At 35.3% G+C, this 72,089-nt stretch overlaps 2 protein-coding genes across 2 annotated transcripts; both read left to right on the forward strand.

The window, feature by feature from the left end:
* The first annotated feature begins 10,515 nt into the window (after positions 1 to 10,515).
* On the forward strand, positions 10,516 to 12,730 carry LOC149216055 (TMV resistance protein N-like). The gene is made up of 3 exons (XM_089391137.1): positions 10,516 to 11,239; positions 11,358 to 12,442; positions 12,595 to 12,730. Exons 1-2 carry the CDS (start codon positions 10,686 to 10,688, stop codon positions 12,349 to 12,351), a joined length of 1,548 nt encoding a protein of 515 aa, XP_089247263.1. The 5' UTR covers positions 10,516 to 10,685; the 3' UTR covers positions 12,352 to 12,442; positions 12,595 to 12,730.
* On the forward strand, positions 12,622 to 14,630 carry LOC149216056 (uncharacterized). The gene is made up of 2 exons (XM_089391136.1): positions 12,622 to 12,960; positions 13,050 to 14,630. Exons 1-2 carry the CDS (start codon positions 12,622 to 12,624, stop codon positions 14,325 to 14,327), a joined length of 1,617 nt encoding a protein of 538 aa, XP_089247262.1. The 3' UTR covers positions 14,328 to 14,630.
* Positions 14,631 to 72,089: the final 57,459 nt, after the last annotated feature.

Genomic DNA, 72,089 nt, shown 5'->3' on the forward strand with positions numbered 1-72,089 from the left:
TATATATATAAATATTTTATTAAAAAGATGGATAGACAGATGATGCTATTACAATTGCGTGTGCCTGGCTTATATACCGCCATCGACACCCTTTGGGAAAGGGCATGATCTTATGATCGTGCCCTTTCGTCTAATTAAAATTAAAATTAAATAATAAACCTAAGTTAACTAATTTTTTACATAACATTGCCTTCCTCTCGAAAGAATGCTTTGTCCTCAAAGCATAAGTAACGACGGATGTTGTTGAAGAATGATTCATTCTCCCAGAAAGCGTCTTCTTCGGGTAAGTCCTTCCACTTGATCAGATATTCTAAGATGATCAAGGTCGCACACTTTAAAAGGTCTTGGATTAATCTCTCAAGTTCCATTTTTTGGTGATGTGGATATCGGTATGGCTTGATGTTGACAGGGTCTCACCCTGCCTTGACTTCTATTGTATGCTCAATTTCCCTATTAGGTGGCACCTTCATAGGTAGGTCTTGAAATACTTTTTCATGCTTCCGAATCAAATCTTGTATCTCTGGTGACTCTTCTCTGGTCATATTTGCAGATAACATCTCTAACTGGTGACATTGTACTACATAAGCAGGTGCTCCTTTTCGACTTAGTTTCATCATCTGAGATGATGATACAACTTGATTTTCTGGTGCTTGGAATACGTGTAGTTTGTACTTCTGACCTCCCCATTTGAATTTTATAAATTGTACTTGATGGTTGGTGGCATAAGTACCTAAAGTTCGTAGCCATTGGATACCTAAGACTACATCTACTCCTCCTAACGGTACCGTGAAGAATGGAGACTCTAGATTAAAGTCTTGAATCTGCAATTCGACCTTATGGCATTTCCCTACCTTTTCAATCTTCTTACCATTAGCTACCATCACTTTCATGTTTGGTAAGGGAAATGAAAAGATATTGAGTCTCTTTGCCACAGTTGCATCTAAAAAATTGTGTGTGCTTCCAGAGTCGACGAGAACCACTACGTTGTTCTTTTTTATGTGTCCTTTTAACTTTAAAGTCTGAGGTTGTGATATACCTGTCATAGCTGATAATGACACTTGTGGAATACTTCCATCATCTAATTCTTGTGAGAATTCTGGGGCGTCTTCTGTGTCTTCTATGTCATAACCTTCACAGTTTGATTCATTGGTTGCTTCACAATTATATAGGTTCTTTGGTTCTTTTCCTTTAGCACATCTATGTTTGGGGTCCCACTTCTCACCACAGCGTTTACATTTACCCTCTTTTATTCTTTGCATTTCCACATTAGATTTTTCATCTTCACGACAATGTGGTGGAACATATCTTGTATTATTTGAGTCCACATACCGGGGTATCCTTCGTCTTGCATAAGCTTTTTCCGCTTTTGACCAAAATATTGGTTCGGATTTCTTTTCGGCTGTTTTTGCTTTTCGTCTTGCTACTTCTATAGATGTAATGTCATGCATCTCAAGTTCTGCTTGTAAATTGGTTTTGAGTCCCGAGATGTATGACTGAATTAGACGAGATTCTGATAACCTAGGTACTCGTGTTACTAAGGTCTCCCATTCTTGAGTGTATTCATCCACACTTCCTTTTTGTCGTAATTTGATGAGTTTTGAAAAGAATTCTTCTTCCTTTACACCTTGGAATCTTTTGAAGGATGCATCTTTAAATTTTCTCCAGCTAATGACGCGTGTTGTCTTTTTCCACCACATATACTAGTTATATGCTTCTCCTTCCATTTTCATGGATGCATGCCTGAGCTTTTCGTCATCATCATTGATGTCATATATCTCAAAGTATTCTTCTGCTTTATTTATCCATGCAACATTGCTTTTTTCGTTTCCATCGAATTTAGGCATCTCGACCTTTGCCTTTCGCTGGTATGTTGCTACTGGTTGAGCGAAAAAATGGTGTTGATTGGTAAAGTTATCCTAGAGTTGCTTGTTTGTAAAGGCTGTGTTACTCGCTTCTTCGTGGGGTGTCGCTGATGTTTTTGGGGATTCAACTTTGTCATGAGAGTCTATGGACTTAGTTGAATCTAACGAGATGTGTTCTTGATTCTCTTCACCTTCTTTTAGTAGTTGTTCGGGTGTACAATTCGACCTTTTACACAGAATTTTCAGCATTGTTAAGACCTTTCTGATGCCTGCTTCTGTCTGAACATGGTAATTTTCCATCTTTATTTCTATTCGATTTGTCGTATCGTGAAGATTTTTTATTTCATCAGCTTGCTCCCCAAGCTTGATCTGGAATTCATTTAATCTTTTATTGACCTCATCGTGGTTGCTATTTATCTTATGCTTTGCATCCAACAATTTTTTTTTAAAATCCGCCATTGTCATTGTCGACATTGAGCGGGTTGCGGGGGCGTATATTTATTTGCCAGCGAAATTATTTTTCCTGTTTTTTTGTTTTTGTTTTTTTTTTTTTTTAAATTAGTTAAAATAAATTTTATACATATAACTTTTAATTAATTAGAAATAAATTTAATTAATTAAATTATATATATATATATATATATATATATATATATATATATATATAGATATATAACTTACAACTAAATTAAAGTTATATGTTATATAATTTATAATATATATTATATATAACTTATATATATCATGTATATTATATAATATATATTATATATGTGTTTTATATGGACGTATTACTCTATAATTATTTTAATGATTGAATGGATAGTCACGTAATAGACAGTCACGTCCAAACGAAAATGTCACATTTCGGTCAGTCGGGGCAAGGATAATAATGCAGAAAAGGAAATGGGAACCTCAGTGCTGTCACCGCAGAAAAAAGAACGCCGGAATTTCAGTGTTTATCACCACAGGTTAAGTTGACTAATTTTTTTTTCAATTAATTAAGCTATATCAAAAAGTGATTAATATCATATAACTATATGACTTATGCTATAAACCTTATATAGTTATATACCCAACGTAATCCAATCGTGACGTTAAATGATGTGTCCCTCAAACGGTTGAATAATACACCACGTCAAAGAACATTGCAGTAGTGTTGACCGAGGCAAGATATTGATCGAAGATAATTGGCACTGTGCGGAAGTGTGTTAACAACGATGGTGTGGATTGTCGGAAGGGAACAATAGACTGAGAGTCCGGGTACACAGCAATTGGGTGCAAAAGACGTTGGTCGGGACAGGGATGGAACGAGACAGGGTGTGTTGACAGTGGTAAAGCGATGGATTACAGACAAGTGAAAATGCAGCAGACTGCACAGTGGAAAACACAATGCGATGAGACAATGGGATGCATAGTGGGAGTAACTATGTGCGAAAAAGTAGTGAGGCTTTCCAGAGGCCCAGGTGCTCTGATACCAATGAAACAAAAATCTTCTGATACGCAAAATTATATATATAAATATTTTATTAAAAAGATGGATAGACAAATGATGCTATTACAATTGCGGGTGCCTGGCTTATATATCGCCATGGACACCCTTTGGGAAAGGGCATGATCTTATGATCGTGCCCTTTCGTCTAATTAAAATTAAAATTAAATAATAAACCTAAGTTAACTAATTTTTTACATAACAGTTTCCAACCACCACCTTGCTAAGAAACTTGCAGCCAACACAGCCTGGAACCTGTTATCCATTACCAATACCTATCATTGCACTGTTCACTCCCCAAATACAGGTATTTATCCAATTTTCGCTGAAACCCTGCAAGTTTTGGTTTTACATTATAAAATCCACAGAGAAAGGCCAAATTCAATACAAATTCAGTTTGTGTTTTACCATATAAGTCTCCTAACCTGCTAGTTTGCCCATTTTCCATAGTAAACCCAAATTCCTTTTCTGAATCCACAAGAACAAGAAATGGAAACCCCCGTTGTTTTGAATGTCGCACCAATCAATGCCCCTCATAAGGACCTAGACTATCTGCCTCTTGCAGATAAAGACTTCCAAATAAAGGACCTAGCCACTGACCAAAATCACCTTAAGGTCTTTTGCCAAGCCAGAGACAACTACCTAAATGGCTCAGACATCCTGGGACTGTGGGAATCCAACCTTCCCAGGTATTTTCTCCCCTCAGTCCATGTTTTCCCTGATCTAATTCATCAATGCCATGCAAACTATGACCCTAACCGCAAAGCTGTTATGTCCCCAAGTCAAACAGTCCTATTCCCCATAACAGCTGCATCCATTAATGAAATGTTGCAATTTCCCGTGGTCAAGTTCTCACTCCCCTTTCTATGGAATATTTACTTGGGAAATCCACTGCATTACCACAATCAGAACTCATTCGCATGTGTCAGGCCTTCATGTTACAAAAATATCAGCCCAAAGGCCCCCCTCCTTATCGACAGACCTTCTTCACAGATATGGGTAGACTTATAGTGGATATGATATCTTTAGCAATGGGATTTAACACTAGTGAATATGTTGATGAGGTAACCCTAGTGTTATTGTCAATCTTTACTCCTAGATAGCCCCTTGCTGTTAAATATGACTATGCCTCCTATATTGCCAATAAAATTCATGACCAATTCCTGAGACTAGACAATGAAGGAGTCTTCAAATACACCACTTTCATCTATCATCTTATGTTGTATTATCAGTCAGAGAACTTCCCTTTCCCTATCAGGAAGCTTGACACCAAAGGAAATCCCAGGTCTGTCATATTTTGGAGTCCCATTTTCCATAAATCCCTTGAGACCCCTTACACCTACAATGAGTTCATTGATCTATTTTTCCATCCAGCAACCACTTTATTGACAGGAGTTTCCCCTCCTAGGATCAGTGGTGATATGAAGAAGATCCTTCAGCTCTCCAAGCAGTACAGAATAGGTGATTGGTATCTGTACAAGAACCATACAGAAATCAGGATATATGGGTGTGAGCTCTGCCCTTTTAAGCTACCAAAGTATGTTCCAATGAGACTGTTTGCATTGGAATACTTCAGGCAAATGATAAATTCAGACTTAGTTCATTTTTATAATGCCAAGAAGAAATCTCAGCTTAGAATCAAGAACCAGTTAGGCCCTTTTGTCTGTAACACTAGGGAGGCATGGAGAGAAGCAGAAATAATTTTAGAAGATCATCTTAAGTTACAAAAGAGTTTTGGGTGGATACCATATGACCCTAACAGCTTTATATGTGATAGAAGAATGAAGAATAGATTGTCACCATACATTCACCATAGGATCCCAGAGATTGAACAGTTTGCAAATATGGATGAATGGAGGGAAGGGACCTTAGTAGAAAATGATAGTGAACAGGTCAATATTGAAAATGTTATGAGAGATCTTGAGAAAACACTTGACCTAGATTCTTTTGGGTAGGTAAAAAGATTAGGAATTGGTGCATCTACTTCTGGAAAATCTCAGCAACCTTCACAGGAAACCAACACACCAGCCACAGGAACATCAAAAGGCAAGGAATTAGAGACCAGCATTCAAGCCATAGGGCAATCTACAATGTCAAAACAGCTTGAAACTTCCAAGGAACAGTCCCAAATGCCAACTCCTCCAACTCAAAGCAATGTGGGAGAACCTCCAATCTTGCAGACTCCTCTGAATGAGGAAAGGAATAAAAAGAGAGACATGGAAGTAGCTACCCCTGCCAGTGGACCCTCAAAGTAGCTTGGTACAAAAAGGCAAAGGTTAAATCCTCTTTCAGAGGAGGAATTTTTTGAAGAGACTACTGATAGTCAGAGGAAAGGAGTAGATAGCCAACGAACTTTTCCATTGGGAGGAACATCCACTAACTCACAGAGACAGGAGCTAGAAAGACAACAAAGTGCAGAGGTATCATCTTTCAGACCACCAGGAAAGGACACTCCAGATATCAAGAAGACATTTATAGAAATAAAAGCCAGAAATGATCCATTAAAGCTTCAGGTTTATAATCAATATTTGAAAATGGCTCCCACAAATCAAAACAAACTGATGTCAGCTTATGACATCAAAGAAGGTAAAATGATAATGAGTTATTTCAAGCCTAAAGTGCAACAGCCTCAATCAGTAACAGACTATCTCAGAACCAATTTTGAGGTCATGGCAAAGGATATTCATTCTTTGGATCAGATTGAATTGCATAAACAAACTGGAGAAATGATTTATTTAACCTCGACTGGTAAGGCAATGATGGCCCAAAGGTTGCAAAATTCTTTGGATAACACAACTGCCCAACTACACTTGGAGAAAGCCTCCACCCAGGCTAAAGATAACAGAATAAAGTCTTTAGAAGAAATAATTATTGGATTGGGACATGATCCCAAAGATGTGAAGGCTACAGAAGCCTTAATCAAAAAGAAAGATGAAGATATTGCTGCCTTGAGGAAGCAAGTAAATCCGCCTCCTTCAAGACATCCACAGACTGCTGAGATCGTAAAGAAAAAATTTGAACCAGAGCTAATGGATTTACTCTTAAAACTTAATGAACGACTGAATGAGACTGAGCAAGAACTAGAAAAAGCATTGAAAGACAAGCAGGAAGACTCGACCTCTCAGCCTCCCAATGTGATACCAGTGGTCTCAACAGCAGTCCCTTCTACACTTGGGACACCACTAGCGCCAAACATCCTAGCAGCCACAAAAGAGGTGGTCACAGGTACAACAACAACAGGAACAACAAAACCAACACAGGGCAGCACTGCCAATTTGAGCACAGAGGAACTAATAAAGTCAATGGAGGACATGAAACTACAAGTTTCAGAGCTAAATAAGGTGAAAGAGCAGTATGCCAACTTAGAGCAAAGGTATGATCTCTCAAAGATAAATGTTGCAGAAAAGTCAAGAGAGATTAAAGGATTAGAAAATAAAGTGAAATCATTAGAAAAGGATCTTACTTTTGACAAGCCTCTGGCAGAAATTAGGAAAATTCTTTGGGCCAACATCACTCAATCAATAAATGATGTTTGGCCATCCATCCAAATAATTTTTGAGCAGATTGATCTAGTAAAGGCAGCCCAAGAAGAAATCCAAAGGACAAGAGCAGAATTAGGAAGAATGCCTGAGGAAGCCAACAGGCTCATAAATTTTTTGAATATCAAGAATAAGTACCAGCTTGAAGAACTTAGCATTGAAGACAGAACAGGGACCATTTTAGAAATCAAAAGGGTATTAACCAAAAGAACTTTGATGCAAAATTTAGAAAGAAGATGCCATGACATGTAGGCAGAGATTAATGCTTTTATGGAGAAATTTTCCATTTTGCAGAGTAAAGGGCTACCTAGTCCTTTAGTGATTAATGACAAATTAATGAGGCATATAGACTATGTGGATAAATTGAATCAATATGCAGGAAATCAAGCAAGTTCATCAACAAGTGTATCAGGATTAAAAGCACTCCCCACAGGCAGAGTTCTCTATGACAGCCTAGAGAACCTTTTTTATGTCGAGCATGAACTAAAGCACTTGTTTCCAATTCAGCTTACATTCTTCAAGTACACAGAAACAGATGAAACCCTCAAAAAGCTTCAAAAAACCAAAATACCACAGCCAAAATGGTGGGAAGAAATGCTTGAAATTTTGTAATTTATCCTTGATAAAAGGTAAATTTTGATTTTCGCTATAGTCAATGAGGGTAAAGATGATGAATAGAGATCAAACAAGTAAAGAGTATCAGATGCAGGTAAAGTGTATCAGTAGGAAGATAAAAACAGAGTAGCCAGCACAGAATTACACCAAGGACAGCAAGAGGCCAAATCATAGGGCCTAACTCCAGCACACTCTCAAGAATAGGGACAACAAACCATTCAGTTGCCTTTATCTGTCATCTACGAAGTCATCTGGCCCTATTTTCTTGTAAAATATGATTAGTCATCTCAGATTATATCTCACTTTGTTATGAGATATTTCATTGTAATTTTTTTTGTATAAATACACCCCCATTCGGAGTATTGAGGGTGGATTCTTAAACATTGCTGTAAAACTGATTATTTTGGAATAAAGTGCTGTTGGACAAATCTTTCATGGCTGGCTGGATGAAGAATTAACACAAAAAATTTTCACAGGATTTATGTGCAATACATCAGACAAATAAGTATTTATAACTCATGTGTTACTGTTATCTTGTTTAAGCATTTCAATTATGTTTCATTTCTTAATACTAAAACGAAAAAGCTTAATTCAGAAAGTGCTTTAGTGCAATCTGTTTTCGATCATTTTTATTCTTGATGTTTTCTTCTGAACTAACATAAACAGTGAATTCTTAATTTCTCCTATTTCCTAGTTTATTCATTTTGATTATTTATTAAAGAATTCTTAATTTCTCTTTATTTGTGATCATCCAAGTTCTCTTCTCTTAAATCATGTTGAAGGATTCTTAATTTCCCTTCATCTCTTTTAAGTCCATCCCATCCTATCAAGTTGTCATTTGATCCCTGTTTTAGCTATCTTGCCCTGTGAAACCATCCTTTGTTGATAAATCAAATCCAGTTGAGCCATATTCTGTTGACTCCATTAGCCCAATGGTCTAAACTACTCAGTTCTGCCCCTTTGCTACTGAATTTCACCAAACCCAATCAAAACCCCAAAGCTTTCCTAACTAGCCTAATATCTTCCAAAACAAAGCTAAACCTTAAAGAGAAAGCCCTCTCTCGATACATTCTAGATTCTGTATCTAAAAGTTGGTTTGTGGTTACCTTGGACTCCTTTCCTCTTCTTACAACTTCTAGGAAAATATGAGTAACAACACATGGAAAATACTGCAGTTGTCTAACAAATTATCGAGCACAACATAGTACAAGAATAAAGTTAATCCAAAAATGAAAAGTCTTAAGACATAAAAATGCAAAAGATTAAAGAGTGGATAATATGAGTATAATTGGCATAAGCTGAGTGGTGTATGGCCTATGTTAGAGAATTTTAAAATACAAATGTTAAAGAAATCGAGGCAAATATTAATTACTAGTAAATTAATGATTTGTTTATTGTGTTATTATTATTATTATTTAATAAAAATTAACTAATTATATAAAAACTAATATTTACTAATAAAATATTACTTTTTATATATAATTAATATTTATTAATAAAATAAAGTGCAATTTAATTTATAAAAGAAAAATTTGACAAATATTTTTTAAAATTTGAATTTAAATTGTTTAATCTATATAATTAATTTCCCAAATTAAAAAAAAAACAATCTATTTAAACATTCAAAAAAAAATATATATATATATATAAATTTTTAAAATTATTTTACACTTAAAAAATTCTATTTATATCTAATTTAAACTATGACATAAAATAATACCCTCGAAAAAAATGCCGTAACCTACCACCGCCGTCACCACTAAACGTGAATCTCTCTGCAAATGAGGGATATGGTATTAAATTCCGAACATTGTCCATGGTGTTGCTTGGGGTGGTCCCTCTTCACGTGTTGGTCGGTTTGAAAAGGATGAATGAAAACGAAATTGCAAGAACGCATGAAATGGATAATGTTAAAACATTTTAAATTTAAGAAAATAATTTTTCTTCAATCCAACAAGACTTTTACCATTGATTTGAATAGTTTCATTTAGTAAATAAATTTTATGACAATAATTTAAGACGAACCAAATACTTAACATATTAATTTGAAATCTTACAACACGTCATTCACCAAAAAATCTGCTGTACCATAAAATATCATGTAATATCACTGTCAAATGTCCTCTAGTGCCACCTTCTAGTGCCACCTACCATATGGACAGAACTAATGGCTTGGGACCTCCTATTTACTTTTTCGATGGAAAATTAATTTTATAATAAATAATCAGTGATCGAAGTTAATCAGTGAATTTGTCAGTCAATTTAACCTGCCAAATAATGCATATGTTATTCAAATGAACTTGTATTTTTGGCAGTTGTCAATGTCATTCCACGATACCTGTAAATATCGTATGTGGACAGTGGACTGTATTATTGGCTTTGGACATCTTTTAGTCGATGAACTTTTATATAAACCTTAATGCTTGAAGCTGTTGCTGAAGCAGTAGTCTAAATAATATTTTTTTTAATCATGGGTGGAAACGTTATAGTTTGAAGTTATTAAATTTACATAATAATATAAATGTTTTTTATAAAAATATAATTTAAATAATAATATATTATAATTTAAAAAAATAAACTTATTACACTATTTTATTTTTATTGTTAAATTATAAACTCTCTTTTCAGATTACTACAACATCATATTATATTATATTATATAAATAAAATTTAACAATCTAAAATAATTTAAAATCCCTTTTTTCCTAAATACTTGTAATTTTGAATCATTAGTTTAAATAGTTATCTTGTAAAAACAAGTTTTTCATGTATTATTAACAATTTTTCATGTATTACCAACCATTTCAAATTATAATTCGATTGGAAAAAAATCCCAATATTTACTAAATTGTTTAGTAAAATATAAGTCTCTAGTGACTAACATTTACAAAATATTTAATAAAATATAAATGTTATAATTGACGGTGCCGCTTGACCATATGCCAAATATTGTTTTTTTAGTCTTTTTGTGGGAAGCGAATCTTGAATATCAAGTGGCGGATGGTGCCAAAGTGTTTGCTGTGACAACCACAGTGTATCGGCATTGCTCACAAACTCTCTTGCTTCACACTGCCTGCAGTTTCCACTCCTCTGGTCTACCGCCTGCCCTTCATCTTTTTGTTACTCTTATATCGATCTTATCTTTCTGTCTATCCCATTCTCCAAATCCACATTCCAATGGCAGACCAAACAATCCGCAACAGTGGCAATGCTTCTGGTGCTTCTTCCTCCTCCTCCATGGCCTCGTGTTCTTCCCTGATTTCTTATAACAGCCACGATGTTTTTATCAATCATCGTGGCCCTGACGTAAAGACCACCTTCGCCACAGATCTATACCGTAGTCTTAATTCCCGTGGACTGCGAGTTTTTCTGGACAAACCGGAACTGGAAGTTGGGCAAAATATTACTCCTCAAATACTACACGCAATCGAAACCTCCTTCATCCACATCGCCATTTTCTCATCGTCTTATGCCGAATCAAAATGGTGCCTAGACGAACTGTTGCACATGTTGAATGCATTTCAGTCGAGGCCGAATGAGGTTACAATTATTCCTGTCTTTTATGGTGTCAAGCCTTCGGAGCTCCGGTGGACCACTAAAGGACCGTATGCTGAAGCCCTAAGCGATCACGAAAAGAAGCAGCGATTCGACTTCAATGCCATTCAGAATTGGAGACGCGCTCTTTCTGAGGCTGCAGAAATAAGTGGTCTCGATTTGGAGGCGTTTAATGGGTGAGTACCTGCATCTGACCTCTGCCTTTCTCCCTTTCCCATTTACCTTTTTAATTTACTGGACTCATATATTTCTGTAGGCGCTTCTCACTTTTTTCTTCTATAACCTGATATTCAGCAACGTGGAGCAACTTTTGGATGATGTGTTGCGATGGGTGTCCAAAGTATGCGACAAAGCCCCATTGAAGTATGTTGCCGAACACCCAGTTGGTCTGGAAGAAAAATTAGAAAAATTTGAAAGCACGGTGTTATGGCCAGAGAAAACCAAGGTTTTCGGGATTGTGGGTGCAGGCGGTGTTGGTAAGACAACGCTGGCCACAGAATTCTTCAGCAAGAGGAGATCAAATTACAATGGATCAGGCTTTTTGTACGATGTCCGAGAAAACGCAGCTAAGGGTTCTCTACCTTCTTTGCAGAGAAAACTCCTTAAGCAGTTGACTGAATTGGATCTGCCAATCGACAACATTCACGAAGGCACAGGCATGCTTGTAAGGCATCTTTCTTCCTCTCACATTCTCATCATTTTAGATGACGTAGACGAAGCCTCCCAGTTGGAAGCCTTTTTGCCAATTAAAGATATTGTAAACCCCAATAGCTTGATTCTGATTACCTCTCGTGACAAGAAAGTCCTCAAGAAAGCAAAAATCGCAGAGGCATCAATTTATGAGCTAGAGGGGCTAAACATACAGCACTCCAAAGAGCTTTTCTGCTTTCACGCCTTTGGTCAACCACATCCACAACCAGAATTTGCAGATCTGGCATATCAGTTTATAACAGCCTGCGCTGGATTACCGCTGTCATTAAAAGTATTTGGTGCGCTTCTCTTTGGAGAAAATGAAAGATCTTACTGGGAAGAGACATTGAATCGGCTTCACCACCTACCTCCCGAGATACAAGAAAGACTTAGAATCAGCTACGATTCACTTAATCCAGAGGAACGACAAATATTCTTGAACGTTTGCTGCTTTTTTATAGGAGAGGACAGAGATACCGCCGCAAGAATTTGGGGTTCCGTGGGGCTTCGAAATATAGAGAACAAGTGTCTCTTTAAAACGGACAGAGAATATAAGATACAAATGCATGATCATGTTAGGGATTTGGGAAAAACTTAGAAGCATTGCTGAGGAGGAAGAAATCATGCCCCGTGGTCTTTCGCATCACACGGCCAACAACATTAACGATTTGTTGGAACGATCATCCCGTGTAAGTATTTCAATCATTCACAGCTTTGTTTTGGGTTTGAAGATCAATCTTTAAAGTCGTTTCCTTTGTTTTAGTTTAAATAAAAATTTTAAGGTTTTTTTATTCAAGACTATGATAGATGTGTGGCGTGGATACATTTTTCGAAGGAACAGGTAATAGCTGAAGTTCGCGGAATTAAGATGGTCAATCGGGCAGATCTTATTGCGAAATCGCAAATTATAATGGAATGTTCAGAAATGTCATGGTACAAAAGATGGACTGAAGAGGTATTGGGGAACTGTCTTTGGCATCTGTTCAGCAATTTCTACCTTCGTGGTATTTCGAATCTGCAACTTGTTGCAACTAAAGAGGGTTATTTAGAACGCATATTGAGGAGGGCTCAGTCACCACAACTAGTTTGGCTCTGCTGGTATAAGTGTGGATACTCTTGCCTACCTCCCTGGATTCCCATGGAGAGTTTGAGAGTTTTAGAAGTTGCAGGGGCAAAATTAAAATTATTGTGGCAACGTGAATCTCAGGTATGTGTTTTTTTGACTAATTCCATTTCATTTTGTAAAGCCAAAAGCATAAATACGTATTTATGATAGTTGAAACGTGTAAATTGCAGGCCCCTCTCCAACTGCGAGAGCTAAATATCTGCGCTCCCCTCTTAAGCCTTCCTAAATCGATAGGGCAACTGAAGCACCTAGAAAAGATTGCCATATTTCATGCACTATTCAAAACCATGCCAGAAGAATTTAGCGATCTGCCATCGTTGAAATACCTCGAGTTAAGATACTGCTCAGAAATGGTGTTGCTTCCTGATTCCTTCGGTACCTTAAAAAACCTCCAGCACATCGATTTGTCTGGTGCTTTGAGTTTGCAGATGCTTCCAAACTCATTTGGGAATTTAACTCGACTCAAGCATCTAGTGTTGGGAGGTTGCTGCAATTTGGTCATCTCCAATGGAGCATTTGGAAATATTACCACCCTGGAACACATAGATCTTTCAGGTTGTAGCAATGTCAAAGAATTGCCATCACAAATCGCATATCAACGGTCCTTGAAAAAATTAGATGTGTGTAAAACGAAGTTATCAAAATTGCCAAGCGGTATTGGAGACATATGCAAATTGGAAGCTCTGGAATTGGGAGGGGAGCCTTTGTTGGAAATGCTGCCAACATTGCTCGGTTGCCTCAAGGGCTTGAAGGAATTGTGTCTCTTAAACTGCTCGAAATTGAAATGCTTGCCGGATTCATTTGGACTGGTTAGTCAATTGATAGAGTTGAAAATTTGCAGATGTGGAATAGAATATTTACCACGAGATATTCTGGGGATGAAGAATCTGGAAATTTTAATAGTCGAAGATTGTCCGCTGCGGGAACTTCCATTTATAAAGGCTGAAGGAGAATGTGACTTCCTCGATGACAAATGCATGCTTAAACTCAAGCAATTAGTGCTGGCACGCACACAAATATCAGATGTATTCTTTCACGAAGGTGTTTGCCCGAATCTTCAATATATGTTCTTTGTGGAGTCTTTCGAATTGAGAGGAATAAGAGGGCTCTGTCATCTGGCCAAGCTTCAATTTCTCTACGTCAGCCCCTGTCTAAATGTAGAGGCGCTGCCCGCTATCGAACATCATTTGATCCCCATCAAGGAGGAGGAGGAGGAGGAGGATGTCACTCCGTCTGGGTGGGTAAGTTCGATCCTAACTTGTGGGAGACTTACAAATGCAATGATGTATTTAAATAAACGTCATGAGACTGGAGACGCGAAAGATTTGAATTATTTGATGACTCAGTGGCTGTTCTTGCTAATGGCTGCGGAGAGAGAGAACGAGGAACAGCATAGACGAGGGTTTGATACATCCAGGCTTTTTATGTCACGTGGGGCATATAGGTGATTTATTTTTTCTTTTCTAAAGGTTAATATCATCATTATATATTTGTATTTCTTGCACCTTCTGTTCGAACTTTAGAGGCTGTAAAGGTTGGATTGTATTTCTGGTAGTGTCATGGATTAACCTGGGCTCTTTCACTTATTTTTTCATTTCTGAAGGTTTATATGGTCGTTATACATTGTATTTCTTGCACGGCCTTTTTCGAACATTACAGGTTGTATAGGTTGGATTGTATTTCAGGTTGTATAGGTTGGATTGTATTTCTTGGAGTGTCCTGGATTAACATGGACTTTTTGACGTTATATATATATAATCAAAAAAATTAGTGTACAATTTCAAGAGTTGCCATTCTCTATATACAATTTTCATGTAAAAATTTTAGATTGTGGTGTAAAAATCAAAATTTTAAATAAAATTTTATGACATAAAACACTCATTACATTAACCCCTAATTTTAGAAAAAAATTAAATTATATATAATATATAATATTTAATGAATTTTTATATTTTCTTTTTAAAACTATATAAAATAATATATAAAATAATATATATATATATATATATATATATATATATATATATATGAACGGTGAAAAGTCCATGTTAATCCATGACACTCTAATAAATACAATTCAACATATACAACTTATTATAAGTTCTAAAATGGCAGTGTATATATATTTATGTATCAATCAAGGAGGATAATTATTTTGAGCATATGCTGATGGTTTAAAATATTTAAAATTAATTATTATTAGTAAAGATCTCTAAAATGTGTAAAATATTTAAAATTAATTATTATTAGTAATGATTTCTAAAATGTGTAAAGAAAAGGAAATGAAGATTTGGGAACATTATTCGAAAAACTAAATTATTTTCAAACTTCAAACAAACCAATTATTTTCAATGTAATTGAATTCTATATTCCAACCACATATTTTTATTTTTATATAATTTTTTTAATTATCAATTTTAAATAATGTCAACCAACTACCACTTTTGTGAAAATAATATAGTAAATAATTATGGAAATTTCTCTTCGCCCTCACCAACATCCATAATTAATACTTTCAATTCTCACATATGATATGTTGGATTTAACTAACACCGTGAATTATCCCCATGTGATATGTTGAATTTATGATGAATAGACATACTTTCTTTACATAAAATATAAAAATAATTTCGCATGGAAAAAATAAGCATATTCATAAACTAGCAATTGCACCAGATGTTGCAAAGGAAATGCAATTAGACATAAAATCAAGAAAAATTGTGACATATAAAAAATCATTGAAGATAAAAATTAGTAAACAAAATGTCATTCAAGAAAATATTCAATGAAGAAGGCTCATTAGGTACAAGGGATGACAATTTGGTTTTCAAACAATAAATTCAACTTTTCCTAACTCTATTTTGACATTTTACATTCACCAATATGAAACATCAAACCTATGGCTTTATCAAGATTGTTCATAAGTCTTTCAATTTCCTTGATAAGATGTAGCTTCAACCAACATTTTCCATAGATCTTTAGATTGTATAACATGTTTGTCTTGAGTTTCCGAATGTAATATATATGTGAGAAAGGAAAATTTATGCAAAAAACAATTGAAGAAGAAAAGCGATGAGATTTTGCAATATGTGATATTTGGATGTTTAGATTTGAATTAGAAAAGTACATTAGATGTCTAAAAATGCATATCTCCAATGACGAATGACAGGATATTTGCAATGATGAATGATAGGTATGAAATTTGGGCATGTAGATCTAAACTCTGTGCAATGCTGAAAAAAGCAATCAATCTACGTACTAAGTTCAAGAGTGTTGGAAGAAGAATATGGGAGTGGAAAGCACAAATTTTCAAAGGCTTCTAAGAGTAGAGCACTTTTTATATGCTATATATATATATATATATATATATATATATATATATATATATATATATGGAAAACACTTTCAAGTCTTGCAAGCTGCAAGTTGGAAGGTTCGTCCCATATTTGTTCACATCTCATTGGAATTTCATTTGATGTCAGGCTCTTCGTAGTAGTAGAAGAACCCAGTTGTTATGGGCACAATAACATAAATAGATGGTATAGAAATGATGCAATTAAGTGATTTGTTGAGGAATTATTTCCTGATGGAGAAGAGGAGGTAGTGGTCCTTGAGGGAGATAGGTTGTCGGCTTCAAGAGTAGGGGTTGGGGCTGGAGAAATGCTTGGAAGACTAAATATGTCCTCAGGGAGTAGTACTTTATGCACAGTGTAAAGTGCCAAGGGATCCATAACATGCACACTGCAAAGGAAAATACATGTTTTGGGCATGAAGACTGAGCCTTAAAATTTCTCTATTCACAAAGTTGATCTTGCTGACAGTTCATCAGTTGGCATAGTTGAACATTTTACTAACTTGCATAGTTGAAAATTTTAGTAATTGGTTGCAACATCATTTTTTCTTTTATTGTCTTATATTTATGTTGTACTGGCGTTCAAGACTTAAATTTGGGAGAGTTTTCGCTTTTTTTTGGTGTGCCACAACCTTGATGTAGCTGTTACCTTAAATTTTGTGAGTTTCCTTTTTTTGGGTGTGCCACAACCTTGATCTTGCTGATAATTCATCAATTGGCATAGTTGCAAATTTCACAAATTGGACACACTACAATATATTTCTTTTATCTCTCCATTCTTATGATGGTACTGACCTTCAAGACTTAAAAATTTGGGTTGTAAATTCTATTTATTTGATTTCTTTGTGCTTATGATGGTAATGGCCTTCAAGACAAAAAAATGGGTTGTTGTTTCATTTATTTTGGTGTGCCACATTGTAAGTTATATAATAGGATGTCTGTGCTTGTGGTGACTACCTTAGTAACACCATTTTTCTATTTGGAGATACTTGTACAAAAAAAATGTGTTATGTAATAGTGAAAGGGAAGCATTTCTCATCAAAATTACACATTTTTTTGCAACTTGTGTTTTTTTCCATTTTGTTAGAATGCAATGTAAAATGAAACTGTAAAAAATATACATATCATAGAGTAAAAATATAATTAGATAAGATAATCCCTCTACGGGGACCGGGGCAGCGCCTCGCGAAAATTTTTTTGAACCCCATTTTAGGTGGGCGGACCTACCTATGGTTTTGTGCATGGTTTTTAGTCCATGATATTTTGTAGATACGGTCAAGGGAACTACGATTATGTTCTAATCCAGGGTTAATGGATTGGGGTTTATGGATGCTTCGGCATGTATATTTATGTATTGTAACATTGGAAGGACCATAATGAAAAATCAATCCGGTACTCCCGGTTTTTGGATCTAGGGGAAAATCTCTATGTATATTTGTTTTGTGTGTTATGCTCTCGCCATTGTTTATTTTATGTTTTTTAGAATTCATATGTAGGTAATTTCTGTACGGGGTTAAAACTTACAAAGGCCACTCAAACTCCTCATTTCTTAAACATTTTTTAAAATTAATAAGTTAAAAAGAAATTACTTACGAGCATCTAGTTGCTATATGCTTAGATATCTAGTTTGAGTTTGAAAGGAATGAATTCGGTGCAAGCTAGATTTATTAAGATAAATCATTGCCTCTCAAACCTAGCACCTAGGCAGAAGGAAGCCCACTCAAACTCTTCAGTGTATGTTTCTTGAAGCACTTGAGAAAAAAGTAAGAGGAAAAAATACAAAGAATCAAACCAACCTTTAGTTGCAGTCTACCTCAGTTGTTTAACATAGGTTTCAAAGAAATGAGATTGGGTGCAAATTCTAGATTATTGGGGCCGCATTTTGCATATTGCAATTGTGCAGGTGGAGTATATTTTTGTCTTTGATTTGATGATGTCCCTGTTTTCTCTCTTTGCTCACTTCTATTTGTTGAAACTTACATCAAAATAATTTTTCTGAGAGTTTTCTTTGAAGTGCATTTGATAAATTGTAGAGGAAATGACCCTGTATGTTTTCCCCATCTTTGTTGGCACAAGTTCTAGCATGCTTGGACAGTTTATCACATAGATTAAGGCATTTTTAGCTTGTGAAAAATTTGTATCTTCTCAGTTTCTCTTGATGAAGAAATGCAAAGCTAAATGAATCAGAGAAATTTTTGGATGATAGGTTTATTCATGGCTTTTCAACCTTGACTTATAGCATGTGGGAAAATTAAAGCAATATTTGGAACAATTCTTCATTTTCTTACTAGACTGGAAATTATGGCAGTTGCTTCAATTGTCGTTGATCTTTGAGGCCGCATTTTTCATATTGCAATTGTGCAGATGGAGTCTTTTTCTTGTCTTTGATATAATGATGTCCCTGTTTTCTCTCTTTGCTCACTTATATTTGTTGAAAATTATATCAAAATGATTTTGTTAAGTGTTTTTGTTGAAGTGCATTTGATAAATTGCAGTGATGTGAACAAAGATGCTTGTGAAGACACTATTTGCTCCTTGAAAAGTAAGGTACACATTAGTTTTGAATGACTTATAAAAAGCAATGAACAAGAAGCTATAATAACAAGACTGAAATGAAACAGAAATAGGACTTAGGGACTCATTTCATCTTAGTTGTGATCAAGTTGTAGACATATTCTATATTATATCGCTAAAATGTAAATTGTTAGTACACCCCATCCTACAGTATGATTATTTCAACTATCAAGAACTTCATAAATTACCATGCCACATGGGAAAGCATCGATGGCTCCGATAAATTCAATTTGCAAAGAAATTGTGACTAGTGAGAGCTTACCTAAACTGACCAGTAGGCAAATACCATCTTCTTGACACAAACTGCAAAACTTCCCTTTATGCATTGGCAACTTCTTTCTTTTTTTATTAATGAGAATTAGAAACATTCCACTTGTGAAATGTTGCAACAAAGACATGGATAATTCGAGTGAGAGGACTATCACTGGGAAATTTATGCCGATAAGATATTGTCTCACACAAGAAGATAAACAGAGTTATTTCCATGGTCACAGTGGGAATTCCAAATCCCAAACCCCATCCAACATTGTCCTAAATATACATGAGTACAATGACTCCTATAAGACTACCAATGCATATCCCATAATTCCAATAGTTGAAGAATGAACTCTTATGCTTCTTCACTACAAGGTCATCCTCTTCAAACTGATCTACACCAAAATATTCTATTGAGGATTTGTGGTCTCCTTGCCCCGAAGAAACTAGGTAGATTGAGAAGAAGAAAATCCAAATCTGATTCAAAATCCTAAAAGAGGTTGATAAAGTGACAAAAGTTAATCCCTGTAATAACCCATTACATGCAGTGTTTGTTACTCAGTCTCCATTCACGAGGCTAAAGAAAAATAAAACAACTATTTTCAAACCCAAGATATATAGCAAAATATATAGAAAAACGTTCTTATATCCATCAAATTTTGCACGAATTCATTGGCAAGTAATTGTATAGATACAAAATTATCAATTTCATAATATTACAACATTAGAAAAAATGCCAGTGGGGTGCCAGATACTGGAAGTTCAACCCAATAAGGTAGTGATCAACTTTGACGCTAACAAAGGATTTGTCCTTCAAGATCGATTGGTGGAAGGAACGCCCATGTTGGCTTTAGTGGGATGGTCCTTATTGACTTAATCCTGGGACAACCAAATAACATTCCATGCTGACAACATGACGTTTTAAACTAACTATTTTTTGGGGTGGTAGGTTGGATACTTTGGGTGTCCTGCTCATCAATGAGATTTCGAACCAATGATTTTTACATACGAAGTACCTTAACATAAACTTTGTCACCATTTATTTTACACCTGATGGGTGTGGTTCACTAACTGTTAACCTATCCATTGGTTCCATTTAACTGCCCTCTGCCCTGGCTGTATAGCATGAATTTGTAAGGATGGGACATTGAGATTGAATACAAATTCTGGGTTGTTTTGAGCTTATCTCTCAGACCTAGCATCTGAATAGAAGGAAGCCCACTCAAACTCCTCATTTATTAAACATTTTTGAAAAGAATAAAGTGGAAAAGAAATTACTTACAAGTGTCTAGTTGCTATATTCGTAGCTATATAGTTTGAGTTTCAAAGGAATGAATTCAGTGCAAATCTAGATTGTTTAAGATAAATCATTACCTCTTAAATGTAGCACCTAGGCATAAGGAAGTCTACTCAAACCCCTCAGTGTATGTTTCTTGAAGCACTTGAGAAAAAAGTATGAGAAAAAATACAAAAAAACGAGCCAACTTTTAGCTGCAGTCTACCTTAGATGTTTAACATAGGTTCCAAAGAAATGAGATTGGGTGAAAATCCTAGATTGTTATGGCTAACTAGTTACCTCTCAGGATATGTTTATAGAAACACTTTGAAAAGTAAAATAAAATACTAACCATCAAATAGATGACAAAAGACATGGCAATGGTCCAATATCAACCCAAATATGAATATGCAATAAAAGCTCCAAGGAAAGGAAGCATGATGATCACACCAGACCAGACATTCACATTCTTTGCAGTAGTAGTGGTGCTCTCATGCATAACATTTGTGAGGTAAGTCACCAAATTTGAAATAATGCTTGCATAGGCTAACCTTTCTGCTATCTCCACTCCTGTGAAGAATATGATGGTAAAACATATGGACCAGACAACAACTACTAGAACATAATGGAATGTGTAAGAGAATATAATTGTAATGTTGATGATAAATCATTTGGAACAAACATACCAGCTATTACAATACAATTGAATGTATCAGATAATATAATTCAAATGAATTCATACCAATTATGAAGAGTGATGCTTTGCATTGTCCAGTATGAGTTCTCCTAACAAAGTGTCCATGGAAATCAACTGATCCATCTCCAGCAAAGCCACTAGACGAATAATCCTCTTCCATTATTGTGTGCTTAAATAGTTTCCATTGATTTTCTATAACAGTAATAACAACAATAGAGATGCTCTAATAATAATAATAACAAAGAGGAAATTGTAGTTTAAAGTGGCTTTCGTGACTAGTTGAACCTTCTCATAAATATTCATAGGAAATTGTTTAACTGTTTTTCTTTTTAAATGCTATTTTTGGTCATACATTCACTTCTTTTTCCCATAATTTCATTTATTTTAATCATGTGTAAATGTAAAAAGTAAAACAGTTTAGCTACTCCTCTTACTTGATACTCCATGATTAGCTACTTCTTCGAGTATCTCTTGAATTATTGAAAAATATCCCTTGCAAGTATGATTTCAATAGGAACAAGGACTATAAGAGTTACAACACATATATATTCTCAAGATGGTAAAGAAAGGTGAGCAATCAGTGGAAATTTGGGTAGTAGGGAATTTAAGTTTTTTCATAGGATCAAATGAGCCTCTTATGAAAATCAATCAATGAGGTACATTTGGAAGCATTTGGGACCCATACTTGCACATAAATTGTGATAGGATTTAAAACTTGTGCCAATGTACACAACAAAAAACTTGTCCCAAAAAAGTATGATTCAAAAAAGCCCACCCCATCCCATCCCTTTTCCTCAACATTAAAAACACATACATTTTTATGTCATCTAAGCCTTTGTATTTTTCTACGGCTCCTTAGAGGAAACAACACATACATTAAAACACATTTTATTTTATATGGTATGGATTACGGAGAGCTCTTATGCCTCTGTTATGCAACACATTTGTACTGGTTAAAAAAATTGCCACTGTAAGAAGAAGCACTTGACCCACATGGTGTAGAAACAATAAATGTTTCCATCTATTCATCCGTCAAAACCTATTGGTAACGACATTCCACATTGCAAATACTTTTTCACATCTACAATAATCAACAAGCAAAGGATGGGAAAGATTTGAAATCGAAGTTTTACATACATTTTGAAAACAAAATCCATTAAAATTGAAAAAAATCACTGGCCTAGCTAAGGGAAAACTATAATAAATTCAATGTGATTCTTCAAGATTTAAAGCAATCTCCAACAACAAAAATTGTATGATCATTATAACCAGTACATGTATATGTCCTCCCCATGGCTCAACTGTCATTTGCAGAAATAACAGACATTGAGAAAAATTGCAACAGGAAACACTAGAGCCTTTGTATAGCTTTGAGGTAGAAATGCAACATTCCATATTCCATGTTCATTTTTTTTTTCGAAAAGGATATTGCACAATTTTGCTCTCCATACCACAATGAAAATATATGTGTTTTGTGGCCGATTTTGGACCATGGAATGTGACACAAGTATAGCTCTCTAAATGCTCCATTCGAACCTAAGAGGTGAGATTTGTAAATTCATGTGGAGAACTAATCATTATTGTCTCACTTTGCTTCCCAGAAGAACTTAGTTGGGGATCTAACCTCTTTTCATTCCAATGATTGTTCCCAACTCTATAAAATATCTTGAGATCCAATGGAGAAGTTGAGATTTTGGCCCTCTCTGACTCTGTGGACCCCTTGAGATTGAAATCTATGAAGAAACAAGGAGAATTGAAGAACTTGTTCTTACCTTTGGGCCAATATCTGGTGGGTGATAAATTGGATAGTTAATCACTCACCAGATGAAGGATGCGTGGGGATTTCTGAACAAGCCTAGATATTTTACCAAGCATCCTTTCCTCTCCTTAGCACTATTAATCTTGATCAAAACACTTTCTTCATTTAGGAAATAATTCAAACCCAAAGATTTCCCTGTTAGTGGTAAGGGATTTTGTCCAAAAGAAATTTTTGACACCTTGTCAGTTGCCACATAAGTGTCTTTTAAATATTCACTAAATGAATCAAATCCACCTTTGTTGTGTTTTGATGTTACAGTCATAGAGCCAACAACTCCAAATTTGACATCAAAAAAGGGACTAGTATTGGATCAAATATTAGAATGCACACCATCATCATCAATTATGCTCTTCACTTAAAATTACATATTGTGTTGCTTAAGTATGTTATCGGGTGAGGTGTCAACTGTGAAGTAAAAGCCAGATACATTGATTTTATCAGAGAATCCAACATTCAATAGATCATCCACAAGAATAAAGGATAGATGCCCACTAACATCAGAAGATGCATTCTCCTCGAATGACTTTGAAGGATGATGTTCATCATTAACCCAAAATTAAGACTTAAAGTAGAAATTCCATGACTTCATATTCCTAGCCATCAACAGATTTATATGAAGCAAATTAGCCACCTGACTACTCGAATGCCTCCTTGGAGAGCTTATCTGCTGGTTGATTGAGCTCACGAGAAATGTGGGTGAAGGATGACCATTCTAGCTCCTGAATGCACTGCCAAATTTGGGACATCATGGATTGAAGCCACACATTCTACATAGAAAACTTACATTAGCCCGATGAACAACTATTTTAGATCCCCGATCACTTGCAACCTCTTCAAACCATAATCACTTTCCAAATAAAGAACAAAAAACAATGTTGAGAACTTGATCTTTCAATTGGAATCAGGTCCCAGAGTATATAGGATAGGAATGAATTGAAACGAATTTATATAAAAAATACCACCAATCCCACTACTAGGTGGATGCCCTTGGCTGGCCCCATCAAAGAAACCCTACGGGGTATCACAATCCAGAGTAGACATAATCAACATACCATATTTCTCTAGTTTAGGATTGCACTAGAAGTTACTCATGAGCTTAACCATAAGACTAGCCACCACTTCTGCTCAAAGTTGCTTATCTTGAACACATCGATATTGTGAGCCCATCATACAAAATAAAAAAAAAATGACAAGGCATCAAATCATAGTTAAAGACATACTCATCCAATAACCAACCTTGTACACATATCTCTAAGCTTTCCTTATTCCAAGATACCTTCAAATAATTTTTGAGCTCTAGATAGGAGCTATCGACCCACTTTTGAGTCCAGTGTGCCATGTAAGTAACTTGTCACTGAGTCAACCACTCAACCTTGCAAAGTTTATACCGAAAAAGAATGTTTGAAAACATTAGTAACTGTTGAAAATATGAAACCCATGTGCAGTTATTTCATGGTCAAAGATCCATTTGACAGAGATGGAACTACAAATCTAAGTTCAGTTCGAATGGATTTGAGATAAAATTTTCACCAAAAGGGAAAATACTTGAGACCCATAATATTGTAGCCTTCCTTTACAAAGAAACTAACCAACAAGAGATATTTTACTGAAGTGTGGAAGATTGGAGTGGCAATATATGAAATTATGAGGAAAGAACATGTGGCGGCGAGATTGATGAGAGGAGAAGAAGGGAGGGAAACAAGGAAAAAGTGAGTCAAAAATCATGGTGGGTTTATCTATCTATCTTCGTTTAAAATGTCTAAACTAGCTTTCTTCTCATCAAAGGACACAATAATATGAAATCTATAAAAATACCAAGGGAGACACATGCAAAAAATAATAACAATGCCCGCCATTACAATAAATACACTAGGTTTAGAGAGTGGCATGGAGTATGCATAATACCTTTGAAAAAGCTACCTTCAATTGCATTGAGAAAAGCCCAACCAAAAGATAAAATCAAGTTCACAGAAGCACCTATAACGAACAAGGTTTTGAGACTTAAAAAATTTCCTCTCAAGGTACGTAGTTGGAAAACATCCATGTATTCTATGTTAGCGTTAGTAGACCGAACTTATGATGATTTGACTTGAGAGTTGGTTAAAAATGCATTGATGGTTAACCCACTTCCTCTACTGTTAACCAGGTAATCCCGTATTTCCATTTTTTCCAATAGAGAAGTAGAGAAACCATATGTTTGAAGCAACTAGTGAGTGCCATGTTTAAGAACATTTCTATTACTGTTGGCACTAAAATAACCTGCCTCATATCTAACTTCCACTCCCCTGGCTTCGACGATTTTAGAAGATATTTAGTTTTCTTGGGCACCCAAAGCCATGTAATTTTATAGGGCATCAAAAGCCTTGACTCTTACTCCTCTGCCTTCCTTGTCTTTAGAACTCAGATATCTCATCATCAACTTTGTCCAGTCATCATTTTTTATTGGATGCAATGGAATGGAGATGAAAGAACACTCTTGTGGGATGGGTTTCTAATAAATGTAATCAATTGTTTCATGGACTGAAAAATATATCCAACTCTTCCCCTTTCATATGTTTCTTTTCACCCTCCCTCAATCTCAACCCTTCAACTCCATCAATTTCCTTTTTATCCACATACAACATGCTCTGGTCACACCCATGATAGCCATAGGTTAGATAGTTCTAATATACGAGCAGGCACATGGTATCAGTCAGTCGATTCAGCTTTCCAAGCATCTGAAGAGCAAGAAGGGTGGTGAAGTTGTGGTATTTCTTAAAAGTATTAGTATACTTGAGGGTCAAACTGAGAAGAAAAAAAGAAGGTACGTTGATTCACGAACTCGTTACCTGTTTTCTTTACTCGGACATACACCATAACCTATTAAAGGTAGCACTATGATGTTTTTTCATTATTACACTAATCAAATACAAAGGTACAGAGGTTGAACTCCCAAAGATTGACCACACAGATGATCTTCCCCGTAAAGAAAGGGAGACAAATAGGAGAAAATGATCCAAACATAAATCTTGCAATTTGGAATAACCAACAAAATACGATATTAGAACAGAAAATACGAGATTAAAACATAAACACAAAAATAAACTTGAAAATAATTCTACACACACATAGAAATCCACGATTAGAGAATGCAATGCATAAATTGATCATATAATAGAAACATCATTGAGTTATATTGACTTGCTGAAAATGAATATATAAATCATCACATCCCCCTCAACTTAAGAATTGAACCTTTCTAGAGGAAAACAAGAATAGCATAAACCATTCCATCTATGCTCAAAACGAAATATGTCCCTGCCATTATGAAAATGGCCGAAAGGGATTAGAAGGAAGTAGGTGGAAACCTTAAGAAAATGGTTGAAAGGAATTAGAAGGAAGTAGGTAGAAACCCTTATGAAAATGAAAAGGAATTAGAAGGAATTAGGTAGAAACCCTAAACAATGGTAGTCTTGGCTGAACAAATTCGCATCAGATGGAATAAATTAAGAGGTTGGTTGATAGTTACAGAATCGGTGTTGGAATCTAATGGAAAAAATTATGTAATTGTCTAACATTAGATCTAATGGTGTAGACCGATGCATGGTGGCAGTTGGGGGAGTTGTTTTCAAAGGGAATGCCTTACAGCGTAAAAATAAAAATAAACATAATTATAGGGAATAAAATAACATCTGAATACAAATTTGATGTGATATGTACTTTCCCAACTCTATAAAAGTGAGTATGAATGAATGGAACACACTCTGTCTTCCCATTTCCATTGGTCTCAAAACCTAACCATGGATTGACCATGCTACTCCAAAATACATTACGATCGGGAAACTAAATCATTAATGCTACATCCTACTAAATAAAAAATTGATGTCATCCGTATTTCCCCAACTATAAAACTGAGTATGAATGAATCCAACACACTCTACCTTCCCATTTCCACCCTCACAAGCATTAGATGAGCCAACAAGATACCCATCCTATATGCATTTGCATAATATAGCTAGCCAATTAGTCATTAAAAGGTGCCCAATACTTCCACCTCCTCTTGAGACCAAAGGTTCGTCATGATCAACTTCTGGACGTTTTTCAAATAAATATTGCTCAATAGGCAAGTCAAACCTTAGACTTTGACATAAATTAATAATTTAATTTGAGATGTGAATTTTTTTATGGGTAATAACTAATAAGTATACACCATTATAGTTTAATTCCTACATGAGTGTTTGAGGAAAATATAATAATGGAGGGAGGGAAGTAACTGTTGGTAAGAATATATATTTACATATTATTTTGTGCAAAGAGTTGCTTAAATTATGGTGGGAAGCAAATGATGGTGAATATGTTATTTACCCCAGTATGAACTATTTTCAAGGCTTTCTAAGGCTTTCTTTTTGGAAGGTTTTCCTGCAAATCATTATGCAATATTTTTTATATATAATTAAATCATGCATGAATAATGCAACCATATCCCTAAATTACAACATAAATTATGTGAAGAAGTTGTCCACATGGCATTTTGTTGTGTACATGCTACAATAAACCCTTCAAGTTATGTCTATTTAAATCTATGAAATATTTTTATTTTTATTTATTTTTATTATAATAATATTGAAAAATAAATATCTATTTTCTAAAATTAAACAACACAAGTAACATTAGCTAACGCTAAATTAGTAGTCTTACCTTCTCACAGTTTAATAAACTTTATAAGTAAACTAAGATTTGTTTACTTAGGGTTGTTTTGGGTTTGAAGATGAATCTTTAAGGTCGTTTCCTTTGTTTTAGTTTAAAGAATAAAAAATTTAACGTTTCTTTATTCAAGATTATGATAGATGTGGAGTGGATACATTTTTTGAAGGAACAGGTAAAACTAAAATTTGTGGAATTAAGATGGTCAATCAGGTAGATATTATTGCAGATTCACAAATTATAATGGAGTGTTTAGAAATTTCTTGGTACAAAAGATGGAATGAAGAGGAAATCAAAGAAAATAGGATACATAGCTAAACACAATACAAATTCAACTTTACATTGCCAAAGTTTGGTTTTTATACATTGCAACCAAGTTTCTCAATTCTGATTGTCGGTGGCTTCTTCAGGAAGCTATCTGAAGTCTTCAAAAGCCTCGAGGCAATCTCCTGAACTCTCGAGAAGACTCCCTACCTAACATAGTCAATGTGGAAGGTTGGTTGGTTGGAATTATTGTTTATCCAACACTCCTCGTTAATTCCAACACACAAAATATCCTATAACACAATACATAAGACACAAACATACTCTTAATTGATATGCCTGTTGGTCTAAGTCTCAGCTAGGCTTACAACATAATCTGGATTTTCTACAACACATAACTTACTTCTAAAAATATCAAATTTTGCCTACCTAAGAGGCTTAGTGAATATGTCAGCTACATTCTCATTTGTATTACAATATATTAAGTCAATTTCCTTTGATTGGACATTTTCCCTTACAAAATGATATTTTGTGTCTATATGCTTTTTCCTTGCATGACATACATGATTGTTCTCCAATTTGATGTTGCTTTGATTATCACATTTGATCACTGTAGGTTCTTGTTGACCTTCACCGACATCTTCAAGTATCCTTCTAAGCCAGATAACTTCATAGGTGGCACTACATAATTCTTTATACTCTGCTCTAGTGAATGACAAGGAAATTGTTGGTTGTTTCTTACTGCTCCATGATATAGCTCCTAATCCTGTATTGAACACATATCTGGTAGTGGATTTCATGTCATCTGGTTTTCTAACAGAGTCAGAATTAGAATGACCTGTCAATTCAACATTACAATCATTAGTATATTCAATACCAAAATTCGTAATTCCCTTTAAATATCGAAGGACCCTTTTTGCAACTATCTAATGGCTTTCATGAGGCTTAGCCATGAATTTAATAAGTAATATTACTGCATAAGCAATGTCTAGTCTAGTGGTGAGATAATTCAAACATCCCACTAATCATTGATACAATGTTCCATTCACTTTTTTTGTTCCATCATCAATTTGATATTTGATATTTTGTTCGAATGGAGTACTCACTTCTTTACATACATTCATATGAAATCTCTTTAGTACTTCATTTGTATATTTGCTTTGTGTGATTAAGGTTATTCCATCATCTCTCCACACTTCAAGACCTAGACAATAGTGCATCTGACCAAGATCCTTCATCTCAAATTCCTATGATAACTTCCTTTTTATATATTTAATCAATTTATTAGCACTCCTTGTTATTACTAGATCATTAACATATAGAGAGAGTAATACTATAACTCCATTTCTATCTGTCTTGACATACAAATTAGGATCATTTTTTCTTTTCTTAAATCCTTGCTGAAAGAAGAATTTATTTATTTTCTCATACCAATATCTAGGTGCCTGTTTTAGTCCATATAAGGCCTTTTTTAACTTTCATACAAGAAGTTCTTGTCCCTCCTTTACAAATCCTTCTGGTTGGATAAGATAAATCTCCTCTTTTAAGTCACCATTTAGAAAAGTTGACTTCGCAACTAATTGATGTAGCTTCCAATCATATTTAGTTGCCAATGGTATCATTATTATGATTGTATTTGTTTTTGAAACCGAAGCGAAGGTGTATTCATAATATATACCTTCTTTTTGTGAATAACCTTTTGCAACCAATCTTGCCTTCTACTTGTCTATGCTACCATCTGCATTAAATTTTGTCTTGTACAACCATTATGATCCTATAGGAACTTTATTTTCAAGTAATTCTATTAATTCCCAAGTTTCATTTTTCATTATAGAGTCATATTCTTCTTTCATAGCTTCCATCCATTCTTTATGATTTTTAAATTGTTCATAATTTAAGGGCTCAAAAACAGTCATTACTTGGGACATTAAAGAATAATATTTATACCTGATAGGGGTTTGAATTTGTCGTGTTGATGTTCTTAGAGGTTCTTAGAGGTTCATTACATTGTGGATTACCTTCTCCTCTTCTTCTTCTCTACAGAGTGCCTTCATTACTTCTTTGTGGACTTTGACTTCTTAACATGTCTTTTGGAATATCCATGCTTTCTTGAGCTTGAGTTGATTCCACAACTTCTTCTTCCTTGAAGCTATCATAAGGAGGTTTCCATACATTATGTTCATCTTCTTCTTTTTTTTATGTACATGCTCATGAAATATAAAGTCTCTACTTGCAAAGACCTTGTAAGTACTTGGATCATACATTTTATATACTTTTTGATCAGTACAATATCCAATAAAAATGCATTTGATGGCCTTGGAATCTAATTTTCTCCTATCATCTTTAGGAATATGAGCAAAGGACTTGCATCCAAATATCCTTAAATGACTAACTTTAGGTTTAAAACCATAAAATGCTTCAAATGGTGTTTTGTTCTCAAGATACTTAGTAGGGCTTCTATTTTTAAGATATACAATTGTATTAATGGCTTCAACCCAAAAACTATTAGGAAGTCCTTTACTTTTTAACATACTATGAGCACATTCAACTAATGTTCTATCCTTTCTCTCAGCTACTCCATTTTGCTAAGGTGTGTGTGGTATTGCAAATTGTTGCATAATTCAATTTTGTTTGCAATATTTGATAAAATCTCCCGAAGTGTACTCACGACCTTTATCTGATCGAATAATTTTAAAGCTCTTTCCTATTTTCTTTTCAACCATATTCTTGAATTATTTGAAGTATTCAAACACATCACTTTTATTTGTTATAAAGTACACCCACGTGTATCTAGTGCTATCATCAATAAATAAAAGAAAGTAATATGCTCCACCAAGTGACTTAGTTTTCATTGGACCACATACATTAGTATGCACTAGTTCAAATATTTCACATTTTCTTCTATTTTCATGCACATGAAATTCTTTCCTATTTTGTTTTCCTACACATGGAAACATACATTCCTTTCGTATATTTTCACTAGTAAAGGTGAGGTGCTTCATGATTTGGACGAGCCCAAATAAGTCCATCCTTTGCTCAAGTGGGGATTTTACTTTATAAAACACAAGAGTCTTCTTCAAATAAAAGAATTGTAGCAACTTGTTTTGAACTGCTTTGTCTGAACCCATTACCTTCTAGTAACTAGACCTCGTTAATCTGCAAGGCCGAGTGAATTACACATTATGTCCAGGAAAAAAAAAGAACGATTGTCTCTCCTCAACATCATTAGAAAAACTTACAAGATAACTACGTCAATTTATATTGTGAATAGTCCTTTTCGAATTCAATGCACGAAAGAAACAAAATTGAACAGGAAAAAAGAATAATATGAACAAGAAGAAACTTTTGTAATAAAAACTTTTGTAATAATTAATTGTGTTGGAAATAGTAATTACTACCACACGCAGTGCAGTCAATATTAAGAGTGCGAGTTAATTTGAGGTTAGTCTATATTTGGAAATGCTAAATTTAGTGTGAGTTTGCATGATGAACTTAGTAAAAGAGAGTTTCAGTTGACTAAGTTGAGTCATTAGTTAGAAAGAATAAATACGCCACATTGGGTTGAATTGTAACCAATAAAATTACATGTTAATACTAAGAGTAGCTTGTATTGTTTTGTGTGTGAGAAATTTGTGAAGATCCGAGAGAAAGCTCATGTCAATAGCTGTAATCTACGTGAGAATAGAATTTTTTTATTTTATTTGTAAAGCATTGTAGTAATTCACTCAAAAATTCTAAATCCATGTTATAACACTGGTGAGGAGCAGGGGAAGTCACTTTACACTTCCAAACTTATAACATTGGTGAAGAGAGGGAAGTCGTGTTACACCTGCAAACTTATAACGCTAATGAGAGGGGAAAGTAACACGAGCCTCTGGATATCGTAAGGCGTGTTATCCCGAATAAAAAGTTTTTAGAGGGCTATAGCCATAGAGGCTGTCGAAAGTTTTAAGTTTAGAGTAGGTTTGAAAGTTGAAAGTTTTTAAATAAATTCAAAGCGTCATTTAAGAGTCTGAGCCCTTGTTATGAAGTTTAAAAGCTTTGAAGCATCTATCAGAATTTTTTTTCTTGAAGAGTTTGAGTCCTTGTTATGAAGTTTAAAAGGTTTTTGGTTTTTATTTTTTTTTTAAGAGTTTGAGTGATATTAAGAAAGTTAAAAATAAAAATAAAAGGGTTTGATCAAGGGCTTATTTAAAAAGTTTTTGTTTTTAAAGGTGTTTTTCATATTAAAAAAACCAAGTCACATGGGATGAAAAGGTTTCCAAAGGTGCTTAAATAGTTGTTTATAAAGGAATCAAACGAGCTTCTACCAAAGGTTTTTAGATAAGGAATTTAAAAAAAAAAAAAGTGCATGGTATTAAAAAAAGGGTTTTTAATTGAAAATAGAGTTTAGGGTTTTGCAAAGGGTCGTTCGTTTGCAAACATTTTCTGGTTTTTCAAGCATGATAGTGTTTTAGGTTCAAGGAAATCCCTCTGTGTACGTGAACCCAGTGAAGATTCTGCCTTAAGGGTGCACATATTAAAAATCATATTTTTTTCGGGGGCAATATCAAAGGAAACCTCATGCAATAAAGAAAGTAAATAAAAGACAAAAGAAAGACAACATTCACAGGTCGCAAAGCGAGACTAAAATAGATCAAATGAATAAATCTAAAGGAAGAGGAAGAGATTATTTCCATGTTTAGAGAGGTTCATGCCACAACTGAGAAACCAAGAATTCTAGCAAAATACAAAAGAGCAATCGAGATTGATTGGTGTAGTGTGGATCTGCTACCACCTCTTATGTTTACTAGTAAAAGTTTTGATTTTTGGGTTTTCAAAATGCAAACTTTTCTTCGAGGTAAAGAGTTATTTGAGTATCGGTCTAATAACCCATATGATGAAGTATGTGATGCTTTAGTATTGGATTTTATAAAATAGGCATTGGATGAGAAGTTTCTATGAAAGGTAGTAAAAGTTACATCTTCCAAGGAAGTGTGGAAGATACTGGAGGCAGAATTTGGTACAAAGTAAAGTGGAAAATAATTTGTGTCACAATATGTTGAATCAATAGAGAAGTCAGCCGCAGATCTAAGAGTAGATGAGAAAGACTCTGGGAGAAAAATAGAGCTTAAAGAATCCCACTAAAAAGTGGATGATGGCCATGAATATTGTAAAAGTGAAAATGCGACAAAGATTACAAAGAGAGAAGTTGAAGCCTCCACTATGAGGAAAATACATTCTAGCGGAGATTTTTAGTGTTATACAATTGGAAAAAAAACGTCCACTAAAACATCCATTTGGGATAGCGAAGGTTTTAATGAAACTTCATTACAACTGAAAAAATCTAGGTGGCTAGAGCTTCTAGCAGATGTGTGTTTTTTAGTGCACTTAATGGAAAAAGTATCATCAATGCGCTACATACATAAAATCATCAGGCGACATACATAACTAAAAGCACCGAGACGTTGAATGCAAATAATACTGGTGCATAATATATACAACACTAGTGCTAAGAGATTAAAAAATCCCTGGGGTATTCTTCTAAGGAATGACACTGGGGCATACAAATAATAATTGTCGTGTCGGTGCTTTTTTTAAAACTTGTAATGCTGATGTGTATCATTATTATAAAGGCCCCGACGTGTTAGTTATACAAAACGACCAATGCTATTAGTTTTCATGCAACATCGGGATGGAAATAATATTTTGTAGGATCGGGAGTTAGATATATGAAAGCACTGGTGCGTTAAGAATTACAATGCACTAGGGTGTTAATCTCAAATAATATTGGTGATTGAAGTCATAAACGCACCGATGCTCTTGTTTTCTTAAAAGGCACCGAACATGCAAAAATACATCATCACGGTGCTTTTATATAATAGAATGCACCAATGAATTTTTATATCATAGACGCACCAATTTTTTGAATAAGATTTTCTCTTTTTTGGAAAGATTGACTTGTGACAGTGCAATTATTGTAATTTTTAAAATGTGTTATTCATTGAAAATCAACATATATCTTAATAGTATTCATATAAATTAAAATTTGATTAGATCATTTGTATATGATGTTTGGATTAATTTGTTATATTATCAGATTTCATATCTCTTCCTTATAATATTTAATCATCCATATATTTAATGAGTGGTGTAACATTTCACAATGACATTAGATAACATAATAGAATAAATTAAAATGTATTTCATTATATATCAATAAGAGGCTCTTTGTCATACAAAATGAGATTGTTATTGGTAACCCCTTATCTTTCAATTGGGACACTATGTCCATTACATTAAACAAAATATATGATTTTCATATACAATTATTTCAAAAAATACAACAGGTTGCATTGATATCCAAATCGATCATTATTCTTCGTTGGAATTGTTGTCACTTCTCGAGTTACTTTCATGACTTGGGTTATTTGGAGGAATGTTTTGTTGATTGCATCGATTGTTTTCATCTTCTTCATCTTGTTTCATCTGCAAACATAAAAATAAAGTGTAATGAGTGTATATATATTGAGGAGAATAATGAAAATGTAAATAAATAATATACATCAATGTAAATAAAATAGCAATGTACCAGAGAAAGAAGCGGCTCATAAATTGTGCACATGGTTTCAAAACCAAGTCTCATGCCTTGTTGCAATAGGTATTATGTTGGTGTAGTTCCATAATTTGTTTCTTGCATGTTTTAAACCCCATTATAAATCATAGCTTTAATATAAAGGAATTTATTTATTTTATTTTTTTCTATTAATTATAAACTCAGAGAAGTAAAATAACATAGATACTTACAAATTCCACTATTATTTTTTGATATGCTAACATATACTCACAACCCTTATTTAACCCAATGTCAATCAATTCTTCTAATGACTCTTCTTTGTATATTAACACCTATTTCAAGACATTCAAGGATGGTTGTTGCAAATTAAACAACTTAAAATATAAAAAATAGGAAACCTTGAGTTGTTATAAGAAAACATTAACAATTACTAACAAACTTTGAAATCAACCCTTTTTTTCCTTGTTGTCTTGTTTTATGTGTTGAATGAATTCCATCTTGTTTTCTTTTCTGTAAGAAAATACTTGAAAATTAATATTTAATGCTAAATTATTTTTTTATATGTACAAAGTCAATCATAATTACATACATTTGAAGCGCGTTGTTGTTCAGATGGCTCCTCCTGTGATGTAATTATGTCCATTTCTTTGACTATCTCCTTATATATTTTTTAATAATGATATATGAAAGGGTGAAAGCATGGAACTGGGTTACACTTTTTGGCGAAAGAGGGCGCGTTTGGGTGGAAAAAATGATAACTTGATAGATCCATTTAAGCGCCTGATTGAGCCATTTTTAAGTGCTCGATCAAGCTTCTTGAATCCTAAAATCCACAATTTCAGCACCCCTTCTGCAAAATTTCCCACAACACCATTTTGTATCCTAGCGGACTTAGGGATAAATTTATCCTTAGGTGGAAGAGTTTATAACATTGGATTCATGAATGAATCCTCTATCCAATGGAATATGAGTTTGACATTTTCAAATTCATATGATATTTTTCATCTAATTTCTTTTAAACATAATGCTTGAATTTTTTTTGAATTGTTTTAAAGAGGTTGAATAAAAAATTGATATCATAAAATATACAAAATGAAAAAAATTCAAAAAATATCGTTATCTTCGTTTATGCGTTTTCTTAAAAGGGAACTTTTTTTTTTAATTTATTTAAATAGTTGAAAAAAACCTTACTTTTTTCCAAAGAAAAAAGCAAAACTTTTTATTAAGAAACTATAAAAAGTTTACATTCTGTTGAGATCTTGAGCCGATCTAATGGCTCATTTAGTTGCTGTTTTGTTCTTTATATGAACTGATATTGTTGATATAAAAACCATGTACAGTCTTCCTCCCGGCTGGAGGCTTATAAACAAACTGAAAAGTTCATACTCTGGGGTCTCCTTCAGATAAGGAAAACAACCCCTTACAGGATTTATAAAGAGTCTGAGTTACAAAAGAAAAAACTGCATAATAGAAGTTCTGTTTACTGTTATAACAGCTCATGAAAAGGATAAAAAACAATGATATGATGTAAGAAGCTGTGAACAAAAAATCAAAAATGAACGAAGACCTGCTGACAAAAAAATAATATATGTGCTGTGATCACTGAGGCGTAACATAAGGGGGCTAATGTGAAATGGATGAATGCCCCTGTCTGATTTCTTCTACTGTCCAGCTGCCCAAATCTTGTTGTAGACCAGTCTTAGAAAGCTGGTCTGCTTCCTCATTTTTATCCCTGTAAATGTGGCAAATGGTAACCTTATTAAAATATGTCTTTAAAAATGAAATTTCTTCAACAAGAGTCTTCAGAATCTGGTTTTGACAAGATGCATTTCCATTGACCCATTTTATGACATTCAATGAATCCCCAAAGATTTGAACTGTGAAGATATTTCTGTGAAGTAACCAACATAAGAGAAAGCGCAAAGCAGACAACTCAGCATAGTTATTAGTGCCTGGTCCAAGCCCTACAGATGCTTTTAAAGTATGTTCAGGATTTAAGTGGATGCACAGGCCCGCTCTAGCCTTATTGTTTTGGGATGCCCCATCAAAAAAAGCCCAAGGAAAGCCCTCCTGTATATTAACGGCCTTTTGATTATTTTTAGGATTTTTGGCTTCAAGGATCGGAATGGCAGAGTATATAGCAACACAGTTGATAGCAATGGCGGAAGTGGGGGTGTCCTTGTCTTGAAACAGACTTTTGTTCCTAGCTAGCCATACACCCCAAAAGAAAATAAGAGGTAAGTTTCTCATGTTCCCCTCTGGGTAGTTTTGCCACCATTTCCTCCAGGCTTCTTCCAGAGGATCATGACCCCACTGAGCCTTCACCTTGAGAAAAACAGTTACCTCCTCCCAGATCTTTTTTGAGACTGCACAGGCTGTGAAAAGATGACTGATAGTTTCCTCTTCAGACTTGCACAAAGGGCATCTCCCAGGCCCAACTAGAAATCTGGCTTGTAAGATATCCCAGGTTGGGACCTTCCTTTTTAGAATGCACCATAGGAATAGCCTGGCCTTTGCAGGGCATTTTAGTTTCCATATGTTTTTTGCCCACCAGTCTGGTAATCCCCAGCCTTTCTTTCCCATTAAGAAAGTATATCCATCTTTTGGGGAATAGTCCCCTATTTTGCCTTGAGCCCAAATCAAACGATCTCGTTCGTCCTTAAGCCTGACATTTGAGCACTGCAGTTCTTTGATGTAAGCCTCCCACTCATTCTTCCATATGACACTTATTCCTAGGTCTTCATCATTCTGCCATGCTTGTCCCCATAAGGTAGATTGGCCTACTTTCTCCACCTGATTTAGAGTTGTAATTCATTTGCTGTCAAGATGTCTAAGAAACCCTGGTGACAAAGCAAAAGCTTCATTGCATCCTACCCAGGGATCTCTGCCGATTCTGACCTATCTTCCATCTCCCACTTTCCATGCTAGTCCTTGTTCAATCACTGAAAAAGCTTCCACCGTGGCCTTCCAGATGGCTGAAATTCTTCATTTTCTTATCTTGTCTCCGAATCCAGTCTTCCATAGGTACTGGATCGATGTACTTCCTTTTCACCACCCTTTTCCAAAGATTCTCCATGGATATTAATCTCCATCCTGATTTAGCTGCTAGTGAAAGACTGAACTCAGGGAGTCTTTTTATTCCCCATCCTCCCCAATCTTTTGGTCTAGCCACTTTATCCCATGCCACCCAGGGTAAAACAAAGGACTCTTTAGTTCATGCCCACAGAAATCTGCAACAAATTCTTCTGATTTTCTCCATCACTCCTTTAGGAAAAAAAACCTTACTTGAACACATGTGTTTGCAAATTGCAATTGAAATATTACTTTGCCAACTTCGAAAATTAATAAAAAAATATACTTTTGCACAAAAAATAATATTTTAATATGAAAAACTTAGCTCGCTCCGTGTAGATCATGCTTATATATATATATATATATATATATATATATATGAAAAATTACACATTTTAAACCAAGTTATGCTACGTGAACACACTTATACCTCTTAAGATGTGTGAAAAATTGCAAGGACAAGCATTTCATTTAATGGAAATTTGACATATTATATGACACTAAATTTTTTTGCAAAAAATATCATTAGGACAACAACATAATTATCCACAATTTGTATTTTTACTTTGAATTAAAATTCATAATGCTTATATGAATATTGAGGGCTTCAATTCGATAAAAGAGAAAAAACTTGTAATTTCATCACCACAATTGGCCGAAAAGTGTAACGCATCTTCATGCTTTCACCCAAAAAATAAATAATATAAAACCGATATTAATAAATGAATGGTTTGTAGTAATATATACATATAGTTCTAGAAAATTATTTTATATAATTAGGAATATTACCTTTTGAATCATTATTTTTTGTTGTTGTATGTTTTTGCTATTGTAAGTTCTACATGTCTCATTGAGCATTGTTTTATGTAAAAAGTTTCTTATGTAACTGCTTTAAAAGTTGTCGACAAATTTAGAAAAAATATGGTAGGTTGTTTTTATCAGCAAAGGCAACATTGATACATTTGAAGGTAGCATTGGGATTATTTGATATTGTTGAATAAAGGCAACATATTATATTATTTGTGTCGCATATTAATTTGATACCAACATTTTCTTCCTCTCGACAACAATTCATTTTCTATGGACAAGCAATTTGTATTTACAAATGAAATGATTTTTAGGGTTTTATGCCCATCTAGGAAATATTATGTATATTAAATGCTTAATGTTATCAATGGAAAACGTTCTCTTAGCTCTAGGTTTTTTTGTTTTTTTGTTTTTTGTTTTTTTTTTTCTTGATGACATGATTTTTTCACACATCTACAATTGTAACAACATATGAATTTATGCAGCGTTAGCCTTGTATGAATATTGGTACTATCTTCCTGAAAGCAGTGTGGAATGATAATGTAATTATATCTCTCTTCAGTTCAAGCGAAGAAGATTCTCACTTCTAGGAAGGACCTCTCTAGATGAGTATCTTAGCATTACAAAGCTAAAATGCTTCACTGATTGCAGCAACATGTTATGAAACTAGCTCACAAAAAGATAGAAAAGATAGATCAACGCCTTAGAATTCAGCGTCTTCGAGGGGGCAACCTCCTTTACATTACATAAATGAACAATTCTTAGATGATTCAAATGACAAAACCTCCTTTCTACATCTAGGAGTCTAAGGGGTCACAATATAACCAAGTTTACCTAACAATAATAATATAAAGGCACAAAAATAACAATAGAGGGATTCTATGGGGCACAATAATAACAATATGGGGCCAATAGGGGAACAACAATAACAATAAGGGATACAACGACAATAGTAATGGGGGAATCAATAGTATTATAGGGACCTAACATGCCCCTCTCCTTCAAAAAAGTGTTGTCCTCAATGCTTGAGTAGTTTTGGATGCTTCTGTATAAAATTCTCATCCTACCATGTGGAATCTTCAATAGGTAAGTTCTTCCACATGAGATACTTTGAAATTGATCGATTTCGTAGCTATCAAGTTCGTGTTTCTTTGACTACTTCAGGTTCCAATATGGTTTTTCCTTCCTCATCAAGTTCTAGCAATATTGTTTGAACCAGAAGCTTTTCACCTATAACCTTCTTTAAGCATGAAACATGGAAAACTGGGTGCACTCGGAAAGCTGCAAGAAGCTCCAATTTGTATGCCATAGTACCTATCTTTTGCAACACCTTGTATGGACCATAATAATTTGGTGATAATTTATTATCCTTCTTAGCTTCCATGCCATCCATCTTAGCTTCCACGTCATTCATCTTAGCTTCTACATCTTTCTTTAAACCATCCATCTTATTTTCTGTTACCTTTTGTGCAAGTGAAATTTGTTGCACTTGGTCTCGTAATTTTGATATATCATGTTGCATTTTTCCTCTTCTTCATGAGTCATGCTAGAGCTTTTAGGTTGCTTACTAGGTTTTTCCATTTTCTTTCTTCGGGGCATCAATTACCAATAATAATGCTCCACTGTGCCCTTTGAATTCCTTCAAACTAATTTTTCAAACCAAGCTTATGCCAAAATTAAAAAAAAAAAAACTACACACCTTTTTTCACTTTGTAGGAGCTCGATATTGAATTTGATGTATATTCGTAATTTTAGATCTCCCAGGTCTAAAATTGCTTCCTATGGTAACCCTCTGAGTAATCTTTCTAACCCCGCAAGTCTGATCAAGATTGGATTTTTCAATGAAGAGTTATGCCAAATCTCCCACGATGACCTGAGTATAGACTAGTTCAGTAGAGAAAACGTGTACGACGTGCCGCGGTTCACTGTTTCAACTTTAAGTTCTGAAAATGATACCCAAAAAAACTACAGTCCGTCCTCTTTCAGTAACTTCTTACGAAAATTCAATCTGATGTTCAGAGCGAAGGTTATGACGATTTTCCCAAGGTGACATATTTGGAATGTAATTTGGGGGTTTGCAGAAACCTTAACTTCCTCAGATTATATCTCCGAAAATATAGCGAGACCAAATTCTGAACCAAGGTTCAAACCGATTTCTTCTCAAATGAGTTTTTTTTAGCTTCTGAAACATCGTAGAAAAAAAGTTATAGCGAAAATTACGCGATGGCCTGTTTGGAGCAGCAAAACCCTAGAATCCAAAGCTCTGATACCAAATGTTATGAAACCAACTCACAAAAAGATAGAAAAGATAGATCAACGCCTTAGAGTTCAGCCTCTTCGAGGGGGAAACCTTCTTTACATTACATAAATGAACAATTATTGGATGATTCAAATGACAAAACCTCCTATTATATAGGAGTCTAAGGGGTCACAATATAACCAAGCCGACCTAACAATAATAATATAAAGGCACAAAAATAACAATAGAGGGATTCTATGGGGCACAATAATAACAATAGGGGCACAACAATAACAATAAGGGATACAATGACAATAGTAATGGGGGAATCACTAGTATTATAGGGACCTAACACAACATGACCAATAAGAGAATGGACGATCATTAGAGATATCAGTGTCGTCATACAACAATGCCCAGCATACAACAAATACAACATATAACAAATGAAATGTTCATCATTATTTTGTGCAGCCTACAACAAATGGAGCACTCATCATTATTCATTTAGTGTTTGGTATTATATACCTTGGCATATTACCTCTGCATATGAAATATTACATCAAATTCCAATGCAAGTATTATATATACCTCGAATTTGAAATGGAATGGAAGAAGTATTACCTATGCATTCGACTTATGTGTTTGGTCCAACGGTATTACATGCCTCCAACGTTAGACAATTTTATTAATTTTATGGATGGAAATGTGACTAATATTTTTTCTGTACAAAATTTCCTATATTTTGAGTTTTACTCAATTTCTTGAGTTTCACTGACTCTATAACCAACTTTTGATGCAACATTGGGTTTTGACAAGCCCTTAAATAGCAACCTTTTTGCTGAGTTTGAGTAGCACAACCTTCATTATAATTTTAGTAATCAACCTCAAACTATTCCAAATGGGTCAAGTGAACTGGAAGCAAATACCACACAGATTAAATAATTGAGATAATAACACATAAAATGACATTCACAAACTGCATAGTTCTCGATGGGAATGTGTAAATGATGTTGCACCTTGGTATTACAATATATTACAAGAAACATTAATAACAACGTTCAATATTATGAGCAACCTATTATTTATTTATTATAGACCAACCTATTTATTTGGAGAAATGTATTATCTCTCTTGCCACAAGTTTATGTGGAGCAGTTTATTATTTTTCATAGTTATTATTTGCAACAATATTATTCATACATTAGAAAACAATTTCATCCCTATTGGAGAGCAGCAAAAAATATGGCAACATTTTCAATATATTGCATTTGAAGGGTCTACAATTTGGAGCAGTGTCTACAATTTGGAGCAGTGTCCACAATTTGGAGCAGCATCCACATTCATAGTGCATTAATACTTGGAAATAATATTGGATATGATTTTATGGATTGAGTGTTATTATGAACTATCATTGTCAGTCTTAAAACCCCTGCCATTGATGTCAAAGGGGGAGGTAATAGAGGTATATTTTTCTCTAGAAGCAGAGGTATTTTGTGTTGCCATCAATTCCAAAGGGGGAATATGTTGGTAATGTTGGCATTGATGTCATTGATCACATGAATGTTGAATTGGTGATAATTTATGCTTGAATGCAAAAGGATGAAAGTGATGTGAAGTGCAAAGGTTGAATGTGAAGGTTGAACATTGTTAAAATGCAACATTACAAATGCATACATATATATATATATATATATATATATATATATATATATATATATATATATATATATATATATATATATATATATATTTTATTTTTTATTTTTTTACTGAACACAAAATGTAGAAAATAACAAAAAATATGGTTTGTCTCTTGTAATTATTACTAATTGAGTTGTTTTAATTCATCTCTATTTTATGTTACAAATTATTTTTTCAAAACTGAAGGTAAAGAGACAAGATTGTGAGCAGTTTTTGGAAGTCCAAGAGACAGTGCTTCATTTCATATTCTTGCAAAGAATAAAAACAACCAAGATGGCTTGCTTATAAAATATACAATGTGGAATGATAAATTATATATATATATAAAGAAACAATCTGCATAAGAAAGTGGATGAGCAGCAAGAGAAGAGATATAAAGTGAAAGGGAGAAGCGGTGTAGCGGTAGACTTGACAACATAACTATAAATGAGGTAACTAGCATTTGTGACATGAAGTTGTGATTGAGAGATTTCTATCCCTTTCTATGTTGTAGCTTGAAAAGGGATAGGTTGTAGTCTGTTGAGGTAGGCACCTCTTGTCGATTGTAGCATGTAGAAAAATTGTGGGGGTTGGAGAATCCTTTGAGGTAGGAGCCTACAAAAATTTGATGTAATAAGGAGTATCAGATTGCCTTCACATCACTTTCAGCCTAAAATTCGTGTTTTTCTTCCTTCAGGGTTTCCACTTATATCTGGTGTCTTCATGTGTTTATTCTTGAATCTTGTATGAATGTTTTGAATGCTTGATAAATAGATCTACAAATTTCTCTCTTTGACACCTGTAAAAGGAATTCAATAATAATTGAGCACAAATATAAACCATTAACAACATAAGAAAAAGATTAAGTTGAGGCAAAGTAAATAATTTTGAATTATTGATTCACCCCCCTCCCCCCACCCCCCCAGTAATTCCCAATCATAAATATCAGGAAAATGATAATTTTCCATGGAAATATTATCTAAAATTTTCCAAAATATTAATGTTCCAGCTACCTCCATCAAAGATACATAGAGCACTTCATGTATTCCAATTAAAATTGTTTAGGTAGGTTATGATTACTTCGGGATTTTAAAAATATTATATATTTTATTATGTTAGATTTATAAAAAAAATAGGTTAAATAAAATTAACATATATTGAATCAGCTTGTATGACTCTTTTTGTGTTAATGTTCAACTCTTTTGTTAATGCCTAAGGCATATACTAACCACATTTATTAATGTAGTTGTATATATATACATACATATACACACACATACATATATATATATATATATGTGTGTGTGTGTGTATATATATATATATATATATCCAATAATTCGAAAAGCATGTTGTCTCACCCCGACCGAGTTTGTTGACCAAAGTCTACAGAAGATGGCAAAAATACAAAAAAGATGCCAATAACAGTGTCGACAAACGATAGGGCCATAGGCTCCAATATAAAAACAAAACATAAAGAAAACCAGAGGACATACTAGTCATTTGAGGTGATAGAAGTTGGGTTATCTAGAGCAGTTCCTAGAGGAGGTGGAAGATGGAAGTTGCACTGAACGTGCCCTTCGAAGTGTGCCATTCAATTCTCCAGCTTTTCCACTTTCTTTGCTAGATGGTTTTGTCCCTGCCAGACTACCACCACTCTTTCCTTGACCTGTCACTTTAAGTAATGCATGTGATCCAATATTGCCATCAAGTCGTTGTGCTCTTCCTGATTGGTTCGTTCTGCTGCATCTATCCGATCCATCAAGGATTGGATTAGGCCTCGAAAGTTTTCTAAGTAGCAGTGTTGCAACCCCTGTGGGTTCGGGGCATTACAATGGCCATTGTTTTTAGCTACATGATCTCTCTGGCACCCACAACCCCTCCAACAGCCAAGAGTTTGAGTACTTGATCAAGTGCTCAAAATTAGGCTAAAAAATCAATCAAAGTGTTAGAATCTTGATAAACTTAGCTTTAGATCGAAGAGCTCATCATTTTGACTTCAATAGTGCAAATGACACTCAAATCTGAGCTCCTATGCAGAAGTTATAGCAAGTCAAAGTTTAGGTTTGACTTGCTCACATGGAAAGATTGGATGATGTGACAAGGTCCTTTAGCGAATGAGGAAACACCAAGTGGCAAGCTGCCATTAGCCCCCGCATGTCGCAAATCTCAATCTCAACAGGTCAGCATTAAAAATCGGCCCCCAAGCAGGGAAGGATGTGATGCGATAAGGTAGGCGGGAAGGCTTTCAAGAATCGCCCCCTGGCAGGTACCGGGTTGCGATGCGATCTCGCAATATAAAATCACAGCATGCTGCAAAGTACCGCATATCCAAGACCCCGGTATTCCGTCGATTACAAAAGGATCCTGGACGTGATACATTTATAAGCTTCCATTAAAAGTTATGTCGGGTCTGCCATCTATCCGATCCATCAAGGATTGGATTAGGCCTCGAAAGTTTTCTAAGTAGCAGTGTTGCAACCCCTGTGGGTTCGGGGCATTACAATGGCCATTGTTTTTAGCTACATGATCTCTCTGGCACCCACAACCCCTCCAACAGCCAAGAGTTTGAGTACTTGATCAAGTGCTCAAAATTAGGCTAAAAAATCAATCAAAGTGTTAGAATCTTGATAAACTTAGCTTTAGATCGAAGAGCTCATCATTTTGACTTCAATAGTGCAAATGACACTCAAATCCGAGCTCCTATGCAGAAGTTATAGCAAGTCAAAGTTCAGGTTTGACTTGCTCACATGGCAAGATTGGATGATGTGACAAGGTCCTTTAGCGAATGAGGAAACACCAAGTGGCAAGCTGCCATTAGCCCCCGCATGTCGCAAATCTCAATCTCAACAGGTCAGCATTAAAAATCGGCCCCCAAGCAGGGAAGGATGTGATGCGATAAGGTAGGCGGGAAGGCTTTCAAGAATCGCCCCCTGGCAGGTACCGGGTTGCGATGCGATCTCGCAATCTAAAATCACAGCATGCTGCAAAGTACCGCATATCCAAGACCCCGGTATTCCGTCGATTACAAAAGGATCCTGGATGTGATACATTTATAAGTTTCCATTAAAAGTTATGTCGGGTCTGCCAACTGCGATTTGCGATGGACAGTTGGTGCCGACATATTATGGCCCGCCACGAGGAAAAATTATCGCTTGGTTAGCGGATTTTTGGAGCGAAATTGTGGGTTCCTATCGGATGTGGAGCAATTTGTGGAACCAATAGTGGGAAAGCTAGGAGAGGTCATAACTTCATTTTTCTACCAAATTGGTTGCAAAAAGAGGCTAGATAGCTATTTTTTAGTATTCTAGATTGATTGGAGTAGGTTTCAGAAGCATTTGAGCATCATAAACACATTTTTTTACACTTTTGAGCATAATAGAGAGGCCCAAGCCACTGGAAGCTGGACCAAGGAGACGTAGCCCAGGAGGGGTGAACTCCTTTATCATGTGCTTGTTGTAATGTGTTTTTGATGATGTTCTGTACATGTTTATTTCTACTATTCAGTTTCCTGTTTATGTTAAGTTTCTCATAAAACTAACATAAAAACTCTTCATTTTACTTGAAAAAATTGATGAATCCTTAAGCGCAATGAAATCATTTTGTTTATAATCTGAGGAATATCTTAGCACTGCAAACTAATATTCTAAATCAGATCAGTACTGGTACCGGTACGAGATGTCTTCATGTTGTCACTGCCGCCACGTTGAGTCAATTGCCCCCGACTCCCGCTACCTCCTCGGGACTAACTCACCCTCCACACGGTCTAGTACCTACACCCCTAGCCCTGCCCACTGGTTTTCTCTTGCTTCCATCCACCATGATTTCCAATGCAAGGGCCTCCTCCCTCCCTGTTCCTGGCTTCGCCAGGATGATAGACCACCCGCGACGAGGATAAGGGTGCATCTACGATCACCTGAGCATGCCCAATTTGACCGAGGGTACTGCCTTGTTTGCTAAATTGAATTGATGCCCACCCATCCACCAGACAAAACTCAAGGTTCCCCACTTGCTCCAATGCGCGACAGCAGCTCCACCACTCCACTCATTAGTCCACCAAGAATGGGTTTAGGGAGAAGGTGGAATCCGGAGTAGATTTTACCCATCCTGCATAGCCCAGATAGAATTGTACCAACCGTGAGATAGGGTCACTCTCTTGGAGCCCAGGGAGTCCGCTCGACCATCGTCGTTATCACCACATTTACATTCCCCGCCACACCAATCACTCCACTATACAGAGCTAGCTACGAAGATGATGACGGTCCTCTAGAAGCTTCGCGCCTCCCAATCACCGCCCTCACCACGACACTACCAGATTTTACATAGACGCTCCTTAACCCAAATGAACCAGAAATAACATTTTCCTTCACACAACAATTTCCAGCCTAGTCCGGCCCTACAAGGCCCGAGAAAAACAAGGAGTTAGACTTTGTTGTATGCAAAAAACCACAATTACCCAGAGAAAATCAAGAAACCACCAATTCTATCATGCCTTTGATGCCTCTTTCATCGTTGAGAAGGAGGCGAAGTATAGTTCCACCACCAACCTTGAGCACTAAAACAAAATATCAACACCTTCCTCATCCCACCTATCAACTCGTTATTGCTCCCCATTTCCAAAGCAATGTAAAGACTCACATCCCTGAAATCTAAGGCTTTTGTGCGCCAATCTCTCCTCCGTATAAGAAGAGGGGACTGGGAGGTATGACCTTCCTCAATGACCCATTTGTCACCCCTCATGGGGCCTGAAGACCACATTAGTCTCGGGTCTCAGTCTCATCGAGGAGGTTACACTAGCATATATTATAATATAAGAAATTTTATATTATATTAAAGTTAATAATATTATATTAATATAAAATTAATAAATTTATTATTAACATTAAAATATATTAATATTACTTTTTTTATATTAATATCATTTCATCATTTAATTTAATAATAATAATAATCATCTTTTAATATTAATATTAAATTTAATAAAGTTTTTACATGACATTACAACAAAAATTCTAATAAGATTTGGAATTTTAAAATGTTTAATTTTAGATCATTCAAAAAATTTCTATAAAGGTTAGATCGAGCATAATAGCTCAATCGATCCATAACGCTCGATCAAGAGTTTACAAAACCCTCGATATAGCTATTTAAATTTGAAACTTAGGTGCTTGATTGAGCGCTTTAAGCACTTGATCGAGCCTCTTAAGTCCTGAAATCAGCAATTTCAACACCTCTTCTATAAAATTTCCTGCAACTCCATTTTGTACCCTAGTGGACTTAGGGCTAAATTTGTCCTTAGGTGGCAGAGTTGGTCACATTGGATTCATGAAGGAGTCCTCTATCCAATAGCATATGAGTTTCACATTTTCGAATTCATATGATATTTTTCATCTAAATTCTTTTAAACATAATGCTTGATTTTTTTAGTTCTTTTAAAGAGGTTGAATAAATAATCAATATCATAAGATGTACACAACAATATTTTTTCAAAAAAAAAACCACTTTCTTCGTTTACGAGTCCTATTCAAAAGGGCACTTTTAGTTTTTCAATTTATTTAAATATTTGAAAAAAAACATACATGAACACACATGTTTGCAAAATGAAATTGAAATATTACTTCGCCAATTTCAAAAAATAATAGAAATATATTTTTGCATAAAAAAATATTTTTTAATATGAAAATTTTAGCTTTCTCTGTGTAGATCATGCTCATATATATAATTTTTTTTAATTACACATTTTAGACTAAGTTATGCTACGTGAACACACACATACCTCTTAAGATGTGTGAAAATTTGCAAGGACAAGTGTTTCATTTAATGAGAAATTGACATATTATATGACACTAAATATTTATGCAAAAAATATCATTATGACAACAACATAATTCTCCACAATGTGTATTTTTACTCTGAATCAAAATTCACAATGATTATATGAGTTTTGAGGGCTTCAATTCAATAAAAGAGGAGAAACTTGAAATTTCATCTCCACATTTGACCCAAAAGTGTAACCCATCTTCATGCTTTCACTCATGTATATATAAATATGATAATATTGTAACACAGTGCATATCTATAACAGTGGTCTTTTGATTGCAAGTGTTTTGCTAAGATGACTTCACATAATATTACGAATCTAGGGTGCCTATATAGTGATGTTAAGTCGGGGTTGGAGATAATGTTTTCATTTCTCCACTTTTGTTGTTTCATAACATCATGAGGCTGAGTATCTAGCATGACTACATGAATAATGATTTTGTATAAGTAGCACTAAATGTGAAGAATAATGTGCGAAAAAATGTGGGGAATTCAATAAGAAGGAGACCTTTTTTGTTGTATTCGTTGATTATAGATAGTCTAATTGGAAATCATTCAATTGCAGCACCAAAATGGTGGTTGGATGCTTGTAAATATTGTCATATTTACTGTGCTTCTATATGTGTATTGGGAATAATGGGTACAAATAATGATGTTTGTTGGAAATTTGGGTTAGTGGAATCTACATGGGATGCAAAGGGAGTTGGTGATGAATGTTGGATGGTTGGATCGATGGTGTTAGAATGGCAAAGAGAAGGGGAGACATTAGTGGGAAAATCTAGTAAGGATGTAAGTGCATTGTGGTCAATGTAAGCATATTTATTATAGGGGTCATTTTATATTTCGTATTCCAATCCAACCAAAAGACGATGTCTACTTACTATGCAATCATAAGCCTAATGGTCAATGATACAATGGGTAACCAAAAGGATGGTAAAATTCTCAACATGCAGAGCTAAGATGTTGGTTATTGTTGTAATGTCTTGTGGGAAGATTATGTGGCCATTGTATTTATATTAGCCACCACATGCATGCGTTAGTTGGAATATCAAGTTGATTCTATCTATGAGAATTTCTTTGATTTGTGTAAGAAAAGCTAGGACACATGGTTGATGACCATGGTCCATGTTGTTCCACAATGAGAAGTGATGGTTGTTTGTTTCAGACATGGATTTGGACTAACAATGCATGTTGTTGGATATGTAGAAATGGATTTAAGATTACGATTCAATACAAATATAACATGAATTCGTTAGTGGGAGTTTGTCAATTCTTGCATGGAATTCATGATGCACATGGATAACGTAAGAGTTGTTAAAAGCGTGTGCTAGTGAGTTGGTGGCATGATGAATAGTGTGGGTGTTTTTGTAAGTGAAATATTCATGAGGAAGTTAGTTTGTTTATTGTAAAATAGGGTTGATTTGGAAGTGGGATGTGGTGGCCACATATGGGTTTAAGGGAAAATGTGAAGTAGCAAAATATGGCTTAGAGGGGGAGGGTTGGGCGTTGTTTTGTTTCTTTTTTCTTTTAAAGTTTGTTGAGTCTTTGTTAGCATGATAAAGTTCATGCCGACATGTATTTATTCACTTTTTTGTTTGTGAGATAATATCTTTGGGCACGTTCATCATTAGAAGTAGAGGACATTTGCAAAAGTAATTGCAAACAAGGAAAGGCACCTAGAGGTGACAAAAGAAAAAATGAGAATGTTATGGGGAATGGAAAGAAGAATAACAATGAATATCAATTAATAAATAATAGAAAGTGAAGAACAAGGTATTCTTATATTACATTATCACATAAGTAAATGAGGTGTGAGATTGCTTTACATATGGAAAGAGAATTTAAACATTTGAATAGTATGCATGAAGAAACATTTAAGTATATTACAACAACATATGTAAATAAATGCATTTTCTAGACTCATCAAGTTCCATGATTTGTTACAAGAGGGAAAATGCAACCTATGTTGAAAAGTGTATTTACACATTGAAATTTTACATATAAAAAATAAGGGATACAAGGACTATATGTTGAGAAAAAAATACCACAAACTATAGAGGTACACGTAATTAAATCCAAAAAAAACTTGTGCTCAAAGCATCTTTAAACATTAGAATATTACATATACTCGGGAGGCATATGAAGACTATATGTTGAGAAGACATTATAGCAAATTGTAGAGGTACATGTAATTAAATCCATTTATGATTTAGAAATTATCTCAATTTCTTCAAGGATGATGTTGCATCCTAACAAGAATTAAAATATTTCTTCCTTAGCGATGACAAACTTCAAGCATGGTATTTCTCTAAATGTTTCCATCTTCACCGACAGAGTGAAGAGTTGATTTGTCTAAAGTACTTTGGAGACAATCTCCTTAAATGATTCTAGGTTTGAAGATAATAAGTGAAAGTCTTTTGCACTATTTCCAAGTATGGTAGATATTGTATCTTCAAAAGTAATTGTTGAAAGTAACTCTCATGTGTGATCGTGTATGTCTAGTTTAAGTAAGTATCTAAAATCATAGTTAGTTACATCAACGTTGCATTTTGGACAATGCCATGTGTTTACATTATTGGGAATAGTTTTTTCATGCATTGTTTCCCCACAATGATAGAAGGGTAATAAAGATAATAAAAACTCCCCATCCATATTTTTGTCATTGCAACCTTTACATGAATGAGTGTGAATTTCTCTGAGGTGTCGATGTTGGAAAGCTATACGAGTGTTATTTTTTAGGTAGTTGGTTAGAAGAAGGTGCATATTTTATAGTTATGGATGGAGAAGTTGTAGCTAAGACTTCCTTTTCAAACCATGCTTTTAGAGTATGGGCCTCTTTATTATCAGAGCTGACAAGAACGATAAATTTTGATGTAGTTCCAATATTTTTGCCATTGAATTCACTAACATGAGGAAAATTTGTTGGTTCATTTTCATTTTGTTGAATTTTTAATTTAAATTAATTTCATTGGGTGAAAAATAATTTCTAATTGAAATTACTCATTTAATATTTTCACATATCATTTTTAAAATACCAAAAGAATATATGAGATGAAGAAAACAATTACGAAAACTAAAAAAAATACAACTAAATGAGATAATTGAAAATTATCATTACAAAAATACCATTGAGATAATTAAAATGAAAAATACCATATAAAAATATATCACTACTAAATGTGATAAGATATAATATATATATATATATATATATATATAATTTCTAATTGAAATTACTCATTTAATATTTTCACATGTCATTTTTAAAATACCAAAAGAATATATGAGATGGAGAAAAAAATTAGGAAAACTAAAAAAAATACAACTAAATGAGATAAGTGAAAATTATCATTACTAAAATACCATCGAGATAATTAAAATGAAAAATATCATATAAAAAATATATCACTACTAAATGCTATAAAATATTGCATATATATATATAGAGTCAATTGACGTTATCTAAAATGGTTAAGCAAAATGATTTGTTATCTTCCCTACCTAAAATCAAATTCTTGCTAGTGATATGATCAACTATAATGCTTGAATGAATATTATTGTAATGGCTTCGGGCCTATGATAAAAATATATAAACAATTACCAAATAAGACAAATGGAAAACCATTATAAAATTATATGATTTAAATTAAAAATACCATTACTAAATGTTATAATACCAGTATAGATTCATCATAACCACCAATCTATGGAGAGCCAAGAAATTTGAAAAAATATATAAACAATTACCAAATAAGATAAATGAAAAACCATTATAAAATTATATGATTTAAATTAAAATTACCATTACTAAATGAAATAATACCAGTATAGATCCATCATAACCACCAATCTATGGACAGCCAAGAAATTTGAAAAAAAAATTAAACATCAAGAGAATTAATACTTTTTGGTGCTTGATAAATCCATGATTAAGTCACATCCATCTCTCTATATAGACCATGTGTATTTTTCATTTTTTAACTTGTATTTTTGAATAATTTATTATTATTAATATTTTATATTAAAAATTGAATGAGTTACACATTTTCTTCTCATTAAGAAATAACTAAATTATTTTACCTTTAATTTTAATTACTCTATCTCTGGAAAAGTTATATAAAATTAAATTACGTAAGATAGACATAAAAATATTTTATTTATTATTTCAAGAGTGAAAGTGAAACAATTAGGGAAACTACAAAACCATGGGAGGATGGGGTGATTAGGGCTACTTGGGGAGTGGAGAAGCTAGGGTTGGAGTTGAAGACAGGGTTTTGGATTCAGGGTACCATGGCGGGGAGTGCAGGGGGCAGTGCTGCTCCCTCTGATAGCTAGGTTGTCACAAGAGGAAGTCAGAATGCGGGAAAGAAACATTTCAAAAAACCACTGGTTAAGATCTTAGAAATTAGAAGTCAGGGGACATCTGGAAGAAGCGGAGATCAGGATCAGGAAAGGGATCAACAGAAAACGAGAAAAGAAAAGGAGATTGGAGGCAGTAGTGAAAAATCGGCTTCCAGAAAGACCACGGTAGTTTGCAAGCCCAAGTCAAGCATTATTCCTCAGGTAGTATTAAGCGACCTAGAGATACAAGCTCATAGAGATCATATGACAGAGCATGCAATCATATGCAAGTTCATGGGGCTATGGCCTACGGAAAGGGATTTACATGTCTGGATAAGAAGCCATTGGAAGCCAAAGGGGGAAATACATTTACATCTGGGTTCTAAGGGTTTTTTCACAGTAGTGTTTGCAAGCCTAGAAGACAAAGACAGAGTGTTTGAAGGGGGGCCCTATTTCTATGCTATGGAAGGACTCTACATGCGGCCATGGATGATGAAATTTGTCCCAGAATGTGAAACATTCACTTCAGTACCAGTTTGGATCAGACTACATTCCCTTCCTCTAGATTATTGGTTGCCAGAATCTTTGAAAACCATAGGCAACAAGCTGGGACATTTTCTAAAAATCTTAGAGGCAACTCTAAAGGGGAGATATACCTCCTTTGCCTGAATATGTGTGGAAATGGATCTATCTGGAGCCCTACGGGAAGTGATCATTTTAGAAGTCTATGATGAAGAATGGGTGCAGACAGTGGACTATGAGCATATACCATTCGGATGCCGCAAATGCCATGAACATGGGCATCTATATAGAGACTTCCCTACAATCAAGAGGGAAGTTAATCAAAAAACCATTGTCGAGAGAGACCACGAGGGTTTCACCAAAGTTGGGAGTAAAGGAAAAGGAGGAAAGTGTCCACACAAGAAGGAAAATGAGGACAAACACACAAGACAAAACAACTTCAAGATCCTGGAGGAAGAAGAGGGGAACAAGGAGACAGTCCAAGACATGGAGAATGTAATAGAAGAACAAGATAGGGTAGTTGACATGGAGGATATCGCAGTAGACAATAAACAAAAGGATGATCTATCAAGCCTGATGGGGATAAATGGGGACCAAGAGATGACTCCAAGTGAAGCAAGAACAAAGGACCAGGAACTACAGGAGATTCTAGATAGGGAAAATCTAGATCTAGAGAAATTTCTAGAGCAAGGTAAAAAAATAGGGGTGGACTCCCTGCCAAAAGAGGACTATGATAGAGTACAACAACTCTTTCTCTAGAGGTCACAAATGAAGGGAGTGGGAGTTAAAAGAAATCATGAAAGCCAGGAGCCAAGTGGGTTCAAGATGATGGAGAATCCTCAAGCACAATTTCCAAAGAACTCAGGCAGGAAAAGAGGAAGAAAGAGATAGAATGAACTGTTGAACGAATGTGGAAAATTGTTGATCAACTTAGGTAAGATGAAAGATCTTACCAATTATTCCTTTACTAATCTTTCTTAATGAAGTTCACAACCTGGAACATTAGAGGAATAAGTAATAGAAGGAAACAAAGAAATCTCAGTAACAGAATGAAAGAAGAAAAACCTGACATGGTTTTTATTCAGGAGACAAAATGTTTGATGGAAAAGATAAGAGATATTCATAATAAGTGGTTATTCAATTATGAGTATTTATAGGTCAAGGCAGATCATTCGGTGGGGGGGGATTCTTACTTTGTGGGACCCACAAAAATTGGGAATTCTGGATGCTGAAGCATCTAGGAACTACCTTTCCATAATATGTCAACCTGTAGGGAACAAGGAGATATATATGATTACGAATGTTTATGGACCTCAAAAGCTAGAAGATAAGCTCAAGATTCTCACTTCCCTAGAGGAACTTAGAGAGAGACATCCCACTCTGCCCTGGATCGTTGCAGGAGATTTCAATATGATAAGATCTCTTTCGGAAAAAAAAGAAGGCACAAGACAGCTAGGTAGAGACTCCATGGCCTTCCAAAACTTCATTAGGAACATGAGGTTGGTGGACACTGAAACGATTGATGGAACCTTCACTTGGAACAACAAAAGGGGAGGGGCCCATCAAGTTGCTTCCAAACTTTATATATTCATGATTTCAGAGGACCTCTTTCTCTCAGGACCTACCATGACAGCCTCCATTCTACCCTTTGGAGGATCAGATCATTGGCATGTATAGCTAGAAGCCACCTTTATGGGCACTCCGAGAAACAGACCTTTCAGGTTTGAAAATGCCTGGCTCTTACATCCTAATTTCACTAAGAACGTTGAGACATGGTGGAGAGAGGAGTTGAATATTCAAGGTTCAACAATGTATATGCTCCAACAGAAACTTAAACATATAAAATCTCGTCTTAAAGTTCGTAACAAAAATGAATTTGGAAATATCTTCAAAGACAAAAGAGAAACTAAACTAAAGCTCCAAGAGATCAATCATATCATCATCACAGATGGCTTCACCAAAGAGAGGCAAAAATTAACTGACTCTCTGTAGGAAGAATGGGAGAATCAATGCTTACAAGAAGAAAATTTCTGGAGGCAGAAATCAAGAATACAATGGGTTAAAGAGGGAGAACGAAACACCAAATTCTTCCACAAAACTACCATAGCTCACAGGGCACACAACAAAATCACAAAGATCAAAGATTCTCAAGGCATTGAGCTAGCTTCTCACAGTGATATGGAATAGGTCCTTGTTCAGCACTTTTGTAACATTGCAAAGGAGCCTCTAGATGACAGATCTAGGTTCATTAAGCATTTCACTTAATATATCCCTCAGCTGGTTACCAAAGAGGACAACCGCAATCTCAACAGGCCAGTTTCAGGAGAGGAGGTCAGTGAAGTGATTAATGAAATGCAAAGTGGAAAAGCACCAGGCCCGGATGGATTCGATGTAGACTTCTTCAAGGCTTGTTGGGACACTGTCAAACATGATATCCTCGAGATGGTGGAAGACTCAAGAAGATCCAAACAGATACTAAAGGCTCTGAATGCATCCTTCATTGCTCTAATCCCAAAGTAGGAAAATGCCATGACTCTGGATGGTTTTCAGCCCATAGCCTTATGTAATGTGGTGTATAAAATTATCTCCAAAGTAATAGCCAATCGACTCAAACCACTGCTACCCTCTCTCATTTCGGAGGAACAAACAGGCTATGTGGAGGGAAGACAAATCCTCAACAATATCATCCAAGCTCATGAGGTGGTACACTCTCTCAAAAGCAACAAACAAGCTAGCATGATCATTCCATTGGACCTTGTGAAAGCCTATGACAAATTGAGTTGGGCTTACATAAGAGCAATTATAAAAGCCTATGGTTTTGATCAGAATTGGATAAGGTGGGTCATGGCATTAGCTACCTCAACTAGTTTTTCCATACTGCTTAATGGAGCTCCTTACAGGACCTTCGTTCCCTCCAGAGGGCTCAGACAAGGATATCTGCTTTCATCATTCCTCTTCGTCCTTATGATGGAAGGGCTAGGTAGAGCGATTAAGATGGCAAATGTTGAAGGAAGAATTCAAGGTATCAAACTTACAACAGATGGAGAGGCAAACACTCATCAACAATTTGTAGATGATACTATGTTGCAGGGAATACCTACTATTAGGGAGGCCAGAGAAATCAAAAATATCTTAAATGACTTTGCTATGGCAACAGGAACTGAGGTAATCCGTAACAAGTCCAAAGTTTTTTTCTTTAATACTAATATTACTATTCAGAGAAATATTACCAGAATTCTTGGTTTTCAAAGAGAACAGCTACCTTCCAAATATCTGGGCGTTCCTCTAACTGACAAACTGCTAAGCAAGAAAGTGTGGGAACCCATTTTAAATAAACTTCAGGACAAGATCAAGAAATGGACATGTAGATCACTAAATCTGGCAAGACGCCTTGTGCTCACACAGGTGGTCCTACAGGCCATTCCCATTTTTATGTTTTCAACTCTTCCTACTCCTAAAGGTATTAAGCGGCTAATAAGAAGCATTCAAAGGGACTTTCTGTGGGGTAGAGGGGAAGAGAAAAAGAAGCGGGCTTTAGTAGCTTGGAACAAGCTTTGTAAGCCCAAGAGCCATGGTGGTTTGGGGCTTCTTGATCCTGAGAACCAAGCTATGGTGGAGATGGATTAAGGAACCGAATGCCCCCTAGGCTAAGCTTTGGAAACAAAAATATGCCAAGCATTGGCAGGAAAAGGATCATATTATAATGTCAAGGAAGATCAGGGGCTCCCATATTTGGAACCTTGCCTGGGATAATAAAAACATTGTTTAGCACCATTGTTTTTGGGAAATTCAGGCAAGGGATATTGCTCGATTTTGGGAGGATAACTGGCAACAGGAACCCAACCCTTATAGGGATGAATTTGCAGATCTCAAAAATGAAACGGACAGCAAAGGTATGGTTCTGGTCAAAGACCTCTGGGATAAGGGAAGGAACAATGGAAAATGGAGGGAGTGGAAGGATCTAGGATACAGTGATAAAAACCAACTGAAAACCAAGGCAGAAGCCCTCACCCAGGAGCTCGAGCATAGAAGGATTCTTGTCTCTTCCTCAACGGATCAATTAAGATGGGGAAAGAACACTGAAGGCAACTTTAACCTCAAAGAGGCCAAACGGGAAGTCACGGGATTTAACTTTGTGAATCCTGATCAGATCTGGAAGAAACTTTGGCAAAGTCCGCATTGGATGAAAATAAAGCTTTTCATTTGGCTAGTGCATCAAAGGAAGATCTTAACTTGGGAGAATCTCCTCAAGAAAGGCTTCATTGGTCCTTCCAAGTGTTACTTTTGTGGCGTGCATGAGGAGACAATTGAACACCTTCTCAACCTCTGCCATTTCACTTCAAAGGTGTGGGACTGGGTGGCTGTTATCTTTAGACAAACTGATAGGGACAACCTTAGCATATCCAACACTCTAAAGAATTGGAGGAAGAACTTCTCAGGGAATGAGATAGTTAATAAAGCCTAGTTTTTGGTTCCAGGTTTTTTCATCTGGTATGTGTGCAAAGGACACAACAGTCGAATCTTCAGAAACAAGACTCACAGGCCCCAACACATAATTGAGCAAATTCTAAGGCAGCTCAAAGACACAGTTAGAAGTTTGCTAAGGACCCTTCCTAAAGATCCTCCCCTACTTCACTTGGGGCTCCAGTCTATTAATCCTTTGGGAATAATGAAGACAATGAACCTTCTAAACACATGTGCTACCATCTGGAAGCCTCCTCCTTATGGTTTCTTAAAAATCAATATTGATGGAGCAGCTAAGGGCAACCCAGGATTAGCGGGCTTTGGGGGTGCCATAAGAGATGATCAGGGACAAATACAAATGATCTTCCATGGCCACTTGGGGAAGGCTACAAACAACATGGCTGAGCTCATGGCATTAGAGAAATGCTTGGAAATCCTGGTGAATTCAGGTTCACACAATGTTATAATTGAAGCGGATTCAGAATTAATTATTAGAGCGGCTAAGAAGATTAGTAATGGCACCTCTCCAGATAAAGTGTCGAAGCACTGGAAGCTCTTGCATGTTTTTTACTACATCTATTCTCACCTGCGAACCCTCAAAACTGTCAGATTTTCTCATGTGAAAAGGAAGGCTAATATGTTAGCGGATCGGTTGGCAAATGAAGGAGTCACAAATAGGGACAGGGATTCCAGGTACCCTTGGGATTTGCTTCCCGCAGGTAAATTGTGGGAGGATTGTCTATGTAGCGCTACCTAGGATATGGAACTTTGGACTAACAGGGAGGATCAGAGGAACCCTGAAGACTAATGGGAGGTTGGAGGACTCCATACAGTCCAACCCACCATGGTTCGGTGACTTTCCAAGGTCAGGTTTCCCTTTGATTTAATGAAGAATGGTTTGACTCGGACTGTTCCATAGGGCAGGGTAGCCCTCGTCATTTGGCTTAGGTGCTAGTTGACAGAGAATCCAAGTGAACGGGATAGGTTCAAGTACTGCACGTTGGAAGGAATTAAAGGACAACATGTGGCGAAAGTTTGGGTGGGTTTTTACAAGAGTCAATTGGTCTAATACCACAAGAGGTATATCGGGCGGTGTCTGAACGGTTTCCGGTTTTTCTGTGTTTGGCTCCGATTCCACTCATAGAGCGACACATTGCGGAACAAGGAGAGAGAAAACCACCCTCATCGAGCGGTTAACTCTCACGTTTCTCGGCCTTCCGATATCCATGATGACCATTGGATCGTAATCAGTGGATCAACGGTGGAGATTGTGTATGCACATTGGTCGAACCCGAAAAATATTTAGAGTGTTATGATTTAACTTCCTTCGGGTCAGTTTGTCAGTTTTCAGTTTGACTTGTGGTGGGACCTCTTGTGGTTCCATGGCAGGTTTTGGACTTGCCCTCCAAGGTTTACTATGCTCCTTGTGCTTTGTTTGGCAGTTCTCCCCGGTTTTCCGGTTTAGGTTCTCTTAGTTTTGGGAGATTGGTTTGGTTTGGCCTGCCCGACTGACTGTTGAACTCTCGCAGAGCGGGTGTGGCTCCTTGTAAATTATGTATATTTGACTAAGTTTAATAGAAGGTCCTACTCTTACTTGATCAAAAAAAGAAAGTGAAACAATGAGAATGTGATTATTAATGTTTTTAATCAAAACTAACCAAATTTATATAATTATTTATTATTTTATTATAGCCCATAATGTTTTTTCATTTAAGTATTTTTTTACGAGACACGTATCAACTCTAAATTGACCATTAAAGAAATTACACATCCCCACATAATATTGTAAAATAAACTTCTCAACTCAATAAATGAAAAAAATATAAACAATTATTCAATAAAATAAATAAAAAATATCATTATTAAATGAGATAATTTAAATTAAAAATACGTGAAAATAAGATTTACTCCAAAATAAATTAAAATACCATATTTGAAATGGTAAAAGCTAAATATCTGACATACCATCTACCTGAACTTAGAAATAACTTAATATATTTGGGAGTGTTAGATTCTATTGGTTATAAATGTATAGTTCAAGGTGGACTTATGAAGGTGACGAAAGGCATCTTGGTAGTCATGAAGGCTAAAAGGTTTGGGAACCTTTATAAGCTTGAACGAAGGACAAAAACAAATCATGCACTAGTAGAATATGATGTTGTAAGTACTCTACTCATTTATGGCATCAGTGCTTGGGTCATATCAACTAGAAAGGGATGGAGGTATTGTTTGATCATAAGTTACTTCCCAACTTGAAATCTCTGAATTTGAATTTCTGTGAGCATTATATTTATGGAAAACAATCTAGACATAAATTTAAAACAGAAAAACATGTTAGTAAAAGCGTCCTTGATTACATCCATCCATATCTTTGGTGACCATCTCCTAAAGAATATTTTGGAGGATCTTCATATTTTGTAACATTTATAGATGATTACTCTAGAAAGGTGTGGATCTATTTACTAAAAAGAAAAGTTGATGTATTTGATGCTTTTAAGTATATAGAGCTTTAGTTGAAAAGATCACTAGCGGGTCAATTCAATGTTTGAGAACTGAAAATGTTACTAAGTTTACTTCAAAGCAATTTGAAAATTATTGCAACGAAGTTGGGATCGAAAGACATAAAACCACAGTTTATACTCCTCAGCAAAATGGTGTTGCTGAACGCATGAATAGGACTCTTCTAGAGAGAGAAAGGAGTATGCTCAGTAATGCCAACTTGTAACAAGAATTATGGACAAAAGTAGTTCTTACAACGTCTTATTTGATAAATCGATCACCATCAAAAACAATTAACTGTAAGATTATGGAAGAGGTATGGACATGTCAACCTTGTGATTATTCAAATCTTAAAGTTTTTGGTTTTGATGTGTATGCTATTATTCTGAAGAATCAATGTTCTAAGTTAAATCCAAAATAAAAGAAGACTAATCGTTGTTGGATATGGTGATGGAGTTAAGTGATATAGGTTGTGGGATCCTATTCCCCACAAAATCATCATTAACAGAGATGTCATATTTGATGAATCATCACTCATAAAATTAGATGTAGATGGTGAAATGAAATAGGCAAAAGTACCACATATTCAACAAGTTCAATTGGAAACTCAATCATCTTCAATGGAGGAGGATCATAAAGATGTTCGTGAAGAAACTCCTACAGAAGCATATGATGACACAAATTTGTCAGGAAACTGAGAAAATAACACAACAAATTGTACGAAGGTCTAGTACACAGATTAGTTCTTTTCCTAAAAGGTATGATGATTTTGCTACATACATTGCTTTAATTGCTAATGATGGATAACCTAGTTGCTATTAGGAAGCAATGGAAGTACCTGATAGCGATAAATGGAAAGTAGCAATGAAAGAGGAAATGGGTTCCTTACAAAGAAATAAAACATGGGATCTGGTGGAACTTCCTAAGGGCAGGAAGGTTGTTGGTTGCAAGTGGGTTTACATATTGACGAAAGTAGTTGATGATATTGTTTAGAAGTACAAATCAAGATTGGTTGCAAATGATTATTCTCAAAAGGAAGGTATTGATTTTCATGATATTTTTTCACCAGTTGCTAAGCTTATTTCAATTAGAGTTGTGCTAGCATTAGTTGCATTACTTGATCTAGAGTTAGAGCAACTAGATGTTAAAACAACATTCTTACATGGAGATTTGGATGAGGATATATATATGGAACAACCAGAAGGGTTTGTTCAAAATCACAACAAGAGGTTTGTTTGCAAACTCAAGAAGTCATTGTATGGCCTGAAGCAATCTCCCAGGCAATGGTAAAAGAAGTTTGATTCCTTCATGATGAGCTACAATTTTATCAGAAATGAGTATGGTCATTTTGTTTACTTTCAAAATTTGGAAAATGGCATATTCATTATTTTGGTGTTATATGTTGATGATATTCTTGTAGAAAGAAAAAACATGGTTGAGATCAATAGGTTAAAGGCTCAGTTGGCTAGGACTTTCGAAATGAAGGATCTTGGAGCAGCAAAATAAATATTGGGCATGGAGATACACAGAGATAGGAAAAATGGTAAGTTGTGGTTATCACAACAGAAGTATGTGGAGAAAATAATTCTGATATTTGGTATGAATAATGTGAAACCTGTTCAAATCCCTTTAGCTTCCCATTTCAAGCTTTCTTTAGGTTTGTGTCATAGTAATGATGAAGAAAAGGAGTATATGTCTTGTGTACCATATGCTAATGTAGTAGGATGCTTGATGTATGCGATGGTTAGTACAAGACCAGATATTTCACATGTAATTGGTGTTGTCAGTAGATACATGGTGAATCCAGGTAAAAAGCATTGGGCAACAATGAAATGGGTGCTTCGGTATCTTAAAGGCACAAGTAATTACTATATCGCCTATAATGGTAGTAGTGATTCAATCTATGGTTATGTTGATTCAGATTTTGCAAGTGACTTAAACAAGAGGAGATCCACTTCTAGATATGTTCTTACTCTTGCAGGTGGAGTTGTTAGGTGGATGTCAAAGCTTCAGAACATAGTTGCTTTATCCGCTACTAAGGCTGAATACGTAGTTGTCTCACATGATTTCAAAGAGGCAATTTGGTTAAAAGTTTTGCTAGCTGAGTTTGGAAGGATGCAGGACAAGGCTAAAGTATTTTGTGATAGTCAAAGTGTTATTCATTTAGTAAGGAATCCAATGTATCATTGTAAGAAAAAACATATACGTGTTAAATACCATTTTGTAAGACAGGTTATTAATGAAAGTGAAGTGGTGGCTATGGAAAAAGCCTATACAAAGAAAAATTGTGTAGACTGTAGGAATTTACAGGGTAAGTTCCTCAGAAAGAACACCAAAAGGACATCGCTCACAACCAGATCACAGATCAATACACCAGTATTTTTGACGTGGTTAAAACCCTCAAAGAGGGAAACAGTCCACGGCCTGCGCCAACGTGGCTACTACAGGCAATTTATTAATCAAAGAATGAAAATTTACATAAGCTTCTCTCATGCACGGATTACCCGAACAATGACCCTCCATGCGCTTTAAATAGAACTCATGGACCAATCGGGTGTCAAGCCACGGATCAAGTGTCGGTAATACCGAGGAGAGAGTGAACCGTCGGATCAGTACATATCGTGACCGTCGGATTGTAAGTTACAAAATGTACAACGGTAAAGAAACACACTTTACCTAACTCTATACTAGACCAAGTTGAACTTAACTATTTCCTATGTGTCGGAATATCCTAACATCCCCCCTTAAGAACAACTTGGGATAGGATTGAAGGATTTACAAATATGACACAATAGGAGAAGGAAGGAGGCACTAGAGCCTATCCCCCCTTAGTGACAACTTCCTGAACTCCAAGAATATATCGAAGTTTAGTGAACTTCGCCTCTGTGAGAGCCTTTGTGAAGATGTCTGCAACCTGATCATCTGTTGAACAATATTGCACTTCAAGAACATGGTCATGAATGAGCTTTCTGATGAAGTGCATGTGTAGTTCAATGTGTTTGCTGCGCTGATGCTGGACTGGATCTTTGCATAGTTGAATGGCACTTTGATTATCACACCAAAGTGTGGTTGGATGCTGCTGCTCAAAGCCAAACTCTGATAGGATCTGACGAAGCCACAAGGCTTCCTTACTAGCTTCCACGGCACCACGATACTTTGCTTCTGCTGACGAAAGAGAAATGGCAGCCTGTTTCTTACAAGCCCATGTAATAGGTCCTGAACCAAGAGTGAAGACATAACCGGCAGTAGACTTCCGATCATCAGGGTCACCAGCCCAATCAGAATCAGTGAAACCAACTAATAGAGGAGCTGCTTTGGCACTGTAATGAATCCCAAACTGTACTGTACCTCGAACATAACGAAGTATTCTTTTAGCTGCTTTCCAATGACTTTCACGGGGGTTTTGCATAAAACGAGCAACAAGGCCAACAACAAAGGAAAGGTCAGGACGAGTATGGGTTAAATACAAGAGTTTTCCGACAAGTTGACGGTATAAGGTAGCATCAACTTCAGGAGAAGTACAAGAGACTGAAAGTTTGACTCCAGACTGAAAGGGAGAAGGGGTTGGCTTACAGTCTTCCATGTGAAAATGACGAAGAATATCACAAGCATACTTGGACTGGGAAAGGGAAATACCCTCCTTGGATTGCAAGACTTGAAGACCGAGAAAATAGTGTAAGTGTCCTAAGTCTGTCATTTCAAATTTCTTTTTAAGGCTGGACTTCACATGGTTTATAAGGTTGGGATCACTACCAGTAAGAATAAGATCATCAACATAAAGAACAAGGATGATAAGAGAGTTGCCCACTTTCTTGGTGTAGACAGTATTGTCAGAATAACACCTAGAAAAGCCAGATTCTAAAAGAAAGCTATCCATTTTGGCATACCAAGCCCGAGGAGCTTGCTTGAGACCATAAAGGGATTTCTTAAGTCGACACACAAGGCTGGAGTCTGTTTGTATGAAGCCAATGGGTTGTTCCATATAGATTTCTTCATGCAAGTCCCCATGCAAGAAGGCAGATTTAACATCCATCTGATGGACTTCCCATTTGAAAGAGGCAGCAAGGGAAAGAACAAGGCGGATAGAGTTCATTTTGGCAACTGGGGAGAAGGTTTCAGTGTAGTCAATTCCTTCAACCTATGAAAAGCCCTTAGCAACAAGACGAGCTTTATGTTTATCAACTTTGCCATCTGGTCCATACTTGGTTCTGTAAACCCATTTACATCTTACAAGTTTTCGTCCCTTTGGTAGAGGAAAAAGATCCCATGTATCATTTGCCAATAATGAATGATATTCTTCATTCATAGCTGCTTCCCAATCTGGATGGCCTGAAGCTTCTGCAAAAGTGTCAGGATCATGATTTACTGGAGCTTGAGCCAGTAAAGAAGAGGCTCGTTCAAACTGAGAACGTGTACGGCTCTGATCTGTAGGATCACCGGCAAGATCACCTGCTGCATCCCGAGTAGCACGGACCCATCTTGGAAGTTGAGGATCCTGAGAAGGTGGGGGAGGATTGTCATCCTCACTTTCATCATCTGAAGAAGAAATGTTTTCAAAAGTAGAAGAGATAGGAAGAGGTGGCACATCCGCCGGACTTAAATGGAATAAGTCTATAACCTTTTACATCTTCAGAATATCCAACAAAAGTACATTTCTCACTCTTAGGTTCTAAAGCTTTATGCTTTTCATCTGGAATATGGGCCCATGCTTCACTTCCAAAAACACGAAAGTGACTTACATCTGGTTTAATGGAACTCCAAGCTTCTTCTGGAGTGATGTTCTTTAGAACCTTAGTAGGAGTGCGATTGATTATATAATTTGCACAATTAATTGCTTCGGCCCAAAAACTAAGACTGAGTCCTTTAGATTGCAGCATACAATTAGCCATTTCCTTTAAGGTGCGATTTTTCCTTTCAGCTACACCATTTTGTTGTGGAGTGTATGGAACAGTATGTTGCATTTGAATTCCATTTTCGATGCAAAAGTTGATGAAGGTGTTTTTAACATATTCTCCACCATTATCAGTTCTTAGCTTAAGAATTTGATGTCCAGATTGTTTTTCAACAAAGGCTTTGAAGGCCAAAAATGTGTTAAATACTTCGCTCTTGAGTTTTAAGAAGTATACCCAAGTGCTTCTGGAGAAATCATCAATGAAAGTTAAGAAATACTTGCAGCCAGAGAATGAAGCAACAGGAAGTGGACCACATAAATCACTGTGCACAAGCTGTAAAGGGGCTGAGGCATGCCAAGAGGCACGTTTTTCAAAACTATACCGATGATGTTTTCCGAGTACACATCCGGAACAAACACCATCTCTGCAAGATACCATAGGAAGACCTGTCACCATATTTTCTTTACATAGATGCTGAAGGGAGCGATAGTTTAAGTGACCAAATCGCTCATGCCAAAGTTTGCTCACTTCATCATTATGAGCAACAAATACTGAGGGAAGATTAGATGACCCAAAGTTGTGAAACTTATACAACCTTGTGGAATCATCAGCAATACCAGTAGCTAGAATCTGTTTAGGATCTCTTAGATCCTTGATTACAACATCATGAGGTGAAAATTCAACAATTTTACCTTCACCTGAATGAGTTATCTGATATACAGATAGAAGGTTGCAGGATAAGGTTGGAACACATAATACATCATTAAACTGACCATTGTCTAGATGAACAGTTCCAGTCCCTACAACATTAAGAGATCTATCATCACCAACATATATATTTTTGGTGTTACAATCATTTAAAGAAGAAAACATGGCTTTGTTTTTGGCCATGTGATAAGAGGCTCCAGAATCAATGAGCCACTCATGAGAATGAGAAGAAGAAGATACATTTAATGCATAACCAGACTGAGATGATTGACAACGACATGCAGAAAGTGCCATTCCTGAAGTTGAAGTTGAAGAATGCTCCACATGGATGTTATGTTTCTTCATTGCGGCTTCCAAGGCTTCCATTTTCTTAAAGCATTTAGATTCTAAGTGGCCATCTCGATTACAAAAGTTACAATGTGTATCAGTCTTCTTCCATTTGTTTTTATTGGTCTTATCATTTTGCTGAAATGATCTTTCATTATGAGGCTGAGTTTGCTTAGGACCCTTGTTTGGTTTAGGACCATTCTTTTTAGGATATGACTTCTTAGGATTCTTTGAATTTGGTTGCTGCTGGGCGGCTAATGCTTTCTTGGAAGAGTTTCCAAGATTAAGAAGACCAAGGTGTAAGAGTTTTTCTTGTTCTCTTATTAAAGAATCACAAAAAGAGTCAAAGGAAGGGGGCTTGTAGTCTTTTCCTTGACAAATGAAAGCTTCCCTTGTAGAATGGAAGGTGGAAACAAATACAGAGTAGGCTGGTCCCAACTTAGTAAGGATGGAATAAATAAGGTTACTATCTTCTTTCTTAACCTTAACACCTTCCAAGAGATATCTAAGGGTCTTGAATTTGGACAAGAAATCTTCAATGCAAGAAAAATTATTAGGATCCAATGTAAGCAACTCATTTTCAAGTTGATGGGCTCTAATTTCATTTTTAATCCCAAAAACTTTAGTGATTTGTTCCAATGCTTCATGAGGAGTATCAAGTTATGCAATATGGAATCTAAGATCAGGAGAAATAGACATTTCTATCAAACCACGTGCTTGATCTTGTCTATTTTCCCATTTTGCAGCCTTGTCTTCATCTTTTGGTTTCTTCTCTTGGCCTGTGGCTATTCTGTAGAGACCTTTACTTCTAAGTAAATCTTCCATGTAGGCTATCCATTGGAAGTAGTTAGTGTTGTCAAGAATGACTTGGCATGGAATTTCCATTTTTTTTTTAAAACTGAAGCTGAAGATGCTGAAAGTAAGTGTTCCAATGGATAGATCTCGAAAAATTAGGATGTTTAAAAAAAAAACGGCTCTGAAAAAGGCTTCCGGATGAAGAAGTTATGGCTTTTTGAAAAAAATTGTTGAAGTTGCCGACAAAGTGCGCGAATGTGCGGGAATGAAAAAATCCGCCCCCACAAAAATGGAGACTTGAACCCAAGACCTCTACTCTCTTAAAATAGCTTTGAACCAATTGATCTATACAAAAAATTAGAGAGAGAGAGAGAGAGAGAGAGAGGGAGGGGGGGGGGGGGGGGGGGCTTGGTTTGCATGCTTGCCTTGAGAAAGCTCTTTTTCCCTACAAAACACAAAACACAAAACCCAACACGAATATGCAAAGAAAAATGAACCTTACGGCTCGAAGTTAGCTTTACCCAAAAAACTAAATATTTTCAAAAATGAACCTTGCGGCTCAAAGTTAGCTTTAGCCGAAAAACTAAATATTTTTCTCAATGTTTCTGATTTTCCGAGATCACACTAAGGTGCAGGGAAAAGAGCATACGCATGAGAAAAATCCTTCCTTTCTGTTTCTGATTTGCCCAGATCGCACAGAGTCGCAGGGCAAAGAGCATACGCAGAAATGAAAGGTATAGATCCGGTTAAAAAAAAACTAAATAAACCGAAACCGAAATAAGCAGAGAGAAAATAACAGTAAACTGCAAATAAACATTGTATACCTCCCGATCTGAAAAATGACGCAGCTAGGGCTACCGGAAACCTTTTCGCGTGAAACGAAAGGGGTTCCTCACTGGAACAGATGCTCCGAACGCAACAGAGCAGTCCTCTCGGCCCGAAAGCAGTTAGAAACAGCAGATCTAGGAAACGACAGTCGGATGCAGTTCTACCGGCTTCAGATTTGGATCACCAACGGACGCGGCCCTCAAATAGCTCTGATACCATGTAGGAATTTATAGGGTAAGTTCCTCAGAAAGAACATCAAAAGGACACCGCTCACAACCAGATCACAGATCAATACACTAGTATTTTTGACGTGGTTAAAACCCTCAAAGAGGGAAACAGTCCACGGCCTGCGCCAACGTGGCTACTACAGGCAATTTATTAATCAAAGAATGAAAATTTACATAAGCTTCTCTCATGCACGGATTACCCGAACAATGACCCTCCATGCGCTTTAAATAGAACTCATGGACCAATTGTGTGTCAAGCCACGGATCAAGTGTCGGTAATACCGAGGAGAGAGTGAACCGTCGGATCACTACATATCGTGACCGTCAGATTGTAAGTTACAAAATGTACAATGGTAAAGAAACACACTTTACCTAACTCTATACCTAACTCTATACTAGACCAAGTTGAACTTAACTATTTCCTATGTGTCGGAATATCCTAACATAGACATGTTCACAAAACCAACCTTGTGAGAGAAGCTAAAATGGTGCCCAAATTCTCTTGGCTTGCAAGGAAGGTGATAAATAATTTGTGCATGATATATCAAGTAAATTATTGTCAAGGTGGAGATTGTTAGAAGTTGCCAATTGTTTCCATATATTCAAGTTGGGATAATAGCTAAGATTGGTTCCTTTGGTTTTTTTTTAATAAGCTAAGTATTTTGGAAAAAACATATAAAAGTGTTTTTTTTTTTTTTTTTAATGTAAAAAAATTATTATGTAACTGCTTTAAAAGTTGTGGACAAATTTAGAAAAAAACTAGCAGGTTGTTATTTATCCATGTAAGCCGATAGAGGCATATGAAAACATAAAACAAATGGAGAGTGGGTTGAATGGTTGGATAATGTATGCCTGTGAGTTGGTTGTTGCAAATCTCCCTTGAATAATAAGGATACCGATTATCATTGCCCCATGGATGTTTCCCTCACAAGGAGGGTTTTACCATGTAAAACACTGTGTCAATCTTTGTGTTTGATTATTATGCTATCTTGTTTATTTGGCATTGTTTTCTACAATTTCAATTTATTTGTAGAGTATGTTTTCGCTGCTCAAGTCGACAAGTTTTATCATTACTATGTTCACTTTGTGCTTTATAAAGTCCATGGTTAAGAAGGATCTATGCAACACGAGATTGTCGCATTTCCATCTACACTTGTTGTTGTAGGTTCAAGAGGAAGCATCCCACCAGAGTTTTTGGACTCTTACTCGTCATCGAAATCAAGATCTATTATAATTCAAGTAGATGTGTTCGACAAATGATTTCCAACAACATCATATGTGTGTTTTCAAAGCCTTGGATCCGCGAAAAGAAAACAATGTTAATAGCAAAGTAGTCAACATATTTGGTAGCAATCGGAGATGAAATGGCTTGGGATGTGGTGTTGAATCCATACTATGGGAGACGGGGCAAAGGATGTCTACACGCGCTTGAGTAAATGGAGCATTTTTCAGGCAACCCATGAAAACACGAGTTAATGTGGAAGAAACCATGATTAATAGCTGATATTCTTGGTGCCAAACGAAATTCAAAAGGAAAATGGTAGTTAATTGGATTCAATTCAATTCATTGAAGATATGTGAATATATTTTTAGGAATAGCAGGAGGTAGCGATAAACTTTTAAGTGTGGAGGGTGGTAAGAGGAAACGTGTTTAAGCTATGCGACACTCTCATACAACCCTTGACTGGTACAATGGTAGCTTGTAATGAATAAGCTTTGAAGATATTGTATCAAAGAATTTCATACTTCGTGGAAAATAGTGCAATTTTCTAACAAATTATCCAACATAACATAATACAAGAATAGAGTTAATCCAAAAATGAAAAGTCTTAAGACATAAAAATGCAAAAGACTAAAGAGTGGATAACATGAGTATAATTGGCATACGCTGAGTGGTGTATGTTAGAGAATTTTAAAATACAAATGTTAAAGCAATCGAGGCAAATATTAATTACTATGTTAGTAAATTAATGATTTGTTTATTTTTTCTATTATTATTTTTATTTAATAAACAATTAATTAATTATATAAAAATTAATATTTACTAATAAAATAATATTTTTATATATAATTAATACTTATTAATAAAATAAAACTAGTTTAATTTATAGATAAAAAATTTGAGTTTAAATCGTTTAATTTGTATAATAGTGACCCAATAAATTTTCCACAAAGGCAAATTTATTTATACACTCAAAAATATATTTTAAACAAAAAAAATATTATTTTTTACACTATAAAAAAAATCTATTTATCTCTAAATTAAACTCTGTCGTAAAATAATACGCTCAAGAAAATTGCCGTGACCTGTCAGCGCCGTCACCACTAAACATGAATCTCTCTACAAATGAGGGATGGGGTATTAAATTCCAAACATGGTCCATGGTGTTGCGTGGGGTGGTCCCTCTTCAAGTGTTGGTCGGTTTGAAAAGAATGAAAGAAAAGGAAACTGCAAAAACACATGAAATGTATAATGATAAACTTTTTCAATTTAAAAAGATAACTTTTTTCATTTAAACAAATTTTCCATTGATTTGAATCGTATTACTTCGTAAATTTAAATTTTCCATTGATTTGAATTGCATCACTTAGTAAATAAGATTTCTGACAAAAATTTAAAATTAACCAAATACATGTTAATTTGGAATCTTACATCACATCATTTATCAAAAAATCTGCTGTGCCACATAATATCATGTGATATCACCCCTAAATGTCCTCTAGTGCCCCTACCATATGGACAAAACTCATGGCTTGGGACCCCCTCTTTACTTGTTCGATAGAGAATTAATTTTATCATAAATAATCAGTGATCGCAGTCAATCCGTGAATTTCAGTCAATTGAAACTGTATTATTGGCAGTGGTCAATATCATTCCACCATACCTTTAAATATCATATGCGGACTCTATTATTGGCTTTGGACATCTTTTTACTTGGTCGATGGACTTTTATATAAACCTTAATGGTTGAAGCTGTTCAAGCAGTAGTTTAAATAATAATTGTTCTTTGATCACGGTTGAAACATTGTAGTTTGAATTTATTAAATTTATATAATAATATAAATATTTACATATTTAAAAGTATAATTAAAATAATAAAATATTATAATTAAAAAAAATTAACTCCATTACACTATTTTATTGCTAAATTATAAATCCTCTTTTCAGATTACTACAACATCATATTATATTCTATAAATAAAATCTAAAATCTAAAATAATTTTAAAATAATTTTGAACCATTCACTTAAATCTTCATCAGTTAAACACAAGTTTTTCGTGTATTATCAACTATGGTAATAAAAGGAGTTTTTCATGTAATACCAAGGATTTTAAATTATAACTCAATTGGAAAAAAATTCCCAATAAAATATCAATATTGAGTGGTTTTACAAAATATTTAATAAAATGTAAATGTTATAATTGATGCTGCCAGTCAACCATATGCCAAATGTGGGAAGCGAATCTTTGAACATCAAGTGGCATAGGATTTATTGGTTGCCATTTTAAATTGCCGGATTTCGATATCTATTACAACAGGATTTAATGCTGCCGTGTACGATACTTAATGCTGCCGTGTTTGAATGGAGTATTCTGTCTTCACGTGTTGGCAGGTGTGGAAGTCACGGATTACGATGGTGTTAAGTGGGACCCACTTCTCGGGTTACGTGACAACACACTAAGAATTTACAATTTACAATTTACAGACACCATTATTACCAATAATCATAAAGACTTACAACACAAACAATATTCTTAACGGTGAAATTGGAATGGTAGAATTCAATATTCTCAGCGGTGAAGTTGGAATGGTAAAAAGTGGAAGTGCGGATCACATCGTTTACTAGAGATGTCGAAAATATCAGATTCCCATGGGTAAAAGAGAAAAAAACACAAAACCTCTCGGTGTTTTGGTGAGTCGCAGACCACAAAAATGGATATACATGAAGAGTGTTTTTTTATAACATAAAGTTTACCTTTCATATTTATTTATTTTTATTTTTTTATAAGAAATATGAGATTTTAAAATATATATTTTTCATAGCAAAGTTCTCTTAATCATAGAAAATTAAATGATTTTTTTTATAAGATTATATAATATAATAATTTTTTTTATTGTATTATTTAAATTATTTTTTAAAATTTAATTTATTTTTAAATATAATTAAATAAATTTTAAAATAAATAAAATTAATTTAGATTTATTTTAATTTTTAATTTATTAAAAGTTGAGAAGGATCAAATATCTTTTCACTCTAAAAACAACTTTGTATATAGATCTAGGGTTAAAATGGATCTAAGCTGGTTTAATTTCTGTCTTTAAATAGCCCACATTCTACAGAGTACCATGGGTTTTCAGCTTGAGTGGGCCTAATGGTTAAGAGCATGTGTTTCCTCCTAAGAGGTCAGAGGTTCAAAACCAGAGGGGGGTAGAGTATGTATTCCTTCGTAGACTTAGCAGTCAAATCGCTGCGCGGAGGTGGGTCCCTTGTCCCACAAACAAGGGGG

The sequence above is a fragment of the Pinus tabuliformis genome, chromosome 1_1, assembly GCF_031772625.1.
Source record: "Pinus tabuliformis cultivar Carrire ecotype Pingquan chromosome 1_1, CPIR1, whole genome shotgun sequence".
Taxonomy (NCBI): Eukaryota; Viridiplantae; Streptophyta; class Pinopsida; order Pinales; family Pinaceae; genus Pinus; species Pinus tabuliformis.

Bases quoted from the DNA above. Each gene is read 5' to 3' on its own strand.
- LOC149216055 (XM_089391137.1), top strand. From the start codon at position 10,686: ATGGCAGACCAAACAATCCGCAACAGTGGCAATGCTTCTGGTGCTTCT. The intron at 11,240-11,357 runs GTGAGTACCTGC...CCTGATATTCAG, and splicing joins GATTTGGAGGCGTTTAATGG to CAACGTGGAGCAACTTTTGG.
- LOC149216056 (XM_089391136.1), top strand. From the start codon at position 12,622: ATGGTCAATCGGGCAGATCTTATTGCGAAATCGCAAATTATAATGGAA. The intron at 12,961-13,049 runs GTATGTGTTTTT...TGTAAATTGCAG, and splicing joins TGTGGCAACGTGAATCTCAG to GCCCCTCTCCAACTGCGAGA.